The 72,089-nt window shown below is 41.4% G+C and overlaps 2 protein-coding genes across 5 annotated transcripts in view; both read right to left on the bottom strand.

The window, feature by feature from the left end:
- Positions 1–15,764: 15,764 nt before the first annotated feature.
- On the bottom strand, positions 15,765–42,610 carry GCNT4 (glucosaminyl (N-acetyl) transferase 4). Of its 3 annotated transcripts, none has more exons than XM_032278244.1 (2): positions 25,204–25,632; positions 15,765–18,367 (listed from the first exon to the last, which is right to left on the bottom strand). In XM_032278244.1, the coding sequence occupies exon 2, from the start codon at positions 18,364–18,366 to the stop codon at positions 17,002–17,004; it is 1,365 nt and encodes a 454-aa protein (XP_032134135.1). In that variant the 5' UTR covers position 18,367; positions 25,204–25,632; the 3' UTR covers positions 15,765–17,001. The 3 variants fall into 3 exon arrangements, with proteins under 3 accessions (XP_032134135.1, XP_032134125.1, XP_032134118.1); XM_032278234.1 differs by lacking the exon at positions 25,204–25,632 and adding an exon at positions 42,525–42,610 and having other exon boundaries at positions 15,784–18,367; XM_032278227.1 differs by lacking the exon at positions 25,204–25,632 and adding an exon at positions 42,089–42,103 and having other exon boundaries at positions 15,784–18,367.
- An 11,969-nt stretch (positions 42,611–54,579) lies between these two features.
- The window catches only part of ANKRD31 (ankyrin repeat domain 31), a 188,232-nt gene continuing 170,722 nt past the window's right edge, over positions 54,580–72,089 (bottom strand). The window contains exons 25-26 of one of the 2 annotated variants that reach the window (XM_032278213.1): positions 69,660–69,731; positions 54,580–57,587 (exon numbers count right to left, since the gene is read on the bottom strand). In XM_032278213.1, coding sequence (XP_032134104.1) covers positions 57,442–57,587; positions 69,660–69,731 — 218 coding nt within the window. In that variant the 3' untranslated portion in view covers positions 54,580–57,441. The remainder of the gene's footprint in view (positions 57,588–69,659; positions 69,732–72,089) is intronic. The other variant, XM_032278203.1, reaches the window with a different exon arrangement.

Below are 72,089 nucleotides of genomic sequence, written 5' to 3'. Positions count from 1 at the left end.
GTAGATAATGTTCCCTCCTTCATCCTTCTTCCCTCTTTCATTTCCTTTCTTTCTTCCCTAATTGTCTCCTTCTTAAGCCTCTGAATTTCTGGTCATCATTGCTAATGTCTTATTTGTCTTTACCCTAAATGTTTTATAGACATTTTAAGATACGTTATTCAAGCACCTGGTAATATCCAGCTTTCCTTTGAAAAGTGGTTACAGAGTTTGTGATCACTGGGAGGAAAAGGCTGCCAGTATCAAGTGTGCACTTGTGTTGGGCTGGGAGGGGCAACTGGGGAGCTGCCTGGCAGAGATAAATAATGTAGGCTCCATCTGTAGGGAATGCATCCTGTCCACCCTGAAGATGTCTGTGCCAACAGTTACTAAAATGCTTCCCAGACTCTGCTTTGACCCCATTAGAGGGCAAGATGCTGTTCCTATATGATAAAGTAAAAATACTTTTCTTACCCACCAGTGTCACAGAGCCCAAAACCCAAGACAAAGCAGATTTTCAGAGAAATACCGTATGGTCGGATAATTCAGGGATGGTAAATGCTCCTTTTTCTAATCCCCAGGAGTCCTCAGTATTGATTCCACAAACCTGCTTGCCTGGGATTTTTATCCTGGGATTTCCCAGGATATATTTTTAAACTGCTTACTCCTTTTTAGAAATTCATGTCATATTGATCCAGAGGATTGGCTTCTTACAAATACCCAGCCCCAGTGAGAGTCATAAATCTGAAGGGGATTGAGACCACTCATGTTTTCATTGATGGGCCAGGTGCTCTGAACAAATGAAGTTTATTCATTGAAAAATATATATTTTACACTTGCTATGTGCCAGGTATTGTTCTTAGTGGTAGGAACCCTGCTGTTAACAAAACAGCATGTTTTGCTTTAACGAAGCCAATGTTATGTGGAGTAGGGAATGAGGAATCACACAAAAATAAATATATAATGAGTCAAGTGGCGATACAAGCTATGAAGAAAACTACAGCAGGACAAAGCAGGTAGAGACCGTTAGAGGTAGGAGGGGTTTCTAGTTAGTTAGCAGGGTGCTGGAGCTCGGGGAAGGCTTCTCAGATGTGGTGATATTTGAGTGGAGACTTCAATGTACTGAGAGAAAGCTATGTGGGTACAGTGTGGATTCAGGGGGAAGAGAGTCCTGGGCAGAGGAAGCAGTGACCACAAGGCCCCTAAGGGCTGATCTCTCTCAACTGTACCCACAGATTTTAATTTTTGGTGACTGAGTGACAGACAACCTGGAGAGGCTACTGCCATTGAAAGAAGAATTTATTATTTATAGTTCCTGAGAGGAGGGGGCAGGCCAGGCCACACTGGGCCACATGGGGAAGCAATAGGTGTGGTCAGGATGTAGGAGCAAGGGAAAGCACGGTTTAGAGCCTTCATTGGTGTGTTTGTAAGCAAGGCAAGGCCGGGCTGGGGAGATTGCTTAGGAATGGCTAGTTTGAATAATGTCACTGAGCTTCGGGCTGTAAGGGTTGTCTTTAGTTGTCTGGTACCTGGCTCTGGGTGATTTAAAACAGGGGAAATCCTGGTGTGGTTTGTACAAATTAGATAAGAAGGTGGTTCAGAGTATGGGATCTGGATCACAGGGAAAATGGAAACAACTTTGGCTATTAGTCTACACTGTTCAATGGACGCCAAACAGACAAATACGGAACCTAAGAAAGCACAGTTAGAATGTGATCATGTAGGGCCTTCCAGAGCTTGTTAAAATTCTTACTGTGTGCAAGCTGGATACACCTGGAAGGGCAGGAATACTTTGCTCACCCTTGACCAGGCCACCAACCACAGTGAGTAGAGTGACAGCCAGGCAGGGGAATGCCAACCGCTGGTGTTCAGTTTTTGTTAAAATTCCTGCTTCCTGACTTCTTTTGTGCTCTATCCCTGTGGTCATTTGTACAATGAATTATAAGTTTTATCTGACTAATTTTGGTCTCCTTTAAAATGCTTTGCCTTTTAATTTATATCCCATATATGTTACTGATCCAACAAAAATAATAGTGGGGCTTGCACCAGTGAACTTTCTAGAAAAAGATGTCTATTGATCAAGATGTCAGGAAGAGCCTATTCATTTTGCTTTGTCATTAATCTTTCATTTCATGGAAGAATGTTTCATGAGATTGTTGCTTACTCATGCACAAGGACAATTTGAGGCTCTTTCTGTATAGTTACAGATGCTTTCTTAAACGTTGAGGAGGCTATGTCACAGGCCAGCTCTCTTTGTTTTCACGTCTTCTCACTACAATTGAAAACTACAGCAATTACTTAAAGCAAGGAAACGGAACAGCAAGAACTGATGTTTGAGTCATAGAAAGTGAAAATGTTCCTTTCCACTTGTTACATTCTAGCTTATTTAGTCTGAAAGCTAAAATGGCAAAATAAACAATGTTTTCTAGGCACTGTCTCAGTTCAGATGACAAGGAAATGTCAGTTGTAGATTTAGTCACAGAAAGATTAGAATTTCATTCATTCAGCAAATATGTATTGGGTATTTGCTGTGTACCTGGCATATACAGGACATAGTGCAGAATAAAACAAACTTTGTCCTTGTCCTCATGAAACAGAAGTCCAGTGAGGGTGACTGATGTTTTAAAAAACGAAACAAAACACCTAAGTGCATATATAATTACAAGTTGTGACAAGTGTCATAAAAGAAAAGAGAGGAAAATATAATTTAGACCACAGAAGAGATATCTAAGGAGACGTCTTTGAAGACATGGTTTTTGAACTGAGCTTAAAAGAGGGATAGGAATTTCCAGTTACCTATTGTTGCATAATAAACCATCCCAAACTTAGTGGCATAAAACAATACCATTTTATTATGCTAAAACATTCTTTAGGTAAGAAATTCAATGAGGCATGGTGGAAATAGCATATCTCTGCTCTATAATGTCTAGGGTCTCAGCCAGGAAGACTTGAAAGTCTAGTGGTAACTCAAACAGCTGGGGGCTGGAATCATCTCCAGGCTTCCTTACTCATAATTCAGGTGCTATAGTGGGCTAAGTAAATAGTGACTCCAAAATAATATATTCAATTCCTAATCTCTGGTACCTGTGAATGTGAAATACTTATTTGGAAAAAGGGTTTTTGCAGATGTAATCAAATTAAGATTCTCAAGATCATCTTGTACTGATGGTAGGCCCTAAATCCAATAACTGGTGTCCTTATAAGAGAAAGAGAGGGATATTTGAGTAGAGGAGAAACGTGGAGAAGGCAATATGGAGACAGAGGTAGAGGTGGAGATTGAAGTAACATGTCTATAAGCCAAGTGAGGGGGAGGAAACGCCTCTTCTACTCTCTTAGGTTCAGTAGCTGAGGCCTGCAAATCGAACTTGGAGAAGACAAGTTAACATGAGAAAAAAAACCCACAGAGTTTACTTATGTGTACAACACGCATGTATAAGGAGAACTCAGCGATAAATAACTCAAAGGGGTGATTGGAATTCCAGGCTTATATACCATTGCCAACCAAACAAAGGGCAATGGATTTATGGAGAAGTGACAAGACAGGAAAAGGGATATGGGCTTCTAGGGCCAGTAATTTGTGGGAAGATAAATATATGGAGGAAACTTATGGAAGGGGAGAGTTGTGTTAAAGTTTGTTTGTGCAGATAGAACTCCTTCTGATGTTCTTTCTCTGGTGATAATGGTTGTTCTCCTCCTGATACGGTGGCAGTTGCAGGGGGGAGGCGGTGCGGGTAGTAACACCTTCAGAAAGGGAAATTTATACCCTGCCTTTGGGCAGAAACAGGGAGAATAGAGAGCTCCTTTCGCATGTGTTGTGTCTCAATTGCCTTCAGCTCAAAATTATCCTTATGCCTAAGTGGCATGTTTTGGGTGGCACATTCTCATTCCCTGCTTAAGGAAAGTTAAAGATTACCAGCCACCACCAGAAGCTAGGAGGGCACGGAACCTGCTATCCCCTCCCAGCACTTTGATTGCACACTCTGGCCTCCAGAACTGCAAGAGAATATTTTAAGCCACCAGGTTTGTGGTAGTTTTTATGGTAGGCCTATGCTGGGATGCAGCAACTACATGTGGTCTCCTGTATGGCTTTGGCTACACACAGTGGAGTGGCTGGTTCTGAAATGCAGCTTCTTGGGGGCAAGTGCCCCAAGAGCATGACCCTCAAGACCCCAAGGTAGAAGCTGCAAGGCTTCGTATTACCTAGACTTGGAAGTTGCATAATGTCACTACCACTATTCAGACCCAGATTCAAGGAGAAGGGATATAGACCCCATCTCTCGACTGGAGTCATGTCAAAGAATTTATGTTCATGATCCATAGCCACCTCAAGGAGTTAGCCATTTGGGAAAAGCAGTAGAGTAGAGCCACAAATGGCTATCTAAACTAATTAAAATAAAAATTCAATGCCTCAGTCACACTAGCCACATTTCGAGTACTCAATAGATACATGTGTCTGTGCTGTCATATTAGACAGCACAGACATAGAACACTTCCATCATGGCAGGCAGTTCTACAGGTCATTGCTGCCCTAGTCAGAGAGAACAGCAAGGACGAAGGTTCTGAGTTAGAAAATAACTTGACTTGTAAGAGGAACAGAAAAAAGCTGGCTCGTGCATTATCCTGGTACCAAAACCTGACAGAGATACAACAACAAAAAACTTTAGGCCAATATTCTTTATAAACATTGATGCAAAAATCCTCAACAAAATACTGGGAAACCCAATCCAGCAGCACATCAAAAAGCTTATCCATCATAATCAAGTAGGCTTCATCCCCATGATGCAAGGCTGGTTCAACATATGCAAATCAATAAATGTGATTCATCATGTAAACTGAACTAAAGATAAAAGCTACATGATTATCTCAATAGATGCAGAAAGGCCTTTGATAAAATTCAACATCCCTTCATGTTAAAAAACTTTCAATAAACTAGATATTGAAGGAACATGCCTCAGAATATAGGAGGCATAGATGACAAACCCACAACCAATATCATACTGAATGTGCAAAAGCTAAAGGCATTCCCCTTGAAAACCAGGACAAGACAAGGTTGCCCTCTCTCATCACTCCTATTCAACATAATATTGGAAGTTCTGGCCAGGGCACTCAGGCAAACAGAAAGAAATAAAAGATATTCAAATAGGAAGACAGGTAGTCAAACTATCTTTTTTTGCAGACAACATGATCCTTTATCTAGAAAGCCCCATCATCTCAGTCCAAAAGTTTCTTAAGCTGATAAGCAACCGCAGCAAAGTCTCAGTCAATGTGCAAAAATTGCTAGCATTTCTGTACACCAACTATAGGCAAACCAAGAACCAAATCACAAATGAACTCCCATTCACAACTGCCACAAAAACAATAAAATACCTAGGAATACAGCTAACAAGGGAAATGAAAGATCCCTTTGAGGAGAACTACAAACCACTGCTCAAAGAAATCAGACATAACATAAAAAGATGGAAAGACATTCCACGCTTATGGATAGGAAGAATCCGTATTATTAAAATGGCCATACTGCCCAAAGCAATTTATAGATTCAATGCTATTCCCATTAAACTACCATTGCCATTCTTCACAGAATTAGAAAAAACTATTTTAAAATAGTTTTATATTGGAAAAAAATAGTTTTTTGGCTCATATGGAACCAAAAAAGGGCGTAAATAGCCAAGGCAATCCTTAGCAAAAAGAACAAAGCTGGAGGCATCATTCTACCTGACTTCAAGCTATACAAGGCTACGGTAACCAAAACAGCATGGTACTGCTACAAAAACAGACATATAGACCAATGGAACACAATAGAGAACCCAGAAATAAGACTGCATACCTACAACTACCTGATCTTTGACAAACCTGAAAAAAACAAGCAATAGGGAAAGAATTCCCTATTTAATAAATAGTGCTGCAGAACTGACTGATCATATGCAGAAAATTGAAACTGGACCCCTTCCTTACACCATATACAAAAATCAGCTCAAGATGGATTAAAGACTTAAATGTAAAACCCTAAACCATAAAAATCCTACAAGAAAACCTAGGCAATACTATTTAGGACATAGGCATGGTCAGAGATTTCATGACGGAGACGTCAAAAGCCATTGCAACAAAAGCAAAAATCAACACATTGGATCTAATTAAACTAAAGAGCTTCTGCACAGCAAAAGAAACTATCAACAGTGTAAACACACAGCCTACAAAATGGGAGAAAAATTTTGCAATCTATTCATCTGACAAAGGTCTAATATCCAACATTTATAAGGATCTTTAACAAATTTGCAAGAAAAAACAAACCACCCCATTAAAAAGCAGACAAAGGATATGAACAACACTTCTCAAAAGGAGACATATATGCAGCCAACAAACATATGGAAAAGAGTTCAACATCATTGATCATTAGAAAAATGCAAACCAAAACCACAATGAGATACCATCTCACACCAGTCAGAATGGTGATTATTAAAAAGTCAAAAAACAACAGCTGCTGGTAAGGTTATGAAGAAAAAGGAATGCTTTTACACTGTTGGTAGGAGTATAAATTAGTTCAACCATTGTGGAAGGCAGTGTGGTGATTCCTCAAAGACACAGAGGCAGAAATACCATTCAACCTAGCATTCCCATTACTGGGTATACATCCAAAGAAATATAAATCATTCCATTATAAAGACACATACATGTGTCCATTCACTGCAACACTATTCACAATAGCAAAGACATGGAATCAATGTAAATGCCCGTCAATGATAGACTGGATAGAGAAAATGTGGTACATATACACCATGCAATACTATGCAGTCATAAAAAGGAATGAGATCATTTCCTTTGCGGGGACACGAATGGAGCTGGAGGCCATTATCCTTAGCAAACTAATGCAGGAACAGAAAACCAAATACCACATGTTCTCACTTGTAAGTGGGAACTAAATGATGAGAACACACGGAGGTGGGGAGGGAACAACATACACTGCGGGTAGGTGGGAAGAGGGAGAGGATCAGGAAGAATAGCTAATGGATGCCGGGCTTAATACCTGGGTGATGGGATGATCTGTGCAGCAAACCACCATGGCATACAATTACCTGTGTAATAAACCTGCACATCCTACACATGTACTCCTGAACTTAAAAGTTGGAAATTAAAAAAATAAATAAAATTTCAAGGCGGAATCTGAAAATATATCAAAATAAAAATTTTATCTTTTGTTAAATTATAAAAATTTTAAAAGCTGGCTTTAAGGGCAGGTTTTGTGGCTGTATTTTGCTGCTACATGCCCAGTGCCTAGTACATAAGGCCCTTATGAGACACTTGCAGAATGAAAGAATGCATGGAAAAGGCTCAAGCTAAGTCTCTTTAGAGTTACATATATACAGGCTGGTATAGTGACTTTATAATAATCAGAAACCCAGGCTTTTGGTTGAGGTTTCCACCTCACTATCCAAGATATTTGCTTTCCAGCCAGTAGAAAGGAGAAAAAGGAGAGCTGCCACCCTTTGTATCCAGGAGGATCCCTTCTTGAGATTCTATTTAATTATATCTGCATGACCCTTTCCCCACCTAAGGTCATATCTATAGTTACCGGGATTAGCACTGGGACATCCCTTTTTTTAAGAACATGTCTCAGAAAGTTGCACAAAAAACTTCTTCTAAATCCTATTGGCCAATACTTCTTACATGATGACACCTACCTTGCAAGAGAGGAAGGGATATGTAATCTTTATTCTGAGAAGCACACACTCAGCTTAAAAGGAGGGCTCTATTATTATGCAAGGAGGAGAGATGAGACATGAGGAGCAGTAACAATTAACCTCTGACACAGTAGTTTGCACATATACATTTCCCACTAGACTAGAGTTCCTGGAGGAGAGGAAGCCGGTCTCACTCATCCTCAATCCCCAGCATCTAGCGTGGTGCCTAGCCTCTAATAATTCACTGTCACTGATTGTGTGCTGAATTGCATGCTTGCTCAGTTTTAAGGTTGTTTTTGAATCCCAACATCTTTTTAAGAAAGATTTATTTCTTGGAAGCCAAAGCTTTTTTCCCCTCCCACTGTTAGAAGTGTGAAGAAAATTTTCTTCAGTCTTCACCCTGAGAATTTGGTGGGGTCCCTGGAGATGAAACAAAAGCTGGGATGTGTCCTCTAGAACTGGACCATCCGGAATTTTTAACTCAACTCTGCCCACAGTGAGCATCCAGGAATTGTCAGTTTCAGTTTCAGTGTCCCTACCTGTGTGCTCCAGATGTGGGCTTTCTTCCACTCTTGGTAAGCTGGGATCCTGTTTATTTGCCTGTGTTTCCAATACAGTAGTCAGAGTGAGGTTTGTCCTGTGACTTCAATTTTCTGACGGATCTAAGAAAAGTATTGGTTTTCAGTTGATCCAGCTTTTTTTCTTGTTGAGAAGATGCTGTAGGAAGGGGGTGGATTGGCAAGGACGACAGAGAAAAGGGAGAGCAAAGGTGAGAGACAGCGAAGGGAGGCAGGGCATGCGGAGGAACGAAGACGCTCCCCAGCCGGTACCTCCACTTTCCCGTGGCCATGCCACACCTTCCGCCCACCTGGGATTCATCGGCTGACCACACAATTCCTGCTGCCACTGCAGCCTCCACAGTGGTAGTTTTCGCTGATTGTTTATTAGAATCACCTGGGAACTCCTACGAATCCCTGGACCTAGGCTTACCCTAATAGAAAGCACCTTGGGGGACTCTAATGCATAGCAGGTGCTGAGAACCAGTGATTAGATTCTTGCAACTTAAAGAGCGTGGTGACGGTAGGAGCTGCAGAGCTGCCTGCTGAGAGGAGCTTCGGAACCAGAGCAGACAGCTCAGATAAAGGCAGGCAATGTGAGAGAGCTGCTGATGACAGAGCTGCTGATGACAGAGCTGCTGAATAAAACTACATTTCACCTGCTTACAGCCCCGCAGTGTTCTTTCTGCTATTCACCCATCCACCCACTCGCCTCGGACCTCAGCTGGGGCTGGAACCTAACGGCAAGCAGGACGTTTGGTGTGGTCATAGCCCTGGACGTGACACTATTGAAATATTAGGTCAGACCATAAAATACTGCCAATACTTGAACAGTTTTGACCTATAAAACCAGCAGTTTCATATGATTCAATCTATTATTAACGAGTGAAATAATTTAGTATCTAAAATTCTTTTAAAATATTTTTGAGTGAAAACGGGGTGCAGGGGTGGATAGATGAAATAGGATTGTCAAAATATTGACAATAGTGGGTCTGAGTGATGAGGATGTTGGGATTCATTATGCTGTTCTCTCTCTATGCTTGTGTTTGCTTAAAACTTTTCCATAAGTTTTGTTTGGTATTCAACTGTGTATTATGACTATGAGGTAGTTTTTAGGCCCACAAGTGAACTTTAAACTTGTGTGGACACACAAAAAGGAGAAATTTAATTGGACTGTGTAAATGAACCTAAAGGCAGGTGGAGCTGGTGTCAGCAATGATTGATTGACTGCCTTGAGCACCTTAAGGACCTGCTCTGTCATTCTCTATTTTTTCCTGTTCCCTTTGCAAGATTAATTCGCTGATACAAACTTGTGTAAGTGGTGGGGTCTGGACACAGAGAGGGTTGGGCTGGGCTAGCAAGCCCACATCCTTATGTTTTGTGACTTAAAAAAAGGGACAAGAGGTTCTTATCCCCTAGCAGTGTGGAAAGTCCCAGGATCCCTGATCAGCCCGGTTTAGATCAGATGCCCACTCCTTTGACCAATTACTGTGCGGGTGGCTGTGAGAGACTGTAATTGGCCCAACTTGGGTCACGTGACCACCTCAGTAGCCAGGGAGGCTCCTTGTGCTCTGACGATTCGGCGGAGAAAGAAGGTCTGAGCAGACAGAAACACTAGCCACCCTTATAAGGTTTCTGGTTGTTTGCACTAGCTATTAGATAACAAGCAGTCTGATCACAGATCATGCCTTTTTCCTTACCAGTTGTTTCCCCAGTTTTTATTTCAAAGTTTAAAGAGCTAATTGCAAGGCTTGTTGCAAAACAGAATCAGCCTTCCCCCTTACCCTTCCTCGGAGGTGACAAGTTGTAACTCTCTGAAGTGGTTCTTTTGGTTTTGCTTCCACAAATTGGAGTGACATCTTTCTATTCCCCTATTTGGTTCTTCACTTACAGGCACTGTCTACCTAGTCCCATCATTTAGATGATTTTGATGTTTTTCATACCCACCCATGCTCCTTACCCAACATACTCGTCCTTTCTATCCCCGCGGGTTCCCTGTAAATTTTATCAGTAGCATTGATTAGGTCAATACTTAACATTTACACGATCCTGACTATGTAAACTGTTATCTCTAGCCGAGCTATAGCTGCACTACTTTGTATTCTCCTTAGAGTTCACAGGTTTTTTTTCCCATGGAAATGTTTTCTTAGCTGGGTAGAGGCCATCTCACCAGCATACATCTTTGTTTTATAGAATTACACATAGGTCTGAACTTGGGATTTCACCCCCATGATTCAGGTTACTCATACCCTCTAAAATTCATTTGTTTTTATTGTATTTCATAAAATAGCATCAAGTATGGCAACAATGTTGTTGAAAACAATTTTAGGAGGACCTATAGTTATAGAAATGCATCAACTTTGGTCATTATTTTAAAAATATAGATAGCTACCTCTTCAACAATGTAGAGAAAGCATATAAAACAGCACATAAAATGTTTCTGAACTTCTAACTATAGTGCCTTAGGATCAAGAGGTATGTATGCTTATTGTAAAATTTGGTGCTTTCCAAATACTAAATCAGCCTAATGCTTGCAATGTTGAAGTAATGTTCAGGAAAGATATCCTAACAGTGGTTCTGAAAGCATAGTTTAGAACAGCATCAATCTCACTTAGGAACTTGTTAGAGATGCAAATCTCCCTCCCGTTTAATGAGAAAGAGAAGGTGGGGAGCAATCTGTGTTTTAGCAAGCCCTCCAGATGATTCTGATGCGGACTGGAATTTGAAAACCAGTGTCCTGGACAAACACTGTATGTTAGGGATCATGCCCAGCTGTTAGTAATACAGACCTGAGATGACAGTGGCTTAAAGCACATATCAAGTTTTCTTTCCATAAAAGAAGACTGCAGGTAGGTAGTCTTGGATGATTCAGATGTCAGATTTTCACTCTGTCCCTGCCATAAAACCCTCATCCTCATGGTTTTAAAATGGCTGCTGAAATTTCAGCTATAACAAACATTCTAGGCAGCAGGAAAAAGCAAGGGAGGTGGGGAGAAGGCAAGCTAGGTAAATTACTTTCCAAGTGCGCTGTCAGATACCCTGCCCAGTGACTTTGGCTTGTAACTCATTTGCCCATCACCCCATAGTTGAAAGTGGAGCTGAAAATTAACAGCTGGTCATAGTGCTGCTTCGAATAAAACCAGGGATGCCAGAAAGAATGAATACTAGAAGGAACTAGCAACTTCTAGAACTTTCCTGGAATGGCATCATTCATCCAAGCTAAGCTTTTAAGAACATTATTCTGAAATAACTCTTTACTACCCATGCATTAAAACACTATCTTTTATTTCTTAGAGGAAAAACTACATCCTTGTCTTAAGCAAAAGTCTTTGCTTACTTTGAGAATCTGAATAGCTATTTATCAGAATAAATGAATACAATTTATTTCACATAAGTAGAGGCTGTAGTTGTATACAGCAACCAAGGGTCCTACACAGTTTTTGAGAGGTTGATTTATAACAAACATACATGAAAAACAATCAATTAAAAATACATTCTCTTCAGGATTGTAATTTATCTCATGAAAATGCATCATAAGGAAGTAATTCAAGGAAAGGAATTCAAACTGTTGATAGCATTGTTATTTATGACAGTCGAAATAAAATTAGTTTACAATCCAATGTCCTACAATAAAGGAAAGGCTGAGTAAATTGTGTTATGACCATTACATAGCCATAAAGACCATATAGCAACATGGCAGAGTGATTGGAAAAATATTGGGAGTGGGGACGAGAGTCAAAACACATGTATATAGATAAGAGCATTCAGGGAACTATAATGGTTTTGTCAGGATGTTAGAATTACGAATATAAGTGGTTTCTGTTTAATTTTCTTTATTGTTCTATTGGAAACAACAAAGAACAAACAAGAAACTGCAAGAACAAAAAACTAAATTTATTCAGGTTACTGGCCATGATTTTCCCTCAGATTCTTTTCTGGCTGTTTGTCTTATGCATGATTCAGCTGAGGGTGCTCCAGGAGGGTGTGCTTTGCTGCTTTGTGGGAAGGCTGTATGTAAGACCCAGTGAAGAGTCTTCCTGTGGCTTTTGTGTGCCCACGTGGGTTGACACCCTGATCGTCTGTCTCTGAAGCCGTTTGTTTTGCATCATCATCGGAATATTTTTTTCCAGTACCGAGAACAAATTTTACAATCATCTATTTATTCTCTCTTGCCACAGATTCCTCATAATCAGTTTCATGAAACTAGAAGCCAGTTGTCCCTATTTAGATGTCGATTTGTAGATGCCAAAGGGAACAAAAAAATGTGGAACTTATGTAGGAAACAAATCTATCAGTTTTTAATACGACGCTGTGTATAGACCTGCCTTCCCACCACTGGCACCAAAAAATAGTCCCCCATTCCTGAAATTACTGTGGATTCACATGGTTGTCCAGCTTGGTTAAGAGCTAGAATTAACCTTAGGTTGAGTACACTGTTAATTTTTTTTAGGTTGAAGATTCTCCAAATGCCCTTACTCCTTAAGATGGGCGGATATTTATGAGTGAAATAAGCAAACCCCTGGCTTATCTGCTTACAAGGTAGGCTGGTGACTGTTAGATTTAGAAAGGGTGAAATAAAAATGGCCAGGGAGCTTCTTGGAGGCTGTTGGTGATAACAAATGCTCAGCTCAGTAGAGCTGGGAGAACAGAGCAGAAGCTTATCAGGAATCCTCTACCAGCAAGGCCCGGGGACACTGGGGGAGCCAGGCCCCATGTGTCTGTACACTTGGCTAGGCTTGGGGGCTCACACCTATAATCCCAGCTACTTGGGAGGCTCAGGCAGGAGAATCACTTGAACCTGGGAGGCAGAGGTTGCAGTGAGCCGAGATCCTGCCATTGCACCCCAGCCTGGGCGACAATGCGAGACTCTATCTCAAAAAGGAAAAAAAAAAAATGGAAGAATCTTGATTTTCCAGGAAGTGAGAGACCTGAGATAAAGAAAACTACCTCCATAAAGTAATCAAGCAAACAAGAGTATTTACCTAATTAATCTTAGAGGAGAAACAAACCTGAAGGAGGACGAAGACAGGGAAATCTTGGAAGACTCTTTGAAATTTTACCAAATTAAACGGCTTAAGTTCATGTGCCTCTATTGTGCATAATACACATGCTGAATTTCTTTTATACTGAAGTGAAATTAACTCTGCTCCTTAAATACCAGGCAAGTGCCATAAACTGAAAGAAGCTTTGTAGAGAACCAGCAAAACCAAGGAAAGGAAAGCTCATAAAGTCCAAGGGTTCAGGGTTTTGGAGCACATTTTATTTTACAATACCAGAGAATTAACATCTAGTAGCAGCATAATACAAAATGAAACACCAATCTATTTAAAACTAACGTTACAGGAACTGTATTTTGAAATGGTAAGGAAACAAAATAGGAGATTTAGAGACCAGTCGATATAAATGCATAAAAAAACCCAAAACTCTCATTTCATCATCAATGCAAACAAAAATCATTTGTAATAACATACATAAGAATACATTCACTTACATTCACAAAGTGGATTATCATTTTTATTTTACATGAAATGTGTCAAAATATATGTAGGTATATCTTCACATTTGGAAAGGCAAGATAAATCTTCAAATTTAAATATCCACGTTTCACTTTAAATAACCAAAATATTAAAAATAGCAGCAACACTGGTCTTTAAATACATCTAATATTACAAGAGATTGTTCACATAATATAGGCTATTTGGGTAGCTCTTTCATTATTAATATTGTTTAATATCCATATACAATTTAGAAACTCTAAGGTTCTGGTCTGATCTCTGAATAACTTGGAGTCTAGATTCAATAAATACTATACAAAGAATTATAAAACACGGACTGCAGGACATTCTGAGGAACAAGGAGGAAATCATACTCAAAGGTTTTAGGGAAGAATCAGATATGAAGGCGTACAGGAAATCTGCGGGATTTCCAAGGCAAAAAGGTGTGATCTGACAAGCTCCCTGAAATGTTAACAAACTGAGTCCAGAGAAATGTGTGAATGTCTCGAAGGCACTTTCTCCTCTTCATCCTTCCATGTTCCCTTTGAATATGGCATTTAAGTGATGAACAACGTGGGAAGTTTCCCAATAAACAGGGAATAGAATAATTTCTCACCAGGAGGCAAGACACTGGATCAGGAGTTTATTTGTTTCTCAGCATTTACATTTATTCTCATGACCAAAGGCATAAAAACCAAGATTTCAACTGGACCTCGTGTATTTCATCCTAGATGGTGGGAAAGTATTTCTAGCCCCATTCTCAATGTAAGCCACTGCACCAACGTGCTAATCCTATTGGCTTAGAAAGAAACCCCAGAAGGGGTTCCAGGGGCTTCCTCAGATCTGGATTTGGTTACAGAAGTTGCCCCTGTGACTGGGGACTTTTTTTATATTTCAGTGGTTTTTCAGAAAAGGTCAATGTTTAAGTCTTTATATGGAGTTGAATGTTTGTTTGCCTTATATTACTACAGGTATCACTCTCTGACATGTCAATAGTTTGTACCTATTTTCAAACCACTTCATATACTATCTCAATCGATTCTCACAAAAAAACGTGTGAGGAAGTCAGGATAGGCATCCAAGTGCTTATTTCAAAGACTTGGAAAACTGAGGTTCATAGAGACCAAAGCGACCTACCTGTCCACAGTCATACGTGAGTGAACCAGTATGGATCTTTGGCAGAACTTAGCTCTATACAATGTTTACTGATTTTGAAGAATGCGGCTTGCTAATAGCTGTTTCTGAAGAATGAAGTAATTTGAAGGGGGTAAATAAAAACGAGTTCAAGAGAAGAAAGGCAGCGAGAAGTGGTGTCAGTTGGCAGTTAGTATCATGAACTTGAAAATGAGCAAAGTGCATTTCATGTTTAGAACACAGACATTTAAAAATATGTAATACTTAAATCTTCCAAATTGTCCTATGTTGGCCTTGATTTACTATGTCTTTAAGTATAATATCTGAGGCTACATCGCTATTTACTGAGGCTGCCATTGAGACATATGGTGACCAAGAAATTTTTACATGAGTTCTACAATTTCCCAAGAGACTGGTGAAAATGTTATTGCCTATTCTCAGCGCCCCATTCCTACCCCATTTCACTTCTAGAACAATTCCATTACAGATATGTGTGTGTGTGTGTGTGTGTGTGTGTGTGTGTATATATATATATATATACACATATATACCACTGTTAGGATATCTTTCCTGAACATTATGTGTGTGTGTGTGTGTGTATATACACACACACAATTCCTACCCCATTTCACTTCTAGAACAATTTCATTACAGATATGTGTGTGCATATATGTGTGTGTGTGTATATATATATATAAATACACGTATATATCTGTGTGGAATTGTTCTAGAAGTGAAATGGGGTAGGAATTGTGTGTGTGTGTGTATATGTACATATATATGTACATATATGTATATGTACATATACACACACACATACATACACACACACACATAATGTTCAGGAAAGATATCCAAACAGTGGTTCTGTTTTATATATATATATATATATATATACACATACATATATATATATATATATACACACATATATATATATATATATATATGTATATATATATGACTCATTTGGTGGCTTTCTCAAATGTGGGTTTTAGAAAATATCCTTAATAAATACTCTTGCTGTGTCCTTGGGAAAATTAGCTTTTTTTTTTTATGGAACTGAGCTGAGAAAGACTGCAAGAGACATACAGCTTTTATCACTTTATATCTGGATTCCAGTTGGACAGCTGCTGGAGATGAAAAAATTTTGAAGGACTATAAGAATTAATTTAGAAAGCTGTCATATTTCACACAACCTTTTCAAGAAAGTTTAGTGACTCTTAGCTTGATAGCTCTGTAAAACAAAATTATAATAATTCCATAGGGAGTATTCCATTGTAAAGAAACTTACCTAGGATGGTAACTTACGAGTTGAAGACTTAGGCTTAATGCTCTGGTGTGTGACACTTGGAGCTATTAGTCAGTTCTTATTTTTATTCGGTAAATGAATTTTAAAGAAACAGTTGAATTAAAAAGGAGGCCATTCATGATACTGTTGTGTAACATGATAAAAAATGTTGTATAAATCTCTTCATTCCTCATTAGGCACTACCTGTCCCAACCCATATCCTCACCCCCTTCCTTAACTTTCATACACCTATAAATGCCCCCCTCAACAGTCTCCTCAACCCTGAATTGACCAAGTAATGCACCAAAAGGCAGATTATGCTTTGGCAAGCAGGAAATTGGACTATTCTTTCAGACTTTTCTGAGGTAGTGAGTCTTTCCTCCTCTGCTCTAATGGTTAAGAAATGTCTTGGAAGCTGAGTTAAGAGGCAAGTGGAGTGTTGGTCACAGTACTTAACACTACTCTGAGATGGTGGTTTACATGATCAGATGATTACCACATACTTCAAAAGCTTCTTCAGTAGAATCCTGTTATGTGGAGAACTTAAAGATATCAAGGTTGCTATGATGAGGATAAGCCACAGTCTCTAAAAAAGTGCCTAGGTGCTCAATAATATTTGATGACTGACTGAATGTTTAAGATCTCTGACTTAGCTCAGTGAGATTACAAGCAAAAACAAACATTAAAAAAACCTAACCAACTGCAGATAGTATCATCAAAGGCTAGATCACTTTCCCTTGTGCAAGGAATTCTGGACACCTTTTAAAGTCTGGGACGACTGAGTTTAAACAGTACGTATTGGGCATAGTATGGTATTCAATTCCATACTGACTCCATTTATCAGGTACCCTCTTATTTCCATCCTGATTTTACTATCGTGATGTGGTTGTGAGATTTCTATCCATAAATAACTTTTCTGAGGACAAAGTGATCCAGTCTCTCTGTTGTTCCTCTAGCTTTTCTGCCAAGCATTTAATCAAGATAGGGTCCACCTTAGAATCAAATTTATTAGCAAACCAATGTCCATCTTTGATAAGCCACCTTAATTCTGCAGCTCCATAAATACACACGCTTCGAAGGTGAGATCCGGTACAACTAGGATACAAAAAGCCTTCATAGTAATTCCACTTGACAAGGCGGGTCTTACTCTGCAGATCAGACACATCCTGGGCTGATCTGGAAATCTCCCCAGGTATTCCTGGAACCCGAATCAGGGTAGCCCAAAAGTGCTCATCAGGAGAGTATGTGTCCTTAGACCAGGCAAAAAAGTCTTGAATGATGGAGTTATTGAAGATATATTTGACAAATGCTTGACTTAAAACAAAATAAGCACTGCCAACAAATATCTGAATGTTATGGGGGGGTGCTTCCTTGGAGATGTTTGTCCGTATTGGTAGCTTCACATATTCATAAGGCACCCGTTTGAGTTCATGATGGTAAGTGAATCTTTCCAATTTACTGTTAGGGGGTTTCACCGTCTCCAACATATTTGCTCCATTGAGTTTTTTCAACTCTGACACTAATTCAAAATTTGACTTCAGGGGAAAATCTTGCCCACAGAGGTTGATAACGTATTTCCATTGGACTGAAGACTTCAGAAGGTCTGACAAGCAATTTAAATCAGCTTGGAGTCTGGAAATGTGGGCATATTCCACAGCCTCTAATTTGGAAGCAATGAAAATATTGGAGAAGCACTTAGCTAAATTGTTCATGGCAACTTTGAAGGTATCAGGTGCCTTACGATCATAATGGATGCAGTAAATATTGTGCTGGTTGTATATAGCGTGAATAAGCCTTTCAACCATAATTGCATCTTTGTGGACAACCAGAGAATAGGCTACTGGGAAGCTTTTCTCCTCCTTTGAAACGAGCTTTTGAGCATAACCTCTTAGGGTCTGATAAATGTCACAATCACTGGTCATTGCCACAACATCATCATCCTCCAAGTCAATGATGTCTCTTCTTCTTATTTCCAGACTCTTGCCAATTTCCAAAGGCTCCTGTTCATAGATACCCGAACAGTTAACTTGATACCTGACTTCATCCTTAACATGAGTGTATCTGTTTCTTACAAAAGGTGACGTACTCAGCGAGTACTCAACCAAGTAAATGTCTCTTTGTGGAAAGAGTCGTCTCACATTTAGAAGCTTTAACAAGGAGAACAGCCATAGGGTTAAAAACAGGATGAAAACTTTCTGCTGTAGGGTATGTTTAAAACAACATTTGAATATCTTCATTCTGTAAGAAGAGAAAGAAATAATCCAGTTGGAATATTAAGAGAGAATCAGGTCAGTTTGTCCAAAATCTATTGAGCGCCTACCACATACTACACAGAACGCTGGCCCCAAAGACGAATGAAACAAGGTTTCTATCCTTGAAAGAGTCCAGAAATAAGGAAATGAAATTATGAAGAATGGTGGTATTTTGGAGTATTCTGCGTTAACTATACCTAATTTTGAGAGATGTTGGTTTCCAAATAGAATGGAAGGTAATGTAAACTCCTAAAATATAAATATAGCATGTCTTATATTGTCTGCATTTCTGCTTAGCATATTTGAGGAGGGATTGCTCTGGTTTGGGCAGAGATCTAGAGAACTGGATGTCATCAAGAGAGCCTCAAAGATGCAAAGGACTCGCCTGAGGCCAAAGGGAACATCTGTCTTGATTCTACCTCCAGATCCTGATTAGATCCACATCTGAAGTCAAACAAGGAAAGCCCAGTTAAACCCACCTTTAGAAAGAAGAGTGGTGGGCAGATACTCAAAGGAGCTATAGTATAAGCATTAGAGATTATAAAATGTATAGATAACAAAATTGGGTAAACCTGCATATTTTCCTTATTTTTAATTTTGTTAATGCTCATTTTCACACAGGGATTAGCAATTTAGCCCTTAAAATAAAAACGGCCTGATTCTCACTGAGAGTGGTAGGTGGGGGTATAATAACTACCTTGGGGGGCAATTTGGAAATAGCTGTCAGTTTGAAATGTACCCACCCTGAAGATGCACTGTGTGCTTCCCTATAGCGTTTTGTATTCAACAAGGAGGTTCCCTATGTGCTTTGTATACAGTGCTTTGTATTCAGGCAAGACAGGAAATATCTCAAACATCCTTAAACAGTGCATTGATTAACTTACATTACATGTAATCTAATTACATCCATGCTATAATATGAGAAAAGGTCTGAGACCAATCTGCATGTACATGCCAATGCGGAATAATCTCTAAGATATACCGTGAAATAAAAACAAGCAAAACGTAGAAGCATGTATAGTATGCTTATGTATCTATACATGCAAAGAGCATACGCTACCAAACTTTTTCTTTTTTATTTTTTTGAGATAAGGTCTTGCTCTGTCACCCAGACTGGAGTGCAATGGTGCAATCATGGCTCAATGCAGCCTTGAACTCCTGGGCTCAAGTGATCCTCCCACCTCAGCCTCCCAAGAAGCTGGAACCACAGGTGTGTGCCAACATGCCCAGCTAATTTTTTCTTTAGTCAGGACGGAGTCTCACTATGCTGCCCAGGCTGGTCTTGAACTCCTGGCCTCAAGTGATTCTCTCACTTCAGCCTCCCAAAGTGCGGAATTACAGGCATGAGCCACCACCCTCACCCTAAACTTTTTCTTAAAGGGCCAGATAGTAAATATTTTTGGCTCTGTTGGCCATACTGTCTCAGTTACAACTACTCAACTCTGCCTGTTTTGGTGGGAAAGCAGCCAAAGATTATAATTCAATGAGTGGGTGTGGCTGAGTTCCAATAAAACTTTATTTACAAACACAGGCAGCTGGCTGGATTCAACCCACAGCTGCAGCATTTCCAAAAGGATACTGTATACACACAACACTGGTAACAAGAGTTGCTCTGCAGGGTAGAGTGGGAAAGGACTGACGATTGGGGCCTGGGTAGGAGGAGGATTTACTTATCACTGAATATCTTTTAGTATCATTTGCATTTAGAAATGATTATACTACTTTTTCAGATGAAAACAGGCTGACTAGGAGGAGGGTACAGAGGTACTTATACAGAGCAGCAAGAAGGTGGCCCAGGAAGTACTAGCCCAAGGCTCCAGGACAGGAAGGCTGGCAGAGCCCCTACGGCTGAGGCTGAGATACTGAGAACTGGTGGGGTCCGAGAGCCCACGTGCAATTTCCTAGCACATCTTAATAAACCTTAAATGGAAGACATAATCATTGTATCCAATTTCATTCAAGAGAATTACCAAGAAGTTGAAGCCCAATTTAATTTTGTAGATTTCATCTGTACAGACCAATTGACAAAACTCTCCCCCGGGAATGACATCCCACCTTCCTCATTCACCTCCACTTAAATCCCTCTGTTTAAAGAACCACACCTTCACCACCACGAACTGTACTGCAGAATCCCACGCTCCAGCCACACCTCGTCTCTCCTCTGTGGGCTGCCCCAGGCACCTATCCTCAGCTCACTTCTCTTCTTGTGCATACTTGCCCCCATCTCTGGATTCTACCTTCCACACTGATGCCTTTCCACCTTCCAACACCTTTCCCTCCAGCCCTCACCTCTTGCCCAAGCCTCAGAGGTGAACCTGCAGTTGCTGGATGGACATTGCCACTTGATATCCCCCAGGCACTCAGCCTCCACGAGTCCAAAACTAAACTTGAAACTGAACTCGACATCCGTACTTCACCTGTGTTTTGTCTCAATGGCGAGACCATCCCTCCACTCATGCATGGCCCATGCTTGAAACCAGAGTTACCCAACTCAACCATTTCCCTCACACCCATATTAACACACCACCTCATAAATGTGCCTCAAATCCATCCCTTCTTCTCCATCCCCACTGCCAAGTCCAGACAGCATCTTTGCTGCATCAGCACCCAGGTCAAGAGACTCCTAGTCAGGCTTATGGCCCTGGGTCCCTTGTCAGGTCTCAGCTTTCTGCTCCTCCAAAGCACACCGAACAGGGTCCCATCACTCAGGCTCAAGGCCATGAGCCAGGGTTCTTGCCAGTTGTTCTAAAACCATGGAAAACTGTTCCCCCACCACCCCCGCCCGATGCACAAGGCAACTCACTGCAACTCCAGAAGCCTGGGCATGTGTGTGGAATTGAGTGTTGTGGTACAATAGAAGACTAATCAATCCCAAACGTGCGTGTGTGTGTGTGGTCACTGTCTTAATTCCTGGTCACTAGGCATAAATAGTATGTAGCTTACAGAAATGGCTAGAATTAGAACGGGTGTAACCCAAAGTAAATTTTGGCTATTTCTTTTCTCACTTTATTGGTCCATGGAATCTCTAATTAACATTAATTAGCACTTCACCCTGACACCACAGTGGTAAAAAGATCTCACATTTTAAAGAGATTTACCAAGTCCCCCAGAGTTGTCATATCATTTAACTATCTTTACACTTATATAAAAAGACAAAGGCCAGCTGGCTGCCTTCTTACTCATTTCTACGGCTTCTTCTGCACCCAGACATCCCTGCCCTTCCTTAGAAGGCCTGGGGCACACACGTCCTGACTCCGGCCTGGGCTGGGAGAGTCTGAGCTGGGCAGGAGGCCATGGTTGCCTGCCCACAGATAGACAGTCAGAGGACATCCAGGGGAGGAAGAGGTTGGAAGCACCCAGTGAGAAGTCCTTTGGCCCCTGGCTCTGCGGCCCACATCTGAGAGTCAGGAACAAGAGTGAACTTCAAAGGAAGAAGGGTAGGAAAACGGGACAGCCCAGGCAACTTGCTTTCTCATGCACCTTCTTCCACCCAAGGCATCTTTAAGGGGGAGAGCTTGTCTGTCTTGGGGCCAGCCTTTGATATCCTTTGAAACGAGCAGCCTTCTCCAATGGCCAGAAATCACTTCCCCTTTTTTTTAAGTTCTGGGATAATGTGAAGAACATGCAGGTTTGTTACATAGTTATATGCGTGCCATGGTGGTTTGCTGCACCCATCAACCCGTCATCTAGGTTTTAAGCCCCGCATGCATAAGGTATTTGTCCTAATGCTCTCCCTGCTTACCCCCCACCCCTCAACAGGCCCTGGTGTGTGATATTCCTTTCCCTGTGTCTATGTGTTCTCATTGTTCAACTCCCACTTATGAGAACTGCAGTGTTTGGTTTTCTGTTCCTGTGTTAGTTTGCTGAGAATGATGGCTTCCAGCTTCATCCATGTCCCTGCAAAGGACATGAACGCATTCTTTTTTATGGCTGCACAGAAATCCTTTCAACTGAAAAGCATTCTTTTCCCCAAAGACGTTCGTAGGTGCAAAGCCACTTGGTATGGAGTTTCTGTCAGCTCCTAAAGGGGGGTGTTGGCCTCCTCCCAGCTGCAGTGGGCACTAATTAACAGTGAGGGGAATGGTGGCAGGAGGTTAGAGAGGCCCACGGGTCCCCAGCCTTGGCTCTGCTGGCTTTGGCTTCCTCTGAAAAGAACATTTGTGTGACACCCTTGGGCCCCTCCCATCGGGCTCTGCAGGGGGTACACCCCCAGAGCAGCACAGCCCCAGGGGACACAAGTTACAGGGGGTGGGGGTAGGCTGGCAGAGGCCCCAGACTTGGAGGAATGAGAACCAGCTCCTGAGTTCTGACCAGGTCTGACCAGAGTCAGCTGGGCTGAGGCTGGCTGTCACGTTGGTTTCTAGGAAACCAGACTAGCAATGTCACCTTCTGCAAACACCACACCCAGCACTTTCCCTCTTAAAGGCTTATGGGCAGGAAGTAGGCAGGTGTTTTGCTGCCAGGAAGTTAGTCTTACAATGACATTACAAATAATGCCCCACCCATGGGAGAAGCAGTATTTCCACTTCTACCCGTCCAGGTAGACAGGGAGGTCTGACATGCTGTGGAGTTTATTGCCACATAGGCACAGTTTCCTAGTGATGACAGAAATGAAAAAGCTGTAGCAAGGTTTGGTGGCCATAACTCAGGTGAAGTATGGCCTAAAATAATTCAGTAAAAACCTGCTCCTCACTAAAGTCCCAATAGGGATGTGGAACGAAGCGTTTCCCTCAAACCATGTTCTTCTCCCAGCTCTCCCAGACATTGCTGGAGCCTGCAAGGAAGCAGCAGGGGCACAGAGGTGGAGCCCAGCGACATGGACAGGACTGCATTCAGGGACACCGCAGCGACGTGGACATGGCCGCACTCAGGGACAACGCGGCGACGTGGACATGACCACATTCAGGGACATTCCAGCTAGGTGGGCACAACCGCATTCAGGGCTAAATGGCTACAACTGTTAGCGGCTCTTCAACTAACTCTTCTTACCTGGGCAATTTAAAAACCAGGACTGTGGAAGTACAGATGCTTCCCCTCCCAGGGTAGAAAGGGGAATGGGAAATCAAGAATGGGAGGAAGGAGACTGAGAAAATGACTGAATAAGGTTGAGTTGAGGGACCAAGAATGCCTGCGCTTTTTTCAGTACCAGGTTGTGGGGCACTAGGGAGAGAGGAAAGAAAAAGCTGGGCTTCCAGATGCCACCGACCCTGGGCTTGAGTCCCTGGATGAACACTTAGTAGCTGTAGGACTTTGATCCAACTATTTAAGCTCTCTGAAGGCCAGTTTTCTTGTTAAAAAGGGGGCTGGACTAGGAAGCAGCTCCATGATCCTGTTCCTCTCACCGGGTGTCACCTCCCAACCAGCGTCTCCAGCTACCCTCGCGCTGACGCTTTCTGGCTGACAGAGGTTTTGAACCTCCCTGGGACGAAGCTCCCAGAGGGATGGGCAGGCCGCCAACTTTGCTGTTTCGCAGCTTCACTGTGGATACCTCCAGACACTGGAAAATCTGAGGTGATTAGGGACTCCATGGCTTCTTTAAAGACCCTGCCCAGACCTGTGGCTTACTGTCCTGATTTTTGGTCTACCTCCTATTTCCCCACAAAGTCTCAACAAACTAAGTATTTTAGAATTAGTGCCTGAAGGCCTCCATGTAATACTCTTTATTAATTTTATGTATATTCATCCCTCAGTATATGCAGAGGATTCATTTCAAAATCTATGCACACTCAAATCCCACAGTCAGCCCTGAGGAACCAGGTATGGGAAAAGTTGGCCCTCCATACACATGGGATTTGAATCCTACAAATACATTTTCAATTTGTATTTGCTTGAAAAAAAAAATCTGTGTATAAGTGGATCCCCTGAAGTTCAAACCTGTGTTGTTCAAGGGCCATACTGTAGTTCTGATTAATGTAGAATCACTCAATCAAGAGTTATCACTAGGGGCACTGTTTTAAGTACTCCAGGTTTTGGGCGTAATGATTCAATCCCCTCAAGAGATCGATGAGGTAGGTACTATTGTTATCCCTCTTTTATAAGAAAGGAAACTGAGGCAATAAAAAACTGCCCAAGGTGACAGATCTAGAAAGTGCTTTAAATGGAACCTGAGCCCAGAAAGTTTTGCTGCAGACTTGCACTTTTAACCCTTTATGCACACCGTCTCTTGGACTATAAAGAAAAAATTCTCCATATTTCCCACAAGAGTTGTAGCCCTTGACTAAATTTTCTCTTTACTGTCTTCTCCAAATGTCCTAAAACAAGAACAGAAGTCGACTCAAATTTGGTTTAACCCTGTTTAAGAGATTATTTCCATGGAGAATCAGCCTGGAGGAAGGCTGGGTGAGGAATCACATTCCATTTCTGTAGTCACAGGCTGGGACTGATCAATGAACTAATGAAGAGGTTAGTCTTCCAGCTCATAGAATCAATTCAAGGAAGAGAAAGCAAGCTCATCATGAGGGATGCTGCCATTAGTTACTCCTGTCCCATATCCTGTCACTGAAGACTTTATCAATTCATTTGTTCTTATAGTTATCTATGGCACAATTTAGGCACAGAGAATTACTAATTGTTTTAGAAAACTTTCTGGGTGAAATTTCTGTTCATGTGAAGAATATTCCCGCTTCAGGCCCACCTTAAAAGTTCTTAAACTTTGTATTATTACATATCAGTTTGAAAAATAGGATATGAAGAGCTTATTGATTTAGAAATATCAGGATTTTGCTTCTGTCTAAAGTCTTACTAAGAAGAATCATCATGTAAGAAGATCAATAGAAAGATGAACTCACTAAAAAGCATCCTGATCTAGTTGAATAAGCTAACATCCTGCTACTGCAGCTCCTTGATTTCAGTGAAGTCACTGATTCTCCCTTGGTGACTTGCTCATTGCCAAGCCCAGAGGATGTTCTGGAGTGAAACCATTAGGTGGGAGGATGACTCAGCCAGATGCGGTTCTTCGACACTCCCACAGCACTCCAGGAGTCATGCAGAGGAGCAGAAAGACAAGTTTCTTGCCTAGATGACCTTAGGTTCTTATTGTGCTAGGGGAAGGATTACAGAGGCAAATAATGATTAGATTGTGAGAGGTAAACACAGCAACTATGCAAAACACAAGGAGGGGCGTGACTGGGTCAGAAATCCCATACAAATTGAGGACAAGCATTCCTCAAATAGTAATAAGATATGGTCTCTAAAAGGAAAAGAAAAAGATTTTCCATTCTCTTTCTATAAAAGTAAACACTTTTAGGCTGGGCACAGTGGCTCACGTCTATAATCCCAGCACTTTGGGAGGCCTAGGCAGATCAGCCTGGGTGCAGATCTCCTGAGGTCAGGAGTTCGAGACTAGCCTGGTCAACACGGTGAAAATCTGTCTCTACTAAAAATACAGAAAATTAGCTGGGCGTGGTGGTGCATGCCTGTAATCCCGGCTACTCAGGAGGCTGAAGCAGGAGAATCGCTTGAACCTGGGAGATGGAGGTTGTAGTGAGCAGAGATCATGCCACTGCACTCCAGTTTGGGCAAAGTGAGACTCAGTCTCAAAAAAAACAAAACAAAACAAAAAAAAACAACAACAAAAAAACCCAAAAAACAGAGAAGTCCATATATGAAGATAAGACTTACCGGTGACCCATCACCTGGCAATAACATTTTGTAGACAGTATGTCCTTCCAGAGTGGTTTTAAGAAACACATTTTTTTTTTGGCTTTGCTTTGTAACAGTCTCACAATATAGGCACTGTCTTACCTGTTTCTTTCATTTCACAACATACTATGAACAAGTCCTAACCTAAACTGGGTCTGTAAATTATTACAGAGTAAAGAAATCCTAACAGAGGTAAACATACTTTTCTACAGGAAAAGAACCATTCAAATAATATAATTCATGTTTCTAGGTCTTCTCCACCAATGCTTAATTCATAAACCCACAGTTCCTGAAGAAGCCTAGAAGTGCAGTCTCAAAACTGAAAATAATTTTAAAGGTGACTGTGCCAATATTTCTTCTCCTCTAAATGTGCCTAGCCATCATTTAACCCCATTTCATTCCTGGGGTGCGAGAACACATTTCCCCGTTTACCTATGTGTCTTGGTTCATTTCTGCTGCTATAATGAAATATCCTAGACTGAATCATTTAGAACCAACAGACATTTATTTCTTAGAGTTGTAGAAGCTGGGAAGTCCAAGATCAAGGAACAGATTTGGTGTCTGGTGAGGGCTGCCCTCTGCTTCCAAGATGGTGCCTTGTTGCTGTGTTCTCACATGGCAGAGAGCAGAAGGACAAAAGGGTGGGAGGGGTGAATGAGCTCCCCCAAAACATCGTTTATAAGGGCACTAGTCCCACGCATTAGGGCTTTACCCTCATGATTTAATCACTGTCTAAAGGACCCACTTCTTAATACTATCACACTGGTGATTAAATTTCAACACATGAATTTTGGGGAACACATTCAGACCATAGCAATATGTGTCCATCCAACTGCTCCCCATTGAGGGATTGGACAGAGGAGGGATGCTCAACTGCCTCTATTCAGGGCCCTCATGGTGGCATTTGGTCCAGCCTGGCTCCACTCCCCACTCACTCCATGGAGCCTGCACTGGCTAAAGTCAACAAAAAAGTCTTCATGTTGCCAGAGTCAGTGACACGTACGGGTCCCTTCCTAATGATCTCTGCTGAGAGATAGCACTATTTGAATGATCTTATTCACTGTTTTTTGTTTTTTTTTTAAGACAGGGTCTCACTCTGTCACCCAGGCTGGAGTGCAATGGCGCAATCTTGGCTCACTGCAACCTCCACCTCCTAGGTTCAAGCGATTCTCCTGCCTCAGCCTCCCTAGTAGCTGGGATTACAGGCACCCACCACCACTCCCAGGTTTTTTTGTATTTTTAGTAGATCAGTATTTCACCATGTTGGCCAGGCTGTTCTTGAATTCCTGACCTCAGGTGATCTGCCTGCCTCAGCCTCCCAAAGTGCTGGGATTACAGGAGTAGGCCACCACGCCCAGCCTCTTATTCACTGTTCTTATCTTATACTCTGTTCAATTATCCTATCCACCACTCAGGATAGTGGTGTATCTATGAGCTAGGCACTATTATCATCATCCTCATCTTTCAGATTAAAAAATCAAGTCAAAAGATAAATAACTTACCTTAGTTCATATAGCTAGTATATCGGAGGAGCAAGGATTTTCAACTATGGTCCAATTTCAGAGCCTAAATTACTAACCACAAGACTGCCTTTCTGATCTCCTGGCAGTAGTAGAACCCTGTTGGTTCTACATCCAAAATGTATTTCAAGTCCATCCACCTATTTCCACTCCATGGGAACCACTGTAATCCACACTAGCATCAACTTTTGCTCAGATACAAAGTAACCTTACCTGGCTTCCCCTGCTTTCCTCTAATCCATTCTCTGTACTGTAGCCAAAATGATTTTTTAAACATACAAGTCAGATCACTGCCCCTCCCTAACCCCACTCCCTACATCTAAAACCCTTCACTGGGATTTCTAAAAGTTCCTGGGACATCCCAGTCTCTTCCTTGCCCCAGGACCTTTGCACCTCCTGTTCCCGTGTCTAGCCTACTTTTCCTGGATGCTGGCATGACCAGCTGCTCCAGGAACAGAAATAGTTTTTCCTCAGGTCCTCTCTGATAACCCTTCTTGAACCTCTCTCCTATCACCCTCTTCATTTTCTTCTGAGCAGTTGCCACAAGGAACAGTTACTTTACGTGTTTATTATCTGTCTTGAGACAGAAACGTAAGGTCTTCCCCCAGTACTAAAGACATCTATACTTGGTACAGGGTAATTGCTCAATGGGATAAAGTCAGAAGACCTAAATTCTAGTCTGGGCTCTGCCACCAAAAATTCTTCAAGTGACCCTAGCATGTCACTTAATGTTGGACAAGTCTTTCTTTCCCATGTGTTAAATGGGATAAAGGTTTTGCTTTGCTCTTCTTTCTTTTTTTTTCAGATGGAGTCTCACTCTGTCACCCAGGCTGGAGGTCAGTGGTGCAATCTTGGTTCACTGCAACCTTTGCTGCCTGGGAAGCGATTCTCCTGCCTCAGCCTCCCGAGTAGCTGGGATTATAGGAGGGCACCACCACGCCTGGCTAATTTTTGTAATTTTTAGTAGAGACAGGGTTTCACCATCTTGGCTAGGCTGGTCTTGAACTCCTGGCCTCGTGATCCACCCACCTCGGCCTCCCAAAGTGCTGGGATTAGAGGCATGAGCCACCGTACCTGGCAGGGATAATGGCTTTTCTATCCCACAGTGCAATTGTGAAGGTCTTATGATACAATGCATGTGAAAGCCATGGGGAAAAAGACAACTCTGGTATAAAAATGTCAGGTACGAGGACCTCCACAAGAGGAATGGTTTCCTGGGAAAACTGAGAAGGAGTCAATATGTTATAAGTTGGTTTTATTTTTGTAAAACAGTACATTCATTATTCCCTTCATTCTGACATTCTAATTATTATTGGTTTTTCACTACTTGACAGCATTCTTTTTTGTTAATATCTGGAGTATAAACTGCTCTGAAACTAAAGTTTCAGAATTATGTAGACATACACCTGTCTTGAATTTTGTGAGACAGGAAGAAATGAAATGTAGTTTATCTTTAGAGTTGTTTTTTTTCTCCAGTATACTCAGTATTTTGCAAAAGATTAATAATCAAAGAAGTTATTTAAAAGACAGCCAAGAGCACATGCAACCAGTTTCATGCAGAGTTATGATTGGCTAAACATTATCTGTAAGTCTATGTGTTGCAAAAGCTATAAAGGTTTCCTATAAGTTCTTTATGTATTATGGGCAATTCTCCTCCAGGTATTGCAAAACTACAATGACTTGTTCTTGCATTCCTGTTTGGCAACGTCATCCCTAAGGACCATGTAACACATAAAGGCAGTACTGAGGATTCTGCAGCAACGTGAATACACAAACACACCCTCGCACTGGTCCTTTGCCAGTGTTCTGTCACTGAGATCATACAGCAATGAGACTGCCTCAGCTCAGTGAAGTGGGATGCCCTCCTGTAAAGGAGCTCTGTTTGAGGTCCCTGTAGAACATATGACAATTGACAGCTTTCTCTCTAGGCCTGCAATTATGAATGTCATCATCTTCCTTAAATAAAAGACTACTTGACCTGTAAGATTTGGAGAACAGAGACCTAAAGGAAAACACTGAGCATGAAAATAATTCTATCAACCACCTTTACAGATTTTAATTCTTCTAGCTAGAAACTTCACTGGAGCCTCTCACATTTGGGCAGAAATAAGGGACCTATAAGATTACATGGGAAATGAGCAACTCACATCAGGATGTATATACCCAGGCACTGACTTCTCAAGGTCATTGGAAATCTGGGCAGTGGCAATGTAACAACAACAACAAAAAGGTGCAGAATTCAGCCATGGTCACACCAAATGGGAAACAGTAGACTTGATGCTGGGCTTTACTTCAGCTGGTTCACAGGGCAAGTATCAAAAGCTAATTGTGGGTGTATCTAGCTGGGCAAAGCTACATGGCTAAAAAGTCTTTAGCGGGAAGTGTAAAGGGCCACACATGATGAAACTGAATGAAAAGTTTTTGTTTTGTAATAGATTTTGACCTTCACCAGGCAGTAAAACATAAAGTTTTTCTCTAAAAAAAATTCTTAAAAATATCAGAAGAGGGTGAATTTCAAAAATACCTATGCCCTCAAATTTCAGTTTGATGAAAACAGCTCACATGAAATGTTTGCTTCTTTTTAGACCTGAAGGATTATGAAAAAGGGGTGAATGAATGCATTAGATCTTTACCTCTCAAGCTTTATCACACAAAGAGGTATCATTCCTTCTTGGGATCCCCCTGTCTTCTCTGCCCTTCTAACTTAGCTTGACACAACATAAAGCCAAACTACATTTTGTGTTTCATGTTCTAAGTTAAAAAATATGGGTTGAGAATATTTTGGCTTCTTTTTCTATAAAGCAGAAAAATTGAACTGAAAAACATGTCTATTTTTGAAAATGTATGTTTACTGCACTAGAAATAAAATAACTTTCTCCACTTAATGTCTACATGGTATGCTTTTTTTCTCCCCCTCATTAATTTCTGGAATGACTTATTTTGGTATTACATGGCTGACTCCATATTTTTTAACTGGCCAAAATTAATTCTTCAAAGATTCCAAGGCTAGCTGAAGAGGTATGGGTAACTGATTTCTACATGTGCATTTAAAGTAGAATCTCCAACGTCCACAAGTAACCACATCACAGAGGCAGCACAGGGATAAACAGACATGAATCAAGGGTATTGATGCCAGAAATGGCTTGAGGCCACACCACACTCTTCATGAATGGATTAGATACCCTGCATTTACAATCATCGCCCTTCAAACCCTGAGTTTTAAATCATCAGAAGAGCCTCCTTGTTTGCTTTCTGGGTTCTTCCAATATGGTGGGGAGCTCAGCTGGGGACTTCAACATGCTTCTGCACTTCCACTGAAAAACTGGGAACTGGCAGCTCTTGGCATGACTTCACCATTTAGCTAAGATCTGTGTTTCCTGTCTTAAAATGTACATATTGCTCTCAGATCTTGTGTGCATATTAGATACAATAAAATGAAGACTCAAGAATTCAAACTTAGGTTAAAAGGATGGATGAAATAAAAATCTGCAGTGTTTGGGAAAATTCTGCCACAAGAGGAATTTCAAAAGCAGAGATTTCAAACTACCAAAAGTCAAATCTAGAAATTATTCCAGAAAGCTCTCCAACTGGCATCTCCTATAAGGATACATTCTAGCAATGGTTTTAATTAAGATAACAGGTCTCTCTCAATATGTAGGTTTTATTTCAAGTTAATAAAAAGTAAAAAGATTGTTTACTAAATATCTAAGCCAACTTACATGTCAACTGTATATAAAACAAAAGTAAAAACCAGACTCTTCAGAATTTCCAATAGATTTATGATATTGAAACAGTATGGTCTGGTGCCATACTGTTTTATAAACAGAGATCCGTGGGATAAAATCCAGAAACAGAGCCATAGGTAAGGATTTTATACATGGCTCTCGCAGAGAGCCAGTTGCCTTCCAACATCCATCCTCTCTTCTTTACTAAGAGAACCCTTTATTGTTGGTGGTAGAAACATGTCTCTTAAAAAGATTCTTCTCTAACTTCTACTGTAGAGGAATAAAATATAATGTGAGATTCTGGGAAAGTTTTCCTAAAGGGGACCAATTCAGGTAGGAGGTATGCCATTTTGTTCTTTCTTTTCTCCTTTTTCCACTTTTCTGCCTGGAATTCCAACATGATGGCTAGAGTTGTAGCACCCACCTTGAGACCATGAGGAACAGACCAAGAGAATATCAGAGACCTCAGCCCCCATATCCTCAAACTAAACTACCACCAGCAAACACCCACTTTGAATTCTTGTTATATGGGAAAAGTAAGCCCTTATATGTTTAAGCAACTTGCACTTTGAAAGATGACCACAGGAAAAGGAAATGCTTAACAAACATATACACACACACACTTCCAAGAGCCAAATTAAATTTAAACCTGATTAAAGTGGCTACTTATACAACAGTACATCCCTAAACATAGCCAAGTGTGAAACAATGTATCTTAAATGATGCTGAACTTCTCATCCAACTATATTTAGAGGCAGATGGAAGCTTTAGGTAACTATCTGAAGGAAAGCAGAAGCCAAGATTTACCAAATTAACCCTGATGTTGGCAAGAACTGTGCAGTCTGCTTGCCATGCCTCAGTTAAGCACTCTTCAGCTTATGGCAAACCTCCTCTGTGTATGGTTTCTAGTCATAGGCAGGGGACAGGCCACATAATCCCTGAAGGTCGCCTTGCAGGCGGGCTGTCTTCTTGAGAGCTTGTTATGTAACAGGGGACTTTGGAACCAGCTTTTCAACAAATAGGTATCAGTACCATGTAGCTATCAACTCAACAACTACCATGTTGAATAGTTCTGAGCTACCCCCTGAACGTACCCCTTTTCCCTCCCTTGCCGCCTGACCCCATTCCTCTTCTTTCTGCCCCACACTGGACCCCCTCCCTGTGACCTTCCTGCTTTACTTCTGTGTACATCATACAGGTTTGGAATTTAAAGCCAGTGGTTCTGAACTGAAGTCCTGAGTCTGCCGCTAATAAGAGGTCATTAATCTAGTAGCCTTCCGCCTCCTCATCTGCGAAAGAGAAACAAGAGCACTGACTCACATGGTTACTGTGATGACTAAATGAGCTAATGCACTGGGCACATTCTGGCAGGAAAAACAGCCTGGCACAGGGCTGGATGATGGTAAGGGATCAAAAGCATTTGAACCAGCCCAGCGTCACTGACCAGTGGCCGCTCTGTAAACAAGGACTGGGCTTCAGCTTCAGCATGCTACGTGCACTCCTGCACCCAGACACCATCCCCAAAGGCAACAGCCACAGATTCCTGCTGGGCAGACTGGTGCAGAAACCACATCATAGCTTTCCATGCTTCTCATGGTCAAGGAAGAATGAGACAAGGGCCCATTTGTCCTATTTTTACAATTTTTCTGCAGGTTTGACATTTTTCAAAATAAAAAAATTGCTTTTTTCAAAAAAGGGAATCATAGAGATAATGGAGAGAGGGCAAGATGAAAATGTTTCAAGTTTCTGCCTCATATTAGGGTTCAGGCAACACATTTTTAGTAGCACAGTTTTGAATGTTTTTAAGTCTAGTGTTATTGCTATCTTCTTGCTATAACCTGTACTTTCCAAGTATTATCTGGTTCACTTCTTTGTTATAAGAATAACTTTGCTTGTTTCTTATTTATGAATTAGTTGACAAACGTATTCATTTTTTCTATTACGGTGGTGAAATATACATTTTACCACTTTCATCAGTTTTAAGTGTACAGTTCAGTGGCATTAAGTACATTCACATTGTTGTGCAGCCAACTCCACCATCTGTCCACAGAACACGTTCATCTTCCCCAACTGAAACTCTAGACCCGTTAAACCCTAACCCCACAATCTCCCCTGCTTCTAGGCCCTGGCAAACAGCATTCTACTTTCCATCTCTACAAATCTGATTACTCTAGAAATCTGTATAACAGGAATCATACAATGTTTGTCCAATATTTGACTGAACTATTTTACTTAACATGTCTTTGACATTCATCCATGTTGTAGTTTGTGTCAAAATTTCTTTCCTTTTTAAGACTAAATCATATTCCATTGTATGTACACATTACACTTGGATCATCCATTCATCCCTCAATGGATACTTGTTCTGCTTCCACCTTTTTAGCTACTGCAAATAATGCTGTTATGAACATGGATGTACAAACACCTGTTTGACTTCCTGCCTTCACTCTTTTGAGTATATCCTTATAGAAATCTTATATTCTTAGATACCCAATTTCTATCCTTCTTCAACTGGTTGCCCATCCACCCCACAAGCATTTACTGTGTGCCTACCATGTGCTAGGGAGGCACGGTGTTAGATTCTGGAGAGATACAACTAGAAACTCTACTGCCTGGAGGAATGCAGAGAGAACTGAACAGTGAGGTCCCAGGTGACTGATAACACAAACCAGGAAATGCCAGTTATTCTGTCACATTTGAATTTCTTTTCTATAGGGCAATTTTCCAGAAAAGACAAGTCACTAGCTAGCATTTGGAAATGTTTTATTTTGTTTTTTTATTCAGGGATTTTCTTACCATGATGTTGAATTAATGTTCAATTCAATGAACGATGTTCAATTCAACGTTCAACATCTGTTGAAATGGTGTACTTCCTTTCTGAGGATCTCTTCTCCAGTTCTGCATCTCCTCTTTCAGCTCCACAATCATTCTATTAATGTTTTTTTCACATTGTGGCTTTGCAACCGAATTTGTGTCTACCTGTGTATCATTCCATTTCTTTCCCCTGACACATCTGCCATATGTCTCTCTGAACTTACCAGCCTCAGAGGAGCACAAGAGGGTTGCTGGAAAGGCTGAAGGAAGAAGGAACCTGGTAGAAGGTGATGGCTGGGGAGAGTGAGCTCCTCCTTGTTCCACTGAGGTGGAATGTGGGGGTGTAGAGAAAGGACACAGCAGAAATACTGCAAATATGCTGCAGTGACAGAGGGCAGGAAAAGGAGCCTTGGCAAGCACAGGAACTCTGCTAGGTGTTGTTCCTTCTGGTCCTGGGCAGAACTGTCCACCCTCTGCTGCAGTCCGAATGAGCTGCTCTCTGGTGAACTGTCCAGATCTTGCAGATAACCATGAGAAACGCCAGGGCTTGCAGAACCTTTGGAAACAGTCTAACCTACCCAAGAGCAGACAGGCTGACTGGACAGGCCTGGGCACAGCCAAGAAGCAATTCTCCAAAGAGTCATGCTCGCCAGTTCTCCCTTAACTAGATTAGAAAAAGCCCAGAAAACCAACAAGAGAAGATGGGGTTGCACAGGGAAGGGAAGCAAAGCAACAAAAGAGCTGGAAGCACAGAAGACTCTTGGGGAAGGAATTAAGAATATGTCACTCCAAAATATGCTGCTCTGATATTGACTTCTGAGTTAAGGCCACTTGAAAAATAGCAGGTACAAGACCATTCTGCCCTTTTTGCTGTTTCTTAAAAGCAGGAGATGAAATCCTTATGTGAAATGAGAAAGTTAACAGACAGTCTAATTAACAGTCTTATCAAAGAAAGTTATGGCCAAGGAGAATTTGTACAAATTTCATTACACTAACCCTTATCATCCTAGCCACTTCTCCCAGTTAACTACCCTAGCCCAGGCCTCTTTTTAGCTTTGCTACATTTTCATAATTGACTACTCTTTGTCCAGTCCACTAAGTATTTGTTCAATTCTCACTGCATCTGTGGGGCTTCATTTCCTTATGAGGGCTCTCCTGTCACATAAAACTTACATTAAATAAATGTGTGTGCTTTTCTCCTGTTAATATTTCTTATGTCAATTCAATTTGCAGGCCCAGCTAAAAAACTGTAAGAAAGCAGACATAAATTTTTGCCTTCCCTACAATATTTACTGGAGACTACAGAGAACTTTATTATCACCAGGTGCTTTTTCAATTTTATGTATTAATTATTGATTTGCTTACCATGGCAAGGGAGCACATGGCATCAAAAGAGGTTTGGAAGCATCTTGGAGCATCTTGGAAAAGGAGAGCAGGCTGGATTTTACTGAGATGTTGAGGTTTGGTTTAAGCCTGGAATTTCACTGTGGGTGGGGTTGCGGTGAGGCTTGACTAGGATTGGATAAGGATCATGATCTAACAGTTTAGAATTCCAGGTACTTTTTCATGCTCTAGAAACCATGTAAATAAGGAACTAAATCATAAAAAAAAAGAAAGAAACCATGGCTAAAAGTATTCCTGCTACAACGTTGTTCTGCCTTTTAAAACAATTATTTTTTGAGATGGAGTTTTGCTCTTGTTGCTCAGGCTGAAGTGCAGTGGCATGATCTCAGCTCACTGAAACCTCCACCTCCTGGGTTCAAGCGATTCTTCTGCCTCAGTCTCCTGAGTAGCTAGGATTACAGGCATGCGCCACCATGCCCAGCTAATTTTGTATTTTTAATAGAGATGGGGTTCCTCCATTTTGGTCAGGCTGGTCTCAAACTCCTGACCTCAGGTGATCCGCCTGCCTTGGCCTCCCAAAGCGCTGGGATTATAGATTTGAGCTACCATGCCCGGCAACAATGTTTTGCAATTATATTACCTAACTGTACTCCTTTAAGAATCATGTATGGGCAATATTTTTTTTAATTAAATAAGCTGAATCTCTTGGTTAAATCTAGACTTTAGCACAAGACTCTTAGGTTTTAGAGCTTGGGGGAGAAGGTAAAGCAGAAAGAAATTACGAGGCACAATTTTTGCTTCCTATTATTTGAAAACTTCTGCATCCCTCTTAATCTTACTGTCAATAAACTGAAACTTACCTTTGTGTCACCTCCAAAGAAAACCCCAGGCTGATGGTAGAAACAGCATAGGGAAAGGAACATTGCCATCAGTTACTGAGGAGGTATTATAGATGGGTGTGCTGGATAGAGACTGAGGATGCAGTTCTAGAACATAGGCCCTGTAAAGAGAAACCATGTATGGGAGGACTTCAGAACAACAGTAATTTACATGCAAACAATGACTGGACTGATGACAACTGTTCCTGATGTTAGTCCAGAAGGATGCAAAAGATGCCAAGGTTTGAGCCTGTTTAACTGTGAAGAAGGCCTCCAACAAAGACGCTCACGTTTTTCCTAACTCTTCAGCCAGGATGTCAGCATCCAAACTGGCAAAGGACACAAAGGTGAAGCTCAGCTTATATGGAAGGTAACAGAAATAGGACCCAAGAAGATTGCTTAGATCTAGTAAGATGAATTTTAACAGAGAGAAGTACAAAACTAACACGTGCCCAAAATTAACCGTACTTGTTAATGGAGAAACGTCGTTCACGGAGAGTTGCAGTTTGTGGAGAAACGAGGTTTGACAGGAGCATCTGTAGAGGACAGTTCAGCGTTTTGGCTGACTGTATTTTTGGCATGAGTCACAGTTTGGTACGAGACTGCCAAAAGAAAACAAAATGCAGCAAAACAAAAACAAAACCATCGTGGTCCTGGACAGCATGAGAACCACAAAGCTGCAGAATGCGAAAGCCGAATGCAGAACGTGAATCCCTGTTTCTATGAATAACACCACCCTAACAGGAATGCGTTTCCACAGTTTAGACCTTGGGACTGAGGAAGGGACCACCCCAGTCTGCTGTGTCCTGAGCACACACCCTGAGAAATGAGTTTGTGTCTGGTTACACCCCTCTGCTGGGATAGTAACTGATGGAAGTTAAGCAGCCTAGAGGGAAGCCAGTGACACAAGAGGGACATGGAAACGTTAAGGCTGAAGAAGTAATGACTCAGAAGAGGAGTGAAAGCTGGCTCTAAATATTTAAAGAACTTATTAAAACACAAATTGCTGAGTCCCACAAGTTCCCACATGATGCTGATGTAGCTGGTCCTGAGGCCACACTTTGAGAACCACTGCTTTAAGTAACAAAATTGTAATTGGTTTTCTTTCTTTTTTTTTTTTTTTTTTTTCTTTTTAGATGGCGTCTCACTCTGTTGCCCAGGCTGGAGTTCAGTGGTGCGATCTTGGCTCACTGCAACCTCTGCCTCCTGGGTTCAATTCTCCTGCCTCAGCCTTCTGAGTAGCTGGGATTACAGGCGTGCATCACCACACGCAGCTAATTTTTGTATTTTTAGTAGAGTCTGGGTTTCACCATGTTGGTCAGGCTGGTCTTAAACTCCTGACCTCATAATCCACCCCATCTCGGCCTCCCAAAGTGCTGGGTTTGCAGGCGTGAACAACCATGCCTGGCCAGTCTGTTTTTTTCCAACTGTCCTAAATAAGATTCCACTAAGACCTGATGGCCTGTTTCTCAGTAAATCCACATTGGGAGGAATTTACTGGTTTTGAAGCCTCACACATTTGTAATTTAAATTATGTTCTTTCTAAAATTTCATATCGCTTAGCAGAAATTCAATCTTTCCTTTCTGACCCTTAGTGTTTCTTATTAGTTCAGCATCATAAAGCAGACTTCTGTTTGCACTTCATTTGCTGGCATCTCAGACATTTTTTCTCTGGTCTTCTACCACTTTGCCTGTATTTTTCTGTTATGTTCAGCAGATCAAGCTTCATAACATATTAAGTTGTGAGCTACCTTTATCAAATGTTATCTGGCACCCCACATCTAAAATAGTAAACACTGACCTAATCCTGTCCCCAAATGCCCACACTGAGCCCATCATCCCCAGAGATCTATTAGGATGGAAACAGCTGCATTCAATTCCTGATTAATTTTCTTTTATCTTATATACTTGAAACTTCAGCCTTTAGATCCCACTAGGAAAATTACCAGCATATGGGAATGCATATAAATGACATGCAAAGCAATGCAAATTAATACAAAACATACATCTCTAAATTGCTTGAGAAAAGTCTCTAAGCCTCAACGTTGATGTTATTTGCTTTGCTTCACTACACTCTGGCAAGCAGTGACTGGATCCTTTTATTACAGTTAATTTTATACAGCATCGAGCACCTGACACTTGTTGACACATTAAGTGGAAGGTGCTTTGCCTGTGAGTCAGGCAAATGGTATCCTGGTCTTTACCACTCTTTGGCTGTACAACCTTGGACAGGTTCTCAACATTCTCCAGGTTCCAGATTCTACAACTAGAAATGATAGAAATGACAGCATGATAATACAACCACCAGCATTAAGGTTTATTGAGCACTTACTATGTGCCCGGCATAAGGCACACACTGTGCATGCATAATGCACACAGGCACTCCTTACAACAGCCGATAAGGAGGTGCTATAGAGCATGTACCCCTAAGGTGCGGTGCCATTTCAGAGACCAGGAAACCGACAGTAAGGTCCAGAAGCTTGTATCAGGTCCTAAGCTAGACAGTGACAGAGCCAGACCCAGAGGCTGAGCAGTCTCACTGCAGAGGCCGAGCAGTCTCACTGCAGAGGCCTTGCTCTTAGCCATGCTGCCGCTCTGCTGCGTGATTATCATACATTTTTCTCCTAAGCATTACATTTATATGATCTGTGAAGTAAATCACTCAGTCATAATGTGCTTTAAAACACTGTTTCTGTAAGATGTTGACAGTTTACATTATATGAACTTGATATCAAAATAACATCACAATCCAAGGGGGTAGGATCAGACATCCTGTGTGCTCAACTTCTCCTTCCAACTCACTCCATCGCATTCACACGACTAAGGCTCCTGCATCTTAAATTACCTAGCCCTCTGTCCCACCTCTCACTCTGGGAGCAGCTTCCAGTCCTCAGCCACCAGCCCCTCGCCCCCCCGCCCCATCCATCCAGGATTCAGACTTCTAGTACAGATGGCCATCTTTGGAGAGTCAGCCAGCAAACGTGCTATGCGGCCACACAGGAGCCTCAAAAGCTGCCCAGACTCAATAAAAACCAAACTTGTCTTTCCTCCTCCAATGTTCCGTTTCTGTAAATAGCAGCACCCAGGCTTAGCGGGAGTCACGCTGCACTCTCACACCCTACACAAAACTCATCTGCACTCTCACACCCCACACACAACTCAGCCCCAAGTCACTCCAGAGCTGGCCTTGAATCCACCCACTGTGTCATCCCTACCGCCACTGCCTCAGCCTCAACCGCCAGGCCTCCTGCACCCTCTGACCCAGCCCTGTCTACTTAGGGGCTCCACAAGTCCATTCTCCACGTGACAGCTGGAGTTTTGTGTTTTTATTCCACATCTCATCTGCATACTAGCAGGTGTGAAACTGCCCGCTGTCTACAATGCCCCTTAGCACCACCTGGCCATGGTACCTGCTGGCCTCCCCCGGTGCCATTCTCCATCCTCCTCTCAGGTATACTGAACCTGTCTTTCTTCCAACTTTCAGGCTCTCCTCTCCTCTAGTCTCAGCACACACCATTCCCTGGGGTGGGAATACTCCCCATTCTCCCCCCTCCCCTCTCTCATGGCTGCTTAGTTTACACATCTCCTACTCATCCTGGAGCCCAACTTCAATCTCCCCAGCAAGGCCTCCTGCCTCAGCACAGATGTAGTGAGCTGCAGCGCATCTGCGCCTCACAGCAGCCAGTGCGCCTGGTTTACAGCCAGTGCTCCACACAGGTGGACTGATAAATTCACTTTTCAGCCTTGCTTTGCTCATTTTTACTGTCTCACTGCATTCTTCCTGCATTGTAGCCTAAGAAGGAAAGACTCTGAAGCTGACTCTGTTTTCTCTCTCCTATGTGGTGCTGTGATAAGCCCCAGGTCACCAGGTCGCGCCCCCAGCACCCGTGGCTCAAGGGTGACACAGAAACAGCACCGTCAAGTACAGAACCCCTACCTGCCCTCTTTCCCCCTCCCTTCCTAGAAAACCACAGCTCATTCAAAGTCAGTTTGGGAAGCACCTGTATATATGGCCTGCTTATCTTAAAGGCACTTGGCTAGGTGCCATAAAGTGCCAACTCTGACCGACTGCCCGATTATGCCATTCACCCCTACCTACCTCTGTGCAGGAGACACGACATTTAGCGAATAAGTGTAAACTTTTTTCCTCCAAAGAAAAGAGTATAAACCTTCTTATCCCACCACCCCATAGCAGTTAACTCCTTTCAGTCCCCACAGAGACAATTCAATGGGCACACAATTCTTTGGCTACTGTTTCTTTCCTGATGCCAGTAAGAGACAATCAACATCTTAATTGATCATTTCTCACACAAATTTGGATCCTTAGAAATTGCAACATAGGAAATATCTCTATAATGATTCCCTTTTAAAGATTTTACCTCCTGAAGACACTATCAACAAAAGCTGTCAAAATGAACTGTTAGTTTCTAGAATGTCTTAGGCTGACTGATGCTTTAATAGGGACATGTTTTATGCATGCAAGATCAAAAAAGGCCACTTCAGTCTACTCACATGAGACAATTAAATGTATTATATTATCCCCAAATATGTGAATTTCCTGGCTTGTTGTTCTACCATTTTTAAAGACCAAAAAAAAAAAAAAAGTAAAAAGTGCCCCAGGGCCAATATCGCGTCTCCGCCTGCCCAGCAAGGGGACAATACACTTTTTTCCCAGGCTACATGACTTGAAAACCTCCCAGTCCGGGAAAGCTGAGTCCTTAAATTTACAAAACACCCACTCGCCCCGTTTGCCTAGCACCGTTTCCTACGTGAAGACTGCAAAGGGACTCGAGCGTCCCGTTTCTCGGCTCGGATCCCAGAGGCTACACCACCTCGCAGAGGGACGATCCCGGCCCGCTCTGCGGCACGAAAACCTGACCTTAAAAAGCGCAGAAGCTGGTCACTGGGAAGGGCGCGGCCTGGGAGGCGCGGCCCATAGCTTCCGCCGCCAAAGAACAACTCGGAGACCCCCTCCAGCCCCAGGTGCCCTAGCGCAGAAGCCCCGGGAGCAGTCCCTTCCCGCGCCCCGCGCCCGCGTCCCTGTCCAGAAGCTCCGGGCTCTGGCAGCATCGATCGTCCCCGCTGGTCCAGGGCTGCGGAGAAGCGGTGGGCGGCTCGGAAAGGCGAGGTCGGGAAGCTGGGCTCAGCAGCTCCTCGGGCCCCCAGCGCCCCGCACAAGCGCGGGCCAGGTGGGACGGCGCTGGGTCGCGAAGGACCAGGACTGCGGGATGCCCCTGCTCTTGGAAAGGGCGCGCCCGGGAGCCGCGTTCTCGGCACTCGGGGGGAGTCCTGGGAAACCCGGGCGCCGGCGCGCCCGCGACTCCAGCCTGGAGGCTCCGCTCCGCCCGCGAGCCCAGGAAGCCGGCGCCGTGGCCCGCGCCTGTTATCCAGGGCCGCCCTTTCCCAGCGCTGGCTTCGGGCAACTTCTCCGCGTCCGGCCGCAGGCGGCGGCTGCTGCGGGAAGCCCCAAAGTTGCGGCGTCCACTAGGTGCGCGCCGGGGTCACCCACTCGGCCTGCGACCCTGTGTCTGCCCGCCGCGCGCCCTGATCGGCCCCTAGGACTCCCGCAGGCGCGGAGAGAGGCCGGGGTTCAGCCGGGGTCCCCGCGCGGCTCCAGAAGGGCGCCCCCGCCCGCCGCCCGCAGAGGGACGCGGCGCTGAAGTTTTCCCCGGCGGGAAAACGAAAGTCGTGAGGAGCTGAGGGTCGGGGAGTCCCAGTCACCCCACGGCGAAGACGGGGCTGAGACGGAGCTAACAGCTCCAGCCCCGTGGCCAAGTCAACTTACGAGAGGGAGCGGGGCAGCCCCGAACGCGGCGTCCGCGCGGCTGCGGAGGCCGCCCCGGCAGGAGCCGCGGGCTGCGCTCTGGGCTCCCAGGCTCTCCGCGGCGGCTCGCTCTCGCCCCGCTCCTCCGTCGCCCCTGCTGGGGAGCCGCTTTCGCCCGGCCGGGGGTGGGAGAGCGCCGAGCGGCCCCCGTGACGCGCAGCGAAAGGAGGAGTGCTGCCGCCGCGCTCCCGCAGAGGGAGCTCCCCGCCCTGCGCTCCTGGTCCCAGCGCCGCGCTCCGGACAAAGTTCCCAGGCGCGCGCGGTGCTCTCGGCTCTCCGCCGCTGCCCGGAGCGCAATCCAGCTTCACTTCCCTCCCACATTAAACAAGAACTCAGGTCAGGAGAGCCAAGTGACTTGCCCAAAGTCATTCAGAAGGCAGTGACAAAGCAAACTCACATCTGCGGCTCCTTATTTCCCCCCGAACGCCGGGCTCTGCGGAGACTCAGGCCCTGCGGGAATCGCCCAACCAGGTAGAAGGCAGCTCGCTCTCATAGGTAAGATGAGGAGTGTCCCACGCAGCCTGAAGAAATATTATCGGCAGCGTGGGAAGGTGGAGCGTTTTGCCCAATAACTAGAGTACAAAGTTGTTTTTCAGCCAGCTCCACATGCCAAATCGGCTTCCTCTTTATCCTCAAGTGAGGGAGAGCGTGGCGGCTGTGTGGACGCCATTTGGGATCACCAAATAAGTGCAAGAGAGAAAGCACACAGCTACTAAACCAATTGGCCGACACGGAGGACTCGGCCTTCCGAGCAGGTTCCTGGGAATATTCGAACTTCGTAAAGCGGGTGCGCCTCTCTGTGCTTGCTATTCATGCGCTTCCAGGAGTCTCCCACGAAGCTCCACGCCCTTTCGGGGCCGGGGGCTCCCAGGGCTTGCCTTTCAGGGCAGCGAGTAACACCAGACAAGTTAATCCCAGTCGGTTTGTTCCAGTGTTGACTGAGGGCCCCGCAATGTGCATGGCTGTTGGGTGGGGAGCTGGGTAGGACCCGGTGGGACCTGGGACCTAGGACCTAGGACCTGGTGAGTCTCAAAGAGAGAGCGTCACATGAGACCCCATATACTTTACTCCCAGAACCTGGAGTCGGCCCCAAACAGCAGAGAGACTTTGAGTCTACCCCAGCCCCCACGCCTTTTAAAAACCTCCCTGTGCTCAGAGACCAAGTGTTTTAATATTCATTTTACAGACTTACTTTCAAGCAAAATGGCCAGCTTTGCCTTCATTTCCTCCCCATGGGACCGCCTCTTTCTGGAAGAATAATTTACACTTCCTGGGTCTCCCTCATCTTTACATGATGATGACGGTAGTCATGATGATAAAAACAACTAAGGTTTCTATTATCCACCCTGGGCACTGTTTTAAGCAATTTATGCAGATTATCTCTTTCAATCCTCACAACTTTATGAGGGAGGTGCTGTGCTATTGTTATTCTGATTTTGCAGATCATGAGAGGGAGGGAGGCGAGGTGAAATAACTTGCCGGTAAGTGGGTGGTCTGTCTGGTGTCCATTCTCTTAACCGCTGAGGTCTCCAAGAATGGAATTCAGAGACCACCAGCCATCATTAACCACAGCTCACACTTCTCAAACAAGCCATGCTACGAAACACACACTTCCTCCCAAAGAGGTCAGTTTTACTATTTTGCATGTATCATGTCATAAAGTGGATATCCATTCACTCACTTCCTTCTCTATTTCCAACTTCTAAATCAACTATTTTGTCCTAAAGCAAACAATTTCTTAAAAACCCATTCATCATCATAAAGTTTGCAAATTTTGTTTTGGATTGTTCTATACTCAGACCATACCCAGCTCTTTCTCCCCTCTACTCACTGCCTTCAGTTACTTTCTTTCATCCCTTAAAACCTTGCTATAGGCTGGGCGCAGTGGTTCACGTGTGTAATCCCAGTACTTTGGGAGGCCAAGGTGGGCAGATCACCTGAGGTCAGGAGTTTGAAACCAGCCTGGCCAACAGGGTGAAGCTTCGTCTCTACTAAAAATACAAAAATTAGCCAGGCGTGGTGGTGGGCACCTGTAAGCTCAGCTACTCAGGAGCTGAGGCAGGAGAATTGCTGGAACCTGGGAGGCAGAGGTTGCAGTGAACCGAGATCATGCCACTGCACTCCAGCCTGGGCAACAACAGCGAGACTCTGTCTCAAAACAAAACAAAACAAAAAAACAAACAAAAACCTTGCTGTAACCTACTCTACAGGTCTTCTGAAGGTGGGTTTCCCAAGGATGGTAGTGGCCTCCAGAATGGTCTCTGCCACACTGTAAGCATGCTCGTGCTCAGCATTCCTGTATCAGCCTCCTAGGACTGCCTAGCAAATACCATGGACTCCACCCCTTAAAACAACAGAAATGTATTTCCTCACAGCTCTGGAAACTGGAAGCCTGAAATCAATGTGTTAGCAGGGCTGTGATCCCACTGTGCCCCTTCCTAGCTTCTGGTGGTTGCTGGCAATTCTCGACATTCCTTGGCTTGTAGCTGCATCACTCCAGTCTCTGGCCTTTTCCTGCGTCTCCTCTGCAAACACATTTCCCTCTTCTTTAAGGATACTGATCATTGGACTTAGGCCCCACCCTAATCTAGTATGACCTCATTTTAACTTGATTACTTGGTAAAAACCCTATTTCCAAATAAGGTCACATTCACAGGTTCCACGTAGACATGAATTTTCAGAGAATGCTGTTTAACCCAGTGCAATCTCCAAAAGTCAAATAAAAACATATTGCCTGAGCTAAGGATACAGAGGTGTAAGTCACAGCCCCTGCCCTCCAAGAAACTCTTAATTACAGAGGTAGTCCTTGTACTGAGAACATAAAGACAGGAGTCACTAAGAGCCAACTAACAACCCAAATGACAACCTAGGGACCAAATGGGGCACAGTCACTGAGGATATGGCTACAGGACTGCACTCCAGGGTGAGGGTGATTCAAGCACATCTGTGAGGGAGCAATAGACAAAGCAAAGAGAAATAGCTTATCAGAAGTACAGCTCCAAGGGGAAGAGTGTGCCTGGCAGAATTTTACTTCTAGAGTTTCATGCAGAAATGAAAGACTGAAGGGATGCAAATACCTACCATACTGAGTATAAGAACACGGTAAATTACTTTTACTGTACTTTTACTGTACTGTAATGCCATAGCAATTACATGCTTTACAGTGCTTTCTTCACCAGGCATGGTGGCTCACACCTGTAATCCCAGCACTTTGGGAGGCTGAGCAGACAGGTCACTTGAGGTCAGGAGTTTGAGATCAGCCTTACCAACATGGCAAAACCCCGTCTCTAGTAAAAATATGATAATTAGCCGGGTGTTGGGGTGGGCACCTGTAATCCCAGCTACTTGGGAGGCTGAGGCAGAAGAATCACTTGAACCTGGGAGGCCGATGTTGCAGTGAGCCGAGATCACGCCACTGCACTCTAGCCTGACAGAGTGAGACTCCTAAAAAGAAAGTGCTCTCTCATTTCAGGATTTTCATTTGATCTTTATGACAATCCTGAATGTCATCAGAGGAAGAGCCATCCTATTTTATAACCAAGGATCCCAAGGCTCAAAGAGTCAAGTAACTTGCACAGGTCAAACAGCAAATCATTTGTAGAGTTGGTATGAAGCATATTGGCCTGGATATTCCTCAGTTAGGAATGTGCCCCTAATGTTGCCTCACGGGACAGCCTTCCAGTATCTATTGAATTGTTTTTGGTCCAAAGAAAGCATTTAAAGAAAAAGTGAATCCTGCAAGAAATCCTAAAAGCTATGTGAATCTCAAACTGGAATTGTGAAAAACCTTCCCCAAACATCTGAACTGATTTCATTAAATCTGCTGAGGATTTGCAAGTGTATTGAAGTCTCCTTTAGGCCTTCAGAGACTTAAAAGGATCTAGTGGGCTTCTATAGAACTTTGCTGATTATCTTAAAGAAATAGGAGTTGACGGGAGGCGGAGGTTGCAGTGAGCCGAGGTCACACCACTGCACTCCAGCCTGACGCCTGGTGATGGAGTGGGACTCTGTCTCAAAAAAAAAAAAAAAAAGAAAAGAAAGAAAGAAAGAAAGAAATAGGGGTTGAATGAAACTTGGAGGTTACTCAGAATCACTGATAAGAAGTGTAGGGGAAGCTGAGCAAAAAAACAAGAAGTTCCATTACAGGATGGCATGCCAGCAGAAATTGACAACTGCAACTCAGTATCTGATCTCAGAAACGTGTAAAGTTATGCACAGGTGACCAGATCTTGCCATGTTTTGAAGACTTTCTGATAAGGATCTGCAACTATGACTAGCAGCTGAAAGCAAGCAGGAAGTTTAGTGTTGGTCTGAGTATCTGATGACTTGATGTCTTTCCCTGGGTTTACCTTTGCTTAGCAAGCAGGTAACTTGCTGAATCTTCTGCTGGCTGACTTTAAAAGTATATTTAAGCTTGAAATGCTTTTGATTCTAGTGTGATTCACTGAGTCTTGCTTGTGCAAAGTGCTACACTGGTTGCCATGGGAAAGTACAAAAATATAAAAGACAGTTCCTGACCATAAGAAAATCCCATCTAATTCAGGACACATGAGACATATAGAATAAAAATTATGTAAGTGTGGTTGCAGTGGAATTTGCAAGCAGTTATCACTCAGTTCTCTATTCAGATGCAACTTCTTTAAAACAGGCCCTCCTTGACTACGCTTTTTAGAACAATGGCCTGTCCCACCTCCACATCACCTGTTGGCCTTTTTCCTGCTTTGTGACACTTATTACAATTTGAATTTAAATTGTTTCTTGTTTACTCTGCTCTTAGACATACTATCTGTGAGGGCATGAGCTTTGTCTTATTATCTGCTGTATTCCTCACACCTGAAGAAATGTTGGGACCATATTAGGTGCTCATTAAATAGTTGTTAAATAAATGAATAAAATACATATTAACCAACTGAAAATGGACTAAGATAACTTGGATGAATGTTCCCCACATTTGCCTGATAAGACTCACGTAGGCATTTGGAAAAAAAAAAATGTTGCAGGTTCTGATTCAGTAAGCCTAGAGTGAGACTCAAGAATCTATATTTTTAAGACACATCCCACGTATTCCTTTTAATGGGACAGTCTGGGAAATATGCATTACTACAGTAATTGAGGGTTGGTGGGAAAGAAAGGTGAGTTGATAACAGCAGGTTGCAGAAGTCAGTGGCTGCTCATTGCAATCATCTGGGGGAGATGTAAAAAATACTGATACCTACTCTGGACCAATGAAATTAGAATCTCTTAGGTGGGGGCAGACTTGGGCAGGGTATTAAAGCTCATCAGGTGATTCTACTGTGCAGCCAAGGCTGAAAAACCCTGAGGTTTGCAGAAATATTTTATAAGTATCTGATAATATTAATATTAGCAATAAAATTGCTAGCAAATAATATTGCTACATTGTGTTCCAGTGGCTTCCAGGTTCTTGTGTCCCATAGCAGGCATCCTTGATCTCCTGTTCTGGAAGGACATGTGCAGTAACTTATACTATAACCCAATTTGAGGAAAACAGCAGAAGCTTCCTGCTATTGTAAAAAGTTGTTTAAAGCAACAACTAAGTGTAATCTCTTGTACTTTTTGGCTGGTGAAGACAACTACAAGAATGTTTTAATGCTAAAAAAGCCAAAGCCTATATGGGCAGGGGAGAGATGGAGAGCACCAAAATGCTATGATTAAGATAAACTCAGCAGAAATGGAGAGATTCTGAATTCTTTCACAGCCTGGAGAAAGGTGATGGGTGGCCAAATAAAGAGGGAAGAATGGGAGATGGGAAGAGTCTATAGCAGTGGCTTTCAATTTGGATTCATATTATAGTCCTCTGGTATTTTAGTTTTGTGTTGCCATAACAGAATACCTGAGACTGAGTGATTTATAAACAATGGGAGTTTATGGCTCACAATTCTGGAGGCTGGGAAGTTCAATAGCATGGTGCCAGCATCTGGCAAGGGCCTTCCTGCTGTGTCATTCCATGGGGAAAACTGGAAAGACAAGAGAGCTCAAGAGCAAGAGAGGAAGGGGGCTGAACTCATCTTTTTATTAGGAGCCCACTCCCTGATAATGGTGCTAACCCAATCATGAGGGCAGACCCCTCATGATATAATCACCTCTTAACGGTTCCACCTCTCAACGCTGTTGCACTGAGGATTAAGTTTCCAATACATGAACTTTGGGAACACATTCAAACCATAGTTTCTGGGAAGCTTAAACTACTGATACTCAGACTCATCCTCAAAGATTCTGCTGTATTGGATACAAGGGAGGTGTGTTTGTGTGTGTGTTTGTGGGGGTGGGGTGCAGAGAGGAGAGAGAGAGATGCAGCAGTGTTGCTAATCAGAGGTTTAAAGAAAAAGGGGAGAGCCTGGCCCACATAATCTTCATAATAACAACAGCTATCATTGATTGAGCAGTCACTATGTATCAGTGACTGTGATGCCTGCTTTGCACAGATTACCTCATTTAATCCCCCACAAAAACTGTAGGAGGGAGGCACATTGGCAGCCCCATTTACAGACATAGGATGAGACTGGGGAGGATGACAAGGTTCTCTGACTAGGGATTGGTAGAGGTGGGATGTCAGCCTAGAGCCTATACATATCCTCTGCCCTATGCTGCTTCCTCAGCCAAAAACAGGTCTGAAGAGAATGTCAACAAGGAGAAATTCTCTGCAGTAGAGGTCATGTCCAGTCATTTTAAGCTATTTGCTGTGCTGTGCTATTAACTCCTTCCTCTTTGCCAGCCAGCCTTAAGAAAGCTTGGTCCACATCAGCTGGGATGGATGGTGCTGTGGGGGAAAAGGAACCAGGTGGGATGAGGTTAGCATAAAGCAGAAGGATGGAGGAAGTCGTGTCAGCACTAGAGACTGACAGCAATGCCCAGGGACCAGCCTGACCGGCAGGCTGATACAAAGTTTCATAGAAAAGCGGCCACAGTAGGAGAGTGTAACTTCTTGGGAAAATGTAGAGAAATGGGGCAGAGGTACTAAAAGTGGGGTGTCAGTAGACTGTGAGGCTCAAGTCATCCCACAGGGCTTCTGAAGGAAAAGATGGTCCACAATTCCAGAGGGCTAGGGGCTTTACTACATATAAAGTCATTTGTGACACAGAGCTGGGCTCTTCTAAATGTCGCAATTTTTTAAAATTTATTCTGGATTTTGGGTGGGGGCTAAGACACATTTTCTTAAACCTTTTCATTTCCATCATCAGCATTTCTTTTGGAGCCTTTTCTACACAAAGAAATATAGTTTCAACTTTGCTCTATTTAATTATTTCATAACAGTTACTGTGTAGGCAATAAGGAACAAAGAACAAAAAAGCTATGCTGAGATAAAGATGTGAGGTGACTGGTGAGGCTCACCCACCAGCTAGGCAACTTGCTTTACCACTTCCTTGCCTCCAGCTTTGAAGGATAAGATACAACCTCACATCTCAGCCAAACTGCCATACGTCATGGAACTTTTAAGGTGTCTTGTGAACAGCAAAAAACATAAATGTTAACTGCTTTTAACTTTTAGATGTACCAGTATTGACATTACAGCTTCAAATGTTTGCATCTATCATTCTTATTTTAAAGCCTAAAAAACATTGTAGCCCAAATGAAAAAATAGGAACTTAAAAATATGTCCAGGAATTGAGAGGTTAACCACAAATCCTGAACTAGGGGCTTAAGTCTGAGGAAAGTTGATTTGACGTGAACTCAAATTCTGTTCCTCTTATTTAGATGGTTAAAAAAAAATTAGGGACATTAGGAACATTAAAATGAAGTTTAAGCAGAAATGAACCACTTGGCTTTTACATGTTAAGAAAGATATGTCCCTGGTTTCTTTAAAATAGGCATCAAGAAAATGAGAAAAAAATAGGAGAGGGACTCCAAAGAAACATATGTAGAGCTGATGTGCTCTTAGCCTTCCATAGCAAAGAAAATCCAAAGGGACTTAAAACCCAGGCCCACTGGGCACATGTATTCACTTAAAAACAACAAGATAGTTCCCAATGCACATTGAATTTGAGAAATATCTCAAATGGAATAAGCTTTGAATAAAGCTTAATTTTTTTTAACCTGGAATGCCCTAGATTGAAAAAGAGAGACTCAAGAGCAGGTACCAACGTGTTTATATTAGAACTTATCAGTGAGACTTCTGCATTCCATATTCTCCCAGTGAATTTATGTTTATGTTTTTAGAGACAAGGTCTCACTGTCACCCATGCTGAAGGGTGGTGATGCAATCACAGTTCACTGTAACCTCAAATTCCTGGGCTGAAGCGATCCTTCTGCTTTTGCCTCCCAAATGGTTGGGATTCCATGTGTGAGCCATTAGGCTTTGCCCTCAATAAGTATTTCTGTCTACCCTGACTGCCTTTCATTCACCAAAGGGAACAAACGTTGACTTCCCCAGCATGTATAAGTGGAAGGAATCAATAGGGCTACCATTACTCAGAATGATGCTGACACCGTTTTAGTCACTTAACATATATTTTGAGGTAAATACTTTTGGTTGAGCAAGAGACATACATTTGTGCCTAACAGCATGAGTGCTGATGCCAGATTTGAATCTCCGCTCCACCACTGGGTAGGTCCTATGTGACTTTGGGTCACATGACTTCATACTACACCTGCTAACTCATGTGCAAAATGGGGATGGTAATAATCTCCTACCTCTTAAGTTGTGGTGAGGATTAAATGAGTTAATATATCAAAGATGCTTATAAGAATGACTGGTATATTTAAGTGCTCAATAAATATTAGCACTCACCCCAATCTCCTCCGTCCACTCTCCCCCATTTTGTTTTTGCATGCTCATTTGTTTTTTTAACTGACAGGGTCTGGAATTTGTACAGTGCACTGCTCACCTGCACGTATGCACGTACTTCTCTCAACCAATTAAGGTAACACTACTTCCCTGGCCAGCAAGGAATGGTGGGTGGTACAATTCTGGCCAATGTGGACAAGTTTCCTGGGGTTAGGGTGTGTTCATGGACGGTTTCTTTCCAAATTAAGTGTCTTGAAAAAAACAGCCTAATTCCTTATCCTAACGATGCTGTTTCTACATGTATAATGAACGACCTGTAAGAGCAGAGCCATCTTGGCACTGTGAAAGGAGCAGGAAGAATGGTGAAAACAATAATGACATTGTTGAGTTGACAAATTAATCAACCCTGTAGTTCCTGCCTCTGGATTTGTTCAATGAAATGATAAGTCTTCCTTATTGCTTAAGCCATTTTGAGTAGGGTTTTCTGTTATTGTATCTGAAAACACTAATTGGTTGATATTTCTCAGACACCTGCTGTGTTCAAGATATTTTATAGAGAATACAAAGTGTAAAACCCTGAACCTGATCTCAACAAGTTTTCCAGATACATGAGGTAGATAAACCATGAAAAGAAAACTAGTAATGTCAGTGATATGGTTTTGCTCTGTGTCCCCACCCAAATCTCATGTTCAGCTGTAATCCCCAGTGTTGGAAGTGGGGCCTGGTGGGAGGTGATCGGATCATGGGGTGGTTTCTAATGGTTTAGCACCATCCCCTTAGTGCTGTTCTCGTGATAGAGTTCTCATGAGATCTGGTTGTTTAAAAGTGTGTGGCACCTCCCCCCACTTCCTCCTGCTCCCACCACATAAGGTATGCCTGCTTACCTTTTGCCTTCTGCCATAATTATAAGTTTCCTGAGGCCTCCCTAGAAGCCAAGCAGATAGCCAGCATCATGCTTCCTGTACAGCCTGCAGAAATATGAGCCAATTAAACCTCCTTTTAAAAAATATATTAGCCAGTCTCGATTATGTATTTACGGCAATGTGAGAAGAGACTAATACAGCCAGGCAGTAAATGTTAAGGGCTTGGATTGGGATGGTCTGAGAAAGCAACATAGAAGGTCTTATCTGAGGAGAGACCTCAAAGAATAAGAAAAACATAGATGGGCAGAGAGAGGACGGAACATTCCAAGTAGGGGAAATATTATAAACAAATGTAGGGGAGAGTTAGAGATTACATTAGTTTGCTAGGGTTGCCATAACAAAATACCACAAAACGGGTTGCTTAAAACAAGTGCAAAATCCAGGGTCAAAATGTCCACATGGTTGATTTCATTCTGAGGCCTCCTCCCTGGTTTGTAGACGGCTGCCTTTTTGCTGTGTCCTCACATCATCTTTTATCTGTGTGCATGTATCCCTGGTGTTCCTTTGTGTGTCCCAATTTTTTCTTCTTATAAGGATATCAGTCAGATTGGATTGTAGTACAATTTGACTGATATCCTTATAAGAAGAAACCTTATTATAATTTAATCATACCTTTAAAATACAGTCACAGTCTGAGGTACTGGGGGTTAGGACCTCAAAATATGAATTTTGGGGGTACACAATTCAGCCCATAATAGAGATGAAAAGGGAGCTCAAGGTCAAAGGTTAGAGAGCATTGGGAGGTAAAGTTGAAAGGTTATGTTAGGGCCAGATGGTTAGGTAATCTTGAATACTGGGCCTAGATTTTGCTTTTTGCAGCAGCAGGGAAGCAACATAGATCTTTAAGAAGAATAATTTGGCAGCAATGTGTCACAGGTGTATAATAAGGAAAAGAGTGGGAGTATGAAAAATGGGTTAGGATTGCTGTTGCATATAGTCCAGACAGGCATTGATAAGAACTGAACTCAGGAGAGGAAGTTGAAGGGACTGAATGAAAGCGAAACTGAGAAGAAAAGGACAAGATGTACGTTTTAGTCTGCTTTCTGTTGCTGTAACTGAATATGTGAGAATGGCCTATTTATAAAGAAATTTGTTTTTTATCATTCTAGAGGCTGGGAAATCTGTGGTTTCAGGGCCACATCTGATGAGTGCCTTCTTGCTGGTGGGGACTCTCTGGAGTTCTGAGGGAGTGCAGGGCATCATCACAGGGTGGGGAGTTCACCAGAGAGAGCCAACCTAGCTTTTTATACAGACCTGGTTTTGTGACAACTAACCCACTCTCATAATAATCCATTAATACCTTAATCCATGAAAAAACTAATCAATTTATTATTCATGAGACCTGGCCCTCATGACCCAGTCACTTCTGAAAGGCTCCACCTCCACCACTGCTACATTGGGGATGAAGTTTTAACATGAGTTTCAGAGCAAACCATCAAACCATAGCAATGTATGTTTAGAATTTTCCAACAGTCAAGCCAGTGGAAGCTGTGCCATAATAATTCAGCTTGTAAAAAATAGTATTATCATTAGGGTTGTGAGGCCTGGGACATAGAGGTTCCAGCTTTCTAACACTGAGGACTACCTGTTTGAAAAGGAATAGGCTTCCTTTTTGGGTATGGAGTATTCCAGAGATGTTCAAAAATCAGTTTTGTAAAAAGGACAAAAGTACCATGTAGGAGACTGGATTATTAGATATTCTTCATCTATGGTTTAGGGTCAGAAGCCTAAAGGTTTCGTTTAGAACCCAGAGTAGTTAAAACATGTAGCTAACATTCTAAGTTGCCCAGTCTTCTCACAGAGATAATCTAGGGTAAGGTAGTACTCTCTGATCCTGATTGGAGTAGACCCTTTGGTTGTTTAGTTTGTGCAATACTCAGCATGCCTGAAGGGCAACTGATGTTATTTCAGTCACCAGTCGGTATATAAAATAGAGTAAATGGGCTTGAAAAGTTAAGAATTTGATCACCAAAATGAAAACTTAGAATTGCAAGATCTTTAGTATTAAAAACTTAGCATGTATGACTTTTGTAGATTGTAATCACTAAACAAAATGCCTGTTTTAAAATTATCTTAAATTTTTTTAATTACAAAAGAAATGTGTGCTTACTTTCTTTTTAAAGTTGGAAGTAAACTATAAAAGTACCCTTTCATCTTCCTCAGTCTAGCTTCCTTAGGGACAGGCACTGCAAACAGTTTTATCTGTAGCATTCTAGACCTTTTACTGAACATCCCCCACCTCCACCCCACATACAAACAAACAAACACACATTTTTCAGAGCTATATATTAAAAAGTACAAACTCACACACATTTTCAGAGCTATATATTAAAAAGTATATATTACATAATATAGAGTATGCATATATAGTAATATACTTTATCTACATATATACCAGTATATGTGTATATATTATGCATGCAAAGACATATGATTTTTCTTTAATAAAACCAGTATTTGCATGAAACATTGTCCAACAATTTGATTTTACTTAATTATATAATTAGTACATATTCTCAAATGGCCCTATTTTAACTATTTTCTTAAATAATAAAGCAAAATATAGAATAAAGTCTCATACAGATTAAGAATTAGAAAAATAGGTACTCCAAGGAAATTATAATGAAACAATACAATTTTCTGTTATTTCTCAAATATTACAATATGTAGGGTTATTCTATCCCAAGCATTTTCATTGTACTCTTAAAGGAAGAAAAATAAAATGATTTATACTTTTATTAATAAACATTTCCAGGTGTTTTCTTTTCAGATATTTAATTTTAAAAAAAATCTAAACAGAAAGAACACACACATAGTACCAATTTCAAATTTGCCAAATGGCACATGTAGTCAAAAGTAGGTCTTCTTCCTTGGTTCTCCAGACCCATAATTTATTTCTCCAGAGGCCACTATTAAGCAGTTTCTTATATGTTGTAAAGATGTACCTTAATATTCTACACATTTAAAATAAGAAAACATTCAAAAAGCAAAACTGTATCACCACCTACCAAAATGATCGCACTTCCATGAGTGCAGGCACACCTCATTTTATTGCACTTTGTGGATATTACTTTTTTTTTTTTTTAATTGAAGGTTTGTGGCAATCCTGCATTGAGCAAGTCTATCAGCACCATTTTTCCAACAGCATGTGCTCACTTCGTGTCTGTGTCACATGTGGGTAATTCTCAAAACATTTCAAACCTTTTTGTTATTAAATTTGTTATGGTAGTCTGTGAGCAGTGACCTTTGATGTTATTATTATAATTGTTTTTTTCCAATAATATTGAAGTTAGGCCAACTAGTAACCCTATAATGGCCTAAGTGTTCAAGTGAAATAAAGAGTTGCACATCTCTCCCTTTAAATCAAAAGCTGGAAATGATTAACCTTAGTGAAAAAGGCATATTGAAAGCTGGGATATGCCTAAAGCCAGGTCTCTTGTATCAAACTGTTAGGTAAATTGTGAATGCAAAGGAAGAGTTCTTGAAGGAAATTAAAAGTGCTACTACAGTGAACACACAAATGATAACAAAGCAAAGCAGCCTAATTGCTGATATACAGAAAGTTTGAGTTGTCTGGATATAAGATCAAACTGGCCACAACATTCCTTAAGCCAAGACCTAATCCAGAGCAAGGCCCTAACTCTAATTCTATGAAGGCTAAGAGAGGTGAGGAAGCTACCAAAGAAAAGTTTGAAGCTGGCAGAGGCTTGTTCATGAGGTTTAAAGAAAGAAGTTGTCTCTACAACATAAATACAAGGTAAAGCAGCAAGTGCTGATGTAGATGTTGCAGTAAATTATCCAGAAGACCTGGCTAGATTATTGATGAATGTGGCTACGCTAAACAGATTTTCATTGTAGATGAATCAGCCTTCTACTGGAAGAAGATGCCATGTAGGACTCTTATAGCTAATGAGGAGAAATCAATGCCTGGCTCCAAAGCTTCAAAAGACAGGTTAACTCTTGTTAGGGACTAATGCAACTGGTGACTTTATGTTGAAACCAATTCTCATGTAACATTCTGAAAATCCTAGAGGCCTACGCAAAACCAACTCTGTCTGTGCTCAAGAATTGGAGCCATAAAGCTTGGACAACAGCACATTTGTTTACAGCATGGTTTACTGAATATTTAAAGCCCACTGTTGAGACCTACTGCTCAGAATAAAAGATTTCTTTCAAAATATTACTGCTCTTGGTAATGCACCTAGTCATCTGAGAGCTCTGATGGAGATGTACAAGGAGATTAATGTTGTTTTCATGCCTGCCAACACAGTTTCTATTCTGCAGCCCATATATCAAGGAGTAATTTTGACTTCTAAATCTTACTATTTAAGAAATTACTTTTTAAGGCTATAGCTGCCACAGATAGTGATTCCTCTGATGGAGCTGAACAAAGTAAATTAAAAACCTTCTGGAAAGAATTCACCATTCTAGATGCCATTAAGAACATCCATGATTCATGGGAGATCAAAATATCAACCTTAACAGAAGTTTGGAAGAAGTTGATTCCAGTCCTCATGGATGACTGTGAGGGGTGTAAGACTTTAGGACAGGAAACAACTGCAGATGTGGTGGAAATAGCAAGACAACTAGAATTAGAACTGGAGCCTGAAGACGTGACTTAATTGTTGAAATCTCATGATCAAACCTGAATGGATAAGGAGTTGCTTCTTATGAATGAGCAAAGAAAGTGGTTCCTTGAGACAAAATCCACTCTAAGGATTTAGGGTATTCCATAAACTTAGTTGATAAAGCAGCAGCAGGGTGTAAGAGGGTTGACTCCAATTTTCAAAGTTTTACTGTGGCTAAAATGCTACTGAAAAGCAATGCATGCTACAGATAAATCTTTCATGAAGGGAAGAGTCTGTTGATGCGGCAAATTTCATTGTTGTCTTATTTTAAGAAATTGCCACAGCTTCCTAACCTTCAGCAACCACCATGATTGGGTAGCAGCCATCAACATCAAGGCAAGACCCTCTACCACCAAAAAGATTACAACCTGCTGAAGGCTCAGATAGTCATATTTTTTAGCAGTAAAGTATTTTTAAACTAAGGTACATACATTGATTTAAGATATGGTATTATACACTTTAATAGAGTATGGTATAGTGTAAACATACTTTGTTCCAAGACTTACCACAGCTACACTCCTATCTACACTAAATTTGATGAAACTTAAAACTCCTTCATAATTTTACATTTTGATTTTGAGAAGAACTTCAAAGGAAATGTGGAAAGGTATTAGGACTTTAAGTTCTTAAGGAATTCATTTAAACCTGGGCCTTTTAAGGACCAATTATCCATGGATTACTCTTACTTGTATCCTTATTTCCCTTAGGAATCAATTGTTACTTGTACCAAGGCAGAGGTGTTGATTGAAAAATTAGTTTTAAGTTTGTGTTAGTAAAAAGAAACCCAGAGAGCCAATTAATATGGTCTAGATCAAACATACCTTTATTTCAATGGCAAAAAAAATTAATGCTGCATAATTGTTGAACAGTTATATACATCTTAAGAACAGTAAACATACATCTTAACTAGCAACTCATAAGTGTGTGTTAAAATAGGGCCACCAGATTACACAAGATGAAATATAAATGTTTGTTGATAATTTGAACAAATACCTAATAAAATATTAAGTAACCAAGGTTTTAGAGTGTTAGTTCCTCACATTCCACACAAAACTTCCAATGCTGATCCATTATATGGCATGGGAGAAATTCTTGATCACTGATTAATAGTATTTCATTTATTTGTAGATAACGTGGGATACTTTGCATTGGCTCTCCGGAAGTTCCTGTTTAAAGAAGTATCAACAAATTAAAAACTGCCCTCTGAAATGTAAGATTTAAATTTTGCTATTACAAATCCTAGAATCCAATTGAGTCTCTGTGAAAGCACATATAAAATGTTTCCTGATCAGGACCTTTTTCCTTCAACCTCTTTTCTGTACTCAGGACAAAGCTATGAACCAGCATTGGCTGATCTTCGGAAAGAGTGGCCTGTTTGAAGTCTAAAGCATCAGCAGAAAAAGGATGATGGAAGCTTCTGAAGGTAGTTGTACAAGCTCCTCTGTGCCTCAATTTCCAATAAACTGAGAACACAGTAGTTGTATTCAGTGAGATTTTGCATGAGAAATTCTTAGCATACTGCTGGGCATATAGCAAATAATAAATACTAGATGCTACTATTACTAATAAAAAGAGTATTAAGCTATAAGATTTCTAGTCCTGCCTCTGCCACAAACTTGGTGTGTGATCTCAAGCAAGTTATATGGCTTTTCCAGACTTCCATCTCTTGGAGATGTGAGAGGGGTGATGATCAAGACAGTTCCTTTTGGCTCTGCTAGTCTAAGGGGCCAATGATCCTAAAACTGGTTTCTTCAAGCTCCCTGACAATCTGAGAAACTTTTTTTCTCTGAGATTGGCTATATGAAGTGTATATCATTCAGCAAGTTGAATCTTATTCCACAGATAGCAACAATATGAGTGTGGCGGCTGTATGGCCAACACTTTCCCAATACTTGGCCCATGTGCTTCTGGTAGAGTTGTTTTCAACCTCCTAATTTGCTTAGATCTATACCAATCAGTGAACAGGCACTGAATCAGGAATGAGAGCACATCCCATTCAGAGGGGAGTGACATGCAAGGAGTTTTGTTTTTTTTTTTTGAAACGGAGTCTCTCTCTATTGCCTAGGTTGGAGTGCAATGGCCCGATCTGGGCTCAGTGCAACCTCTGCCTCCTGGGTTCAAGTGATTCTCCTGCCTCAGCCTCCAGAGTAGTTGGGAATACAGGCACCAACCACCATGCCTGGCTAATTTTTGTATTTTTAGTAGAGGCAGGGTTTGGCCATGTTTTTAGTAGAGATGGGGTTTTGCCATGCTGGTCTCGAACTCCTAATATTAGGTGATTGGCCGGCCTTGGCCTCCTAAAGTGCAATAAGATTTTTATTGGGTATTTTGGGAAAGAGTCACATACACAGTCTTCTTTTTTAGACTTGAATCTGGAAGCATGTAGTCCTGGGATGATGGAAAGAAAGGATATTAGGATGGAGCCAAAATGAGGAAATGGAGCTGATAAATGGAAAGCAAGAGAAACTGGTGCATTGTCATGCTCTTTGAACACTGAATGAAACCTGAAGATCTGTTTCTGGTCTTTCATGTACATGAGTCAATAAAATTCCTTTTTGCCAGTCTGATTTGGGTTTTAAATCATCACTTACAATACAAAGAATTTAAACTTTTTTATACATGGTCCATATGTAAACATAGTCATTCCCTTATTAGGAGCTTTGTTTTATAGACTTCCTGAAACAAAGTATCTCATAAAAGTGAGGGAACATTTTTCTCTTAAAAAACTCAGAGAAATAAATCTTTACATATTAACTTAAATTCTTTTCATCAAAGTTAGCTTAGTTTCATCATTTAAACACTGTTTTTTACACTAGTCTTTTTCTCTATAAGATACTATCCCCCACTTTTGTTATGATTTGAAAAACTTAATGTATCTACCATAGTTTGTTTATAATTTGTAATTTATTCATCACTTTTCACTATTCAGGCATGTGCCAATACTTCTATAGAACTGATACTCAGACGCAGACTTTTACATTTTATAATGTAAAACAATTACCTTTTAAAAGGCTCTGCCAGACAGATCCAAGATGGCCAAACAGGAACAGCTCCGGAGTGCAGTTCCCAGCCAGAGCGGTGCAGAGGGTGAGTGCTCACCACATTTCCAAAGAAGTTTTCACTGCCCACAGACCAGGAGATTCCCTGGCCGAAAAGTGCCACAAGTTTTCAGCTCAGCGGTTTCAGCCAGTGCCGCATCGGCGCACAGAAACTCACACAAGTCTGGCTGCCTTTTTGGCTGGTGCCTGGAACGCCTGGGAGACAGAGCGCCCATTCAACTGAAAGGGAAGGGGCTAAGACAGGGAGCCAGGGGATCTGGCTCAGTGGGTACCACCCCCACAAAACAAGCAATCTGAAACACTCTGGATTGACAATTTCGCAGCAAGCCCAGGTGGACCCAGGACCGTCCAGCTCAGTGGGGGGAAGGGTGTTACCCGCTACTGAGGCAGTCTGCCACAACCGAGGCAGTTCACACAGCAGCTGGGCAGAGCCTGCGGCAGCTCAGCAACACCTCTGCTGGCAGACTGTGACTAGACTACTCCATGCAGGGCAGAGCATCTGCAAAAAAAGGCAGCAGCACAACAGGGACTTATAAATAAAGCAGACCTTCCTAGGACAGAGCGCCTGGGAAAAGAGGCGGGTATGAGTTCAGCCGCAGCAGACTTAAAGGTACCTGCCCAGCAGCTTTGCACAGAACAGCGGAGCTCCCAGCACAGCACTTGAGCTCCTATAAGGGACAGGCTGTATCCTCAGGCAGCTCTCTGACCCCTGTATACCTAAAGAGACACCTCATAAAGGGGAGATCAGGCCGACATCTGGCAGGTACCCTTCTGGGATGAGGATAGGAAAGGAAGAAACCTGCAGCAACCCTTGCTGTTCTACAGCCCCCGCAGGTGATCCCTAGGCGAGCAGGGTCTGGAGTGGACCTCCAGTGGTCCTGCAGCAGAGAAGCCTGTTAGAAGGAAAACTAAGAAGCAGAAAGAAATAGCTTCAACATCAACAAAAAGGACATTCACTCAGAGACCCCATCCGAAAGTCACCAACTACAAAGACCACAGGTGGAAAAAACCATTAAGATGGGAAGAAACCAGCACAAAAAGGAGGAAAACACTGAAAACCAGAATGCCTCTCCTCTTTCAAGGGATCACAACTTCTCACCGGCTAGGGATCAAAGATGGATGGAGAATGAGTCTGATGAATTGACAGAAACAGGCTTCAGAAGGTGGGTAATAACAAACTTCTCAGAGCTAAAAGAACATATTCTAACCCAATGTAAAGAAACTAAGAACCTAGAAAAAAGGTTAGATGAGATGCTAACTAGGATAAACAGCTTAGAGAAGAAAATAAATGACTTGAAGGAGCTAAAAAACAGGACAAGAACTTCGCGAAGCATACACAAGTTTCAATAGCTGAATCAACCAAACAGAAGAAAGAATATCAGAGATTGAAGATCAACTCAATGAAATAAAATGAGAAGGTAAGAATAGAGGAAAAAGAGTGAAAAGAAATGAACAAAACCTCCAAGAAATATGGGATTATGTGAAAAGACCTAATCTACGTTTGATAGGTGTACCTGAATGTGATGGAGAGAATGAATCCAAGCTAGAAAACACTCTTCAGGATATTATCCAGGAGAACTTCCCCAACCTAGCAAGGCAGGCCAACATTCCACTCCAGGAAATACAGAGAACACCACAAAGATATTCCTCAAGAAGAGCAACCCCAAGGCACATAATCGTCAGATTCACCGGGGTTGAAATGAAGGAAAAAAATGCTAAGGGCAGCCAGAGAGAAAGGTCAGATTACCCACAAAGGGAAGCCCATTACACTCACAGCAGATCTCTCAGCAGAAACCCTACAAGCCAGAAGAGAGTAGGGTCCAATATTTAACATCTTTAAAGAAAAGAACTTTCAACCTAGAATTTCATATCCAGCCAAATTAAGCTTCATAAGCAAAGGAGAAAGAAAATCCTTTATGGACAAGCAATTGCTGAGAGATTTTGTCACCACCAGGCCTCCCTTACAACAGCTTCTGAAAGAAGTACTAAACAAGGAAAGGAACAACCAGTACCAGCCACTCCAAAAACATACCAAATGGTAAAGAGCATTGACACTATGAAAACTGTGTCAACCAATGTTAAAACAACCAGCTAGCATCAAAATGGCAGGATCAAATTGACACATAACAATATTAACCTTAAATGTAAATGGACTAAATGCCCCAATCAAAAGACACAGACTGGCAAATTGGATAAAAAGTTAAAACCCATCGGTGTGCTATATTAAAGAAACCCATCTTACATGCAAAGACACACATTGGCTAAAAATAAAAGGATGGAGGATTATTTATCAAGCAAATGGAGAGCAAAGAAAAGCAGGAGTTACAATCCCCGTCTCTGATAAAATGGACTTCAAACCAACAAAGATCAAAAGAGACAAAGAAGGGTATTCCATAATGGTAAAAGGATCAATGCATCAAGAAGAGCTAATGATCCTAAATATATACGCATCCAATACAGGAGCACCCAGATACATAAAGCAAGTTCTTAATGACCTACAAAGAGACTTAAACTCCCACACAATAACAGCGGGAGACTTTAACACTCCACTGTCAATATTAGACAGATCAACGAGACAGAAAATTAACAAGGATATCCAGGATTTCAACTCAGATCTGGACGAAGTGGACCTAATAGACATCTACAGAAATCTCCACCCCAAATCCAAAGAATATACATTCTTCTCAGCACCACATGGCACCTACTCTAAAATTGACCACATAATTGGAAATAAATCACTACTCAGCAAATGCAAAAGAATGGAAATCGTAACAGTCTCTCAGACCACAGTGCAATCAAATTAGAACTCAGAATTCAGAAACTAACTCAGAACCACACAACCTCATGGAAACTGAACAACTGACTCCTGAATGTCAACTAGATAAACAATGAAATGAAGACAGAAATAAAGATCTTCTTTGAAACTAACAAGAACGAAGACACAACATACCAGAATCTCTGGGACACATTTAAAGCAGGGTCTAGGGGGAAATTTGTAGCAATAAATGCCCACCAGAGAAGTGAGGAAAGAGCTAAAATCGACATCCTGTCATCAAAATTGAAAGAGCTAGAGCAGCAAGATCAAAAAAACTCAAAAGCTAGCAGAAGACAAGAAATAACTAAGATCAGAGCAGAACTGAAGAAGATAGAGACACAAAAACCCTTCAAAAAAATCAATAAATCCAGGAGCCAGTGTTTTGAAAAGATCAACAAAATAGACAGACCACTAGCCAGATTAATAAAAAAGAAGACAGAAGAATCAAATAGATGCAATAAAAAACGATAAAGGGGATATAACCACAGATTCCACAGAAATATAAACTACCATCAGAGATGACCACAAAGAACTCTATGTACATACACCAGTAAACCTGGAAGAAATGGATAAATTCCTGGACACTTGCACTGTCCCAAGCCTAAACCAGGAAGAAGTTGAAACCTTGAACAGACTAATAACAAGGGCTGAAGTTGAGGCCGCAATTAACAGCCTACCAACCAAAAAAAGTCCAGGTCCAGACGGGTTCACAGCTGAATTCTACCAGATGTACAACGAGGAGCTGGTACCATTCCTTATGAAACTATTCCAAATGATACAAAAAGAGGGAATCCTTCCCAAATCATTTTATGAGACCAACATCATCCTGATACCAAAACCCGGCAGAGACTCAACAAAAAAAGAAAACTTCAGACCAATATCCATGATGAATATAGATGCAAAAATCTTCAATAAAATACTGGCAACCTGATTGCAACAGCAAATCAGAAAGCTTATCCACCACCATCAAGTAGGCTTCATTCCAGGGATGCAAGGCAGGTTCAACATACGCCAGTCTATAAACGTAATCCACCATATAAACATAACCAAAGACAAAAACCACATGATTATCTCAATAGATGCAGAAAGGGCCTTTGACAAAATTCAACAGCGCTTTATGCTAAAAACTCTCAATAAACTAGGTATCAAAGGAACATATCTCAAAATAATAAAAGCTATTTATGACAAACCTGGAGCCAATATCATACTGAATGGGCAAAAACTGGAAGCATTCCCTTTGAAATCTGGCTCTAGACAAGGATGCCCTCTGTCACCACTCCTATTCAATATAGTATTGGAAGTTCTAGCCAGAGCAATTAGGCTAGAAATAAAAAATAAAGGGTATTCAAATAGGAAAAGAGGAAGTCAAATTGTCTCTATTTGCAGAGGACATGATTGTGTATTTAGAAGGCCCTATCATCTCAGCCAAAATCTCCTTAAACTGATAAGCAACTTCAGCAAAGTCTCAGGATACAAAAACAATGTGCAGAAATCACAAGCATTTCTATACACCAATAACAGACTAACAGAGAGCCAAATCATGAGTGAACTCCCATTCACAATTGCTACAAAGAGAATAAAATACCTAGGAATATAACTAACAAAGGATGTAAAGGACCTCTTCAAGAAGAACTACAAACCACTTCTCAAGGAAATAAAAGAGGACACAAACAAATGGAGAAACGTTCCAGGCTCATGGTTGGGAAGAATCAATATTGTGAAAATGGCCATACTTCCCAAAGTAATCTATAGATTCAACGCTATCCCCATCAAGCTACCAATGACCTTCTTCACAGAACTGAAAAAAACTACCTTAAACTTCATATGGAACCAAAAGAGAGCCTGCATAGCCAAGACAATCCTAAGCAAAAAGAACAAAGCTGGAGGCATCACGCTACCTGATTTCAAACTATACTAAAAAGCTACAGTAATCAAAACAGCATGGTACTGGTACCAAAACAGAGATATAGACCAATGAAACAGAACAGAGGCCTTGTAGGCAATGCTACACATCTATTACCATCTGATTTTTGACAAACCTGACAAAAACAAGCAATGGGGAAACAATTCCCTATTTAATACATGGTGTTGGGAAAACTGGCAGCAGTGTGCAGAAAGCAGAAACTGGACCCCTTCCTGACACCTTACACTAAAATTAACTCCAGATGGATCAAAGACTTAAACATAAGACCTAACACCATAAAACCCTAGAAGAAAACCTAGGCAAAACCATTCAGGACATAGGCATAGGCAAGGACTTCATGACTAAAACACCAAAAGCATTGGCAACAAAAGCCAAAATAGACAAATGGGACCTAATTAAACTCCAGAGCTTCTGTACAGCAAAATAAACAATCATTAGAGTGAACTGGGAACCAACAGAATGGGAAAAAATTTTTGAATCTACCCATCTGACAAGGGGCTAATATCCAAAATCTACAAAGAGCTAAAACAGATTTACAAGAAAAAAACAAACAAACCCATTCGAAAGTGGGAGAAGGATATGAACAGACACTTTTCAAATGAAGACATATACGAGGCCAACAAACATATGAAAAAATGCTCGTCATCACTGATTATTAGAGAAATGCAAATCAAAACCACATTGAGATACCACCTCATGCCAGTTAGAATGGCAATCATTAAAAAACCTGGAGACAACGTGTGCTGGAGACGATGTGGAGAAATAGGAACACTTTTACACTGTTGGTGGGAATGTAAACTAGTTCAACCATTGTGGAAGACAGTGTGACGCTTCCTCAAGGATCTAGAAATAGAAATTCCATTTGACCCAGCAATCCCAATACTGGGCATATACCCAAAGGATTATAAATCATTCTATTATAAGGACACATGCACACGTATGTTCATAGCAGCACTGTTTACAATAGCAAAGACCTGGAACCAATCCAAATACCCATTGACAATAGACTGGACAAGGAAAACGTGGCACATATATACCATGGAATACTATGCAGCCATAAGAAATGATGAGTTCATGTCCTTTGTAGGGACATGGATGAATCTGGAAACCATCATTCTCAGCAAACTGACACAAGAACAGAAAATCAAACACCACATGTTCTCACTCACAGGTGGATATTGAACAATGAGAACACATGGACCATGGACATAGGGAGGGGAGAATCAAACACTGGGGTCTGCTGGGGGATGGCCAAGGGAAGGACAGCGGGTGGTGAGGGGAGGTCAGGGAGGGATAACATGGGGAAAAAGGCCAGATGTAGGTGATGGGGAGGGAGGGGTATGGAGGCAGCAAACCACATTGCCATGTGTGTACCTATGCAACAATCCTACATGATCTTCATATGTACCTCAGAACCTAAGGTACAATTTAAAAAAATAACAAAACAATAATACTTTGTATTCTAAACTAGTTTTGCTTGGAGATAAACCCAGTCTCTCTCTCCCTTAAAGCCTGCAATGAATTAGCAGAATGGGGCCATTTTAGGCCCACCTTCTCTTTTTTTTTTTTTTTTAAGCAGGGTCGACTTTATTACTAAAGTCAATAGCGTATCATGGTTTTGATTTATATTTTTCTCAACAGGTTAGTTAGCCATGACTGGCTAGTACAGCCATAAGACCGCTATAGTTTATATTCCAGCTGGTTTAGTATTGTGCAGGCACGGCAGTCAAAATCCCATCCCAACTCCACTCAAGTTCACTGTCAGCATACATATACTTCTCAATTTCCTATAATCATAGGACTTTAGTAAACTACAAGTAGCTCGCTCCTCAGTAGTAGAAGGTGGCACCTTCCAGGGTAATCCCATGGAAATGAAGCTCTGAGAACATGCATGTCAGATCACAAAACATAGTGTTAAGACTACCAATAGTTTCTTACAGAACAGTTTCCTTTCCATAGTGATGAGAACGGAAGAAAAAGAAAGATCATCCTTACAATACACTTGTTCTCATCATCTCAATCTCTTCTGCTCCTTCTCCTCCACTGCACTAGGTCTCCCTAAACTCCTTCCACCATAGCATTCTCTGCCCATTTCATTCCAGCCAGTACTGCCCTACATTATGTACTTTAGCAGGATCTTGCACTTTTGGCTAACCACTATTCCTAGCTTCAAATTTTATTTGTTGAGATCTACAAGAAAATACCTTATATGTCTGAGTGGAAAACCAACAAAACAAAAAACACACACACACAGAAAACTGAGCCAGCTAGGGTAATCCCCAACTAAGCCAAATAGGGTAATCCCTGTTTAAGTAAATGTAAGTATACAGTATCTGGTTGACGAAATAATCTGTACACCAAACACCTGAGTTATTAGTTTACATATGTAACAAACCTGCAAATTTACCCCAAACCTAAAAGTTTTTTTTAAGTAAATGTAATATTACAGCAAATTGATTTCAAATTTTTGTTCTCAGTTTGAATTTTTAATAAAATTTCTAGGTTATTTTATTATATAAAATATATTATATAAGATATAATATATCATTTAATATATATTATATGAACATCAAAATTATTTGAATCATTTCAGGAAAACAACATTCAGCAAAGTTAGTGCTAAAAGCTTCTTCCTTTTTTGAAGTTGAACAAGCCTTTGCTCCATGTCTATATATTTCTACACAAAAGCACAAATATTATGGTTTGCTTTTTCTTTTCTTAAAAAGCACAGGCCTGCCATGGTAGCTCATGCCTGTAATCCTAGCACTTTCAGAGGACGAGGTGCATGGATCACCTGATGTCAGGAGTTTGAGACTAGCCTGGACAACATAGTGAAACCCCATCTGTACTAAAAATATAAAAATTAGGCCAGGCGCGGTGGCTCATGCCTGTAATCCCAGCACTTTGGGAGGCTGAGGCAGGTGGATCATGAGGTCAGGAGTTGAAAACCATTCTGACCAACAAGGTGAAACCTACTAAAAAATACAAAAACTAGATGGGCATGGTGGTGGGCACCTGTAATCCCAGCTACTAGTGAGGCTGAGGCAAGAGAATCGCTTGAACCTGGGAGGCAGAGATTGCAGTGAGCTGAGACTGCGCCATTGCACTCCAGCCTGGGAGACACAGTGAGACTCTGTCTCAAAAAAAAAAAAAAAAAAAAAAAAAAAAAAGCACAACATATATGCAGTGTATTATATCTACTTTAAATAAATAAAATATAAGTTCTATTAACAGTTTATTGGTAGATATATTATCTACTTTATGAGTTAGGTTAAAAGAGTGTTAATCATGATAACAGAGTAAAAAAAAAGTATGATTAAAGAAATAAAAAAGAATCAAGAGTTGTAAATAAGAGCTGAAATAAACACCCTATACACTGTTATCAGGTACCCATATTTGGGTGTTCAAGGTTTAAAAAGCTCTTAACCACATAAAACAGAAGCACCTGTGGGTGTTTGTGCTGTTATGCATACTTTTACAGAGAAATGAACCATAATAACAGCACTGAAATGAAGAAAACTCTGTCACTGAAGTCATTTATTTACAACAGATTATCAGTAGGACTGTTTTATCAAATGGACCATTTTATTAGGAACAAAAAAGAGCCTATTTTTTTCTGGAAAAGCATGAACTATTTTCAAATGAACAAATGATCTTGGGTCCCCATGAAAGAAAATATAATTAGTAAATTATTATAATGATGGCTTGGAAAATAAAAGACTTAAGGAGATACTCTTATTCTTTTGCTTAAATGAATACATTTAGCTTAATGTGTTTTGAGTGTCTTGGTACTATGGTGACAGGGAATATAAACATATAAAATTGGTTTTCCTGGTAAATAATGAAATGTGATCTATCTTAACGGAATTAAAAAAGAAATAACTTTGTGAAAAATATGTCAATACATCCATACCTAGTGATAACAAACAACGTAGAAGTTTGGAAATGCTTATTTTTCCCTTTCCAGTTTGTATTGAAATATCAGTGAAGATTCCCTCAATGACACAGAAGAGGAAATATAGCCAAAGAGGCAAAAAGGAGAGAGGCTTGGGAGGAAGTTATGACATTTCAAGGGAAAATGTCCCACGGACTCAGTCCATTTTAAAACTTAAAAAGACTTATAGAAATCATGGATGGTTCAGAGGTTTCATTAATATTTCATCGACAGACTTTCATTTTTAAAGGCTTGTATTTTTATGTTTAAAGTCTTTAATCAGTAAGAATATACATCCTCAAATGTGTTAATATACCACTGTTTAACATTCTGGAGTCCATCAATGCATTGACTTAAGTTACCAATTAGTTTTTGTATAGAATTCGGAATAAAGCTCTTCCATCATCTCTGATTCACTGAAGAAAGTTGTAAGATGGCAAGATCAAAAATTTTTATCATTTATCTTCACGATTCAGGATTTTCTTGATACCATGCATACAAAATGATATGTAAACAGATTGGATATTGAGGCTTCTGCTATTTGTTCTATTGAATGTGAATGGATATCATCCGATTCAATAAGTTTAGGAAGTATTGATTAACAAATTTAAATAGAATTCTTTATGATTTCTCATAAAGAGAGAGAGGAAGCAAGAGAGGGAGAATTTGCTTTTAAATTTCTGGCTGAGACAATGTGAAAGGCCAGTACTCGTATCTCATAATTAGAAACAGTAATTTCAGGACTGGACATGGTGGTGCATGCCTATAATCCCAGCACTTTGGGAGGCTGAGGTGGGCAGATCACTTGAGTTCAGGAGTTTGAGACCAGCCTGGGCAACATGGTGAAACCCCATCTCTACAAAAAATACCAAAAAAAAAAAAAAAAAAAAATCACCTAGCTGGGCATGGTGGCGCATGCTTGCAGTCCCAACTACTTAGGAGGCTGAGGCAGGAGGATCACTTGAACCTGGGAGATTAAGGCTGCAGTGAGCCGAGATTATGCCACCACACTCCAGCCTGTATGACAGAGCAAGACCCTGTCTAAAAAAATGAAAAGAAACAGCAAGTTCAGATAAAGGAGATAGTATTAACTAACCAAAATCCTATCTACCATTTGTTGAATTCTTCACCACAAATTCCATTATAGCCTGTAAGATCTAGGAATGTCCTATTAATCAACCAAAGTAAATCCAGTTTGAAAACAGCTATCTTTTGAATCATGTTCATGCTTTCATTTACTCATTCATTCATTTATTCAACGAACATTTATTGGAAAGCTATGGTGTGCCAAGCATTGAAGAATATAAGAAGTAAGAGTTCATAAAAGTTCTCTGAACTCAAAGATCTTCTCAGTCTATCAGGAAATAAAGATGACATACCCAGTAACTATTTATAATATGGAGTGATATGCATAAGATTTAACCATCTATTTGATCTATTTGCATAATATGTAGAATCTAAACACTTATAAAAGTAAATGGAATTGAACATTTTCTTTTTTTTTACCTTGTTCAAATTTTGTTTTCTCAAACGTTGATTTGCTTGGTTCCTGTACTGGGTCATCTAAACAAGTAACTTCTGAAAGTGAAACAAAACGTCCGTAATAATTTTGCTGAATTAGGGGACTGCTCTGGTCAAATCAGGATGATGATCACCCTACCTATGGGAAGTATAAATAGCTCTTTCTTGACATTTTAGGCTAGATGGTTTAAAAAATAAAATAATAAAATAAAAATAGCTCTTCCTAGTTCCCCTTATTCCCCCAAAATCATATTCTACAAAGTATGATCATAAAAAAGCATAAGAGAACAGATTATGTTTGTGATCTGAGGTCGGCTGATGAAAGCCACACAAAATTATTATTAATTTTTTAGACTTTCTGGTCTCTGCAGTGTCAGAGCCATGATTTCCAAGATGATATTTTGATATGCAGAAGAGGGGGAAAGATTCTCTCTTGAACACATTTCTTGTAATAGGCTTAGAGAGTTTTGTGTTTTTCTAACTTGCCAGGTCTTTGGGTTTCTATCAGGTACCACAAAACCGGCTACAGAAGAATTCTAATCAAGGAGGTTCAAACAAAACTCCAACAGCAGCCTACAGAATGCCAGCAGGGCCCTGCCTCTAGATTCTTAGGCCTAGACCAAGGTAGCAAGAAGCTGGTTGGCACACTGCTACCTCCATGATTCTTAACATTAAAATTTTCTTTTTTTTTTTGAGACAGAGTTTTGCTCTTGTTGCCCAGGCTGGAGTGCAATGGCATGGTAGTATTAAAATTTTCTGTGGCGATTCCTCAAGGATCTAGAATTGGAAATACCATTTGACCCAGCAAGCCCATTACTGGGTATATACCCAAAGGATTATAAATTGATCTATTATAAAGACACATGCACATGTACATTCATTGTGTCACTTTTTACAATAGCAAAGACTTGGAACCAACTCAAATGCCCATCAAAGATAGACTGGATAAAGAAAATGTGGCACATATACACCATGGAATACTATGCAGTCATAAAAAAGGATGATGCAGGGACATGGATGAATCTGGAAACCATCATTCTCAGCAAACTGACACAAGAACAGAAAACCAAACACCGCATATTCTCACTCATAAGTGGGTGTTGAACAATGAGAATACATGGACACAGGGAGGGGAACATCACACACTGGGGTCTATTCTGGGGTGGGGGGCTAGGGGAAGAATAGCAGGGAGTGGGGAGATTGAGGAGGCATAACATTAGGAAAAATACCTAATGTAGGTGATGGGGGGATGGAGGCAGCAAACTATCATGGCATGTGTATACCTATGTAATAATCCTGCAAGATCTGCACGTGTACCCCAGAGCTTAAAGTACAATAAAAAAAAATCTGAAATATCTAATGGAAAGAAAAATCAGGATTTCTGAAAATAAATTAATAACAAGAAACTTTATATTACAGGCAGCAGAAGTAGCAGTTCAGAACCCATTTCTGATTTCATGTGCACTTAACGGGGAGATTGTGTGCCCTCTGAGGAAGCAGATGCCTATCTAGGGTTGGAAATGCCTGTCTACAACTAGAAAATCTGAGAAGCAGATGACCTTCATGATAGAAGGAAAAACCTACTACTCTGCTTTGACTCTTAGGTTAGAAACCAGAAGAAGAAAGCATATGCTTGGTTTTCCTTCGTGTGTGTGTGTGTGTGTGTGTGTGTGTGTGTGTGTGTGTGTGTGTGAGAGAGAGAGAGAGAGAGAGAGAGAGAGAGAGATGGGGCAGGGGGAGAGAGGGAGAGAGAGAGAGAGAGGATAGAGTACTTTAGCAATTCTTATTCCACCCTCAGGAATCGAAGTAAAGGGGTGAATACCAAGGACTGTCAAATTACTATCTGCAGAAGAAATCAAATACTATTAATTAGTCATCCAAAGTCTATAGTTAGGTTGGCTGTGTAAGAATCACTTTTAAAATTCAGGTTACTGGGCCTTACCCTATGATTTGATCAGGTAGGTTAGGTAGGTAGTCAGGTTAGGAACCAAAGGCCATGAACTACTACAAGAACGCCTTTCAATTTCTTAAGCCCTTTAACTTCCCCACAGTTATTAATGTTACCTGTTTTAATGTTACCAGTTATTAATGTTGTCTATTTCCCAAAAATGATGAAAAACACTTTTAAGGCTATCTTCAGAAAACTGTGGAGAATGCACCCTATTAATAAAGCCAGTTTTTGTGAAAGAGAAGGATCCTGAGAATTTAGGGTGTAAAAGTTAGGAATGGAATGCAGTTTGAATTATTGGAGCTTGTGATAGGAAAGGAACAATCCTGGGGAGGCTCTGGGTAGGGACTTGGTGACAGAAATCCTTTTTGGTTCTTGACCCTGGTTATCAGTGTCATCATTTTCTGTTTTCTACCTCCTCTCTTTTGTATTATCCCCAAATGGTAAAAGACAGGGACACTAGGAAG

The sequence above is a fragment of the Sapajus apella genome, unplaced genomic scaffold (genome assembly GCF_009761245.1).
Source record: "Sapajus apella isolate SASKATOON/1434 unplaced genomic scaffold, GSC_monkey_1.0 scaffold1, whole genome shotgun sequence".
In the NCBI taxonomy this organism is placed as follows: domain Eukaryota; kingdom Metazoa; phylum Chordata; class Mammalia; order Primates; family Cebidae; genus Sapajus; species Sapajus apella.
Note: the sequence above shows the minus strand (reverse complement) of the source record. Positions and strands in the feature narration are given on the sequence as shown.

What these genes read in the sequence shown, in the direction of transcription:
- GCNT4 (XM_032278234.1), bottom strand. Translation starts at nt 18,366, where the DNA reads ATGAAGATATTCAAATGTTGTTTTAAACATACCCTACAGCAGAAAGTT.